This window comes from Eubalaena glacialis, chromosome 4, assembly GCF_028564815.1.
Source record: "Eubalaena glacialis isolate mEubGla1 chromosome 4, mEubGla1.1.hap2.+ XY, whole genome shotgun sequence".
Classification (NCBI taxonomy): domain Eukaryota; kingdom Metazoa; phylum Chordata; class Mammalia; order Artiodactyla; family Balaenidae; genus Eubalaena; species Eubalaena glacialis.
Window position 1 is genome coordinate 114,003,324 of NC_083719.1, and position 71,923 is coordinate 114,075,246.

The 71,923-nt window shown below is 39.5% G+C and overlaps 2 protein-coding genes across 4 annotated transcripts; one reads left to right on the forward strand and one right to left on the reverse strand.

Annotated features, from left to right (window-relative positions):
- The first annotated feature begins 5,467 nt into the window (after positions 1–5,467).
- LOC133089972 (F-box/LRR-repeat protein 21) lies at positions 5,468–21,776 on the forward strand. 2 transcript variants are annotated; one of them, XM_061188209.1, is made up of 7 exons: positions 5,468–5,632; positions 9,215–9,311; positions 11,420–11,786; positions 12,276–12,398; positions 15,368–15,539; positions 19,579–19,652; positions 21,523–21,776. In XM_061188209.1, the coding sequence occupies exons 2-6, from the start codon at positions 9,232–9,234 to the stop codon at positions 19,602–19,604; spliced, it is 768 nt and encodes a 255-aa protein (XP_061044192.1). In that variant the 5' UTR covers positions 5,468–5,632; positions 9,215–9,231; the 3' UTR covers positions 19,605–19,652; positions 21,523–21,776. The 2 variants fall into 2 exon arrangements, with proteins under 2 accessions (XP_061044192.1, XP_061044190.1); XM_061188207.1 differs by lacking the exons at positions 19,579–19,652; positions 21,523–21,776 and adding an exon at positions 15,889–16,593.
- On the reverse strand, positions 21,603–29,168 carry LECT2 (leukocyte cell derived chemotaxin 2). 2 transcript variants are annotated; one of them, XM_061188210.1, is made up of 4 exons: positions 29,115–29,168; positions 27,591–27,686; positions 25,976–26,122; positions 21,603–21,769 (listed from the first exon to the last, which is right to left on the reverse strand). In XM_061188210.1, the coding sequence occupies exons 1-4, from the start codon at positions 29,158–29,160 to the stop codon at positions 21,603–21,605; spliced, it is 456 nt and encodes a 151-aa protein (XP_061044193.1). In that variant the 5' UTR covers positions 29,161–29,168. The 2 variants fall into 2 exon arrangements, with proteins under 2 accessions (XP_061044193.1, XP_061044194.1); XM_061188211.1 differs by having other exon boundaries at positions 25,976–26,112; positions 27,590–27,686.
- Between the last annotated feature and the right edge of the window lie 42,755 nt (positions 29,169–71,923).

Consider the following 71,923-nt stretch of genomic DNA (forward strand, 5'->3'; position numbering starts at 1 on the left):
GCAACTATTACTGATATAATTCAAATGTATTTTTCTTTCCAGTAGGATACAGAGACAATTTAATTGTAGAGTTCTGAAATGATATTGAATCAAATATAATTTAACCCCTGTGTAGTACAGACTTATCCTTACCTGAAGAGAGGTCTCATCTTCACTCTCAGCTCCAATAATGTGATCTCTAAGTCCTTGGAATGTTCTGCCTGATAAGAGTGTCTTTGTTTACCTGGTGCTTTGGGCCACACCAAACAGTCTAACAATGTGATTTATGGTGAGGGCTTTGGGCCGTGTGGTATCATCTCTACCTCTGGAGGGGCTGGCGAGTAATCAGTCACACAGGCAGTCAACCATGTCTATGTGACCAAACCCCAATAAAAACTCTGCATACCGAGGCTCGGGTGAGCTTCCCTGGATGGCAATACTCCATGTATATTGCCATACATTGTTGCCTGGAGAATTTAGTGTTGTCCATGACTCCACTGGGAGATGACAACTGCTGGCTTGCATGGGGAACTCTCCTGGTCTTTGCCCCATGCATCTCTTCCCTTGGCTGATTTGATCTGTATCCTGTCACTGTAATTAACCATAACCATGAGTATAGCCACTTTCAGTGAGTTCTGTGAGTCTTTATAGCAAATTATCAATCTGAGGGTAGTCTTGAGGACTACCTGAATGGTGTCAGAAGCAAGATGGTCTTGGGTATCCCTGGTATCTGTAGTCAGTGTCAGAAGTGACTGCAGTCTTGGGGACAGTCCTTTCCTGAACTTGATAATTCCCCAAAGTGAGACATTCTTTTATCCTTGAAAATATTTTTGGTGACATTTTGGTTGCACAGTTTTACTAATATGACAGTCCTTATGGCTGTTCCCAAATATTCCAGGTTTTTCCTTCTAGATATGTGATAGAATTGCACTTTCTCACCCACCTAAATTTGAGTGTGGCCATTCTGACGAGCTTTGACCAATGAAATGAGAATGGAATTGACGTGAGGTTAGATGCATAAGATACAATTATGCATCCCACTGTCTCTTCCCCTCTGCCACAGACTGATAACTTTCTAGATAGTAACTGTTCCATCATTCTTGGTCCCAGAATGAAGACAAGAGGGACCAGAGCTCCCAGCTGAATTATGAGAGAAACATAGCATGACTGAGAATTAAACCGTTGTCGTGTTAAATCCTCATGGTTTGCAGTTATTTGTTATGCAGCATAACCTAGACTATCCTGATTCAAACCACCAGAATCACTATTTGTTCATAGCATGACAATGACATTCCCTACAAAAGGACTATACAGAGATGCTCTTTTTAAAAATTATTATTGGCATAATTCTGTGGTCCTTAGTTTGAAATGGAGTATATCACAATTGTCTGTCCAGTATTATTTTAGATATGGCCGTATCTGTCAAAATCTAATGTAGTTGAACAAATAATTCCATATCTAGGATTATTATTCAGTAAAATCTGCAGAAGTGCACTAAGACATGATTTTCATAATAGTAAAAACTAAGTTTCAGCAATAGGATAATAGTTAAAGGAATTGTGATTTTTCCATATAAGGGGAACTTCTCACTCATCCACTACAAAATATGAGGGGGAGACCTCCTATTCCAACCACGATAAACAGGGACTAGATTTACCCTCTATGGAAAAAAAAAGGTAGGGAGGAGACAAAATATTAGAAACAACAGCTTTCAAGACACAAGACATCAGAAGCCCTATGAGTGCCCCTATTTTACTGCATTGAGAGCTTCTAGACTGCTATACAGGAAGGGGGAACCCAAGCTGAGTTTAGTGGACTCCCTGAACTTAGGTATTTGTGATATGCCACTAAAGCAGTACTTAGGGGGATAGTTATAACACTAAATGCCTATATTAGAATAGAAGGAAAGTTCAAAATTAATGAACTCCACTTCCACCTTGAGAAACTAGAAAAAGTATATCAAATTAAACTCAAAGTAAACAAAGGAAATAACGATCAGAATAGAAATCAATGAAATACAAAACAGAGAAAACAATTCAGAAAATCAGTGAAGCCAAACGCTGGTTCTTGGAGAAAAACAATAAAATTGTTAATACTTTAGCCTGACTGAACCAGTAAAAAAAGAGTGTAGAGACAAATTACCAATATCAGGAATGAGAGAAGTGACATCATTACAGATAGTACAGACATTAAAAGGATAATAAGAATATTATGAACAATATTATGCCAGTCAATTTAACAACTTAGATGAAACAGACAAATTTCTTAAAAAATGCAAACTTCCAAAGCTCACTCAAGAAGAAATAGATAACATGAGTAGCTCTATGTCTACTAAAGTAATTGAATTTGTAGATAAAAACCTTCCCACAAAATAAACTCCAGGCCCAGATGGTTTCATTGGTAAGTTCTACCAAATATTTAAGAATAAATAATCCATTTTTATACAAACTCTTCTAGAATATTGAAGAGGAGGAAGTACTTCCCAACTTGTTCTATGAGGCCAGCATTACTTGTTATCAAAATCTGAGAAGAACACTATAAGCAAAGAAAATTACAAGTCAATATCCCCTATGAACATAGATGCAGAAATTCTAAACAAAATTTTAGCAAATTGAATTTAAAAATAGATTAAAAAGATAATAAATTATGACCAAGTCAAGTTTATCCCAGGAATGCAAGATTGGTTTAACATTTAAAAAGGAATAATGTAATTCACCATTTTAACAAACTAAAAAAGAAAACCGTAAGACCATCTCAATAGATACGTAAAAAGCATTTGACAAAATTGAACATCCCCTATTCATTAAAAAAAGAAGAAGGAAGCTCTCAGCAAAGTAAGAATGGAAGGGAGCTTCCTCAACCCGATGAAGGGCGTCTATCAAAAGCCTATAGGTAACAACATACTTACTGATTAAAGATTGAATGCTTTCCCCCTAAGCTTAAGAACAAGCCAAGGGTGTCTGCTCTCACCAGTAATCTTCAACACTGTACTGTAGGTAAAGAGCAATCAGGCAAGGGAAAGAAATTAAAAGCATGTATTTTGGAAAGGAAGAAGTAAAACTGTCTTTATTCACAGACAACATGATTGTCTATGTAGAAAATCCAGTGGAATGTACTAGATTCCAATGGAAGCTTCTAGAACTAAAAAGTGATTGCAAGATATAAGATCAATGTACACAAATCAATTATATTTCTATATATTGGCAACAAATAATTAGAAATTTAAAATATAAAAAGAAATACTATTTACAACAGCATTTTAAAAACTATAAAATACCTAGGGATATCTCTGGAAAAAAATGTGTGCAAGACCTGTATGAAAACTCAAGCATTGCTGGGAGAAATTAAAGAAGAGTTAAATAAGTGGAGTGGTATATTGTGTTCATCAATTTGAAGACCCAATGTTTTTAAGATATCAATTCTCCCCCAATTGATTTCTAAATTCATGGTTATCTCTGGCAAGATCCCAGCAAGATTTTCTGTAGATATTGACAAGCTGAGTCTAAAATGCAAATGGAAATGCAAAGAATATAGAATAGCCAAGACAGTCTTGAAAGAGAACAAGTTGTAGGGCTAAAACTACCTGATTTTAATAATTATTATAAAGTTACAGAAATCAAGACAGTGTGATATTGGCATAAAGATGGGCAAATATATCAATTAAACAGAATAGAGGGTCTAAAAATAGACCCACACATACATGGATAACTGATTTTCCACAAAGATGCAGAGGCAATTCAGTGGAGAAAAACAGTCTCTTCAAAAGCTAGTAATGAAATAATTGGATATACATATACAAAAAAAGTGAACTTTGATTCATATACAAAAGTTAACTCAAATGAATCATACATTTACATGTAAAATCTAAAATTATAAACCATATAGGAGAAAATCTTTGTGAACTTGGCTTGGGCAAAGATTTCTTAGATTTGACATCATGATCCTCAGAAGATCAAATTGATAAACTGAACCTCAACAAAATGAATATTTCTGCCCTTTTGAAGGAGTGTAGAAAGGCAAGTCACAGACTGGAAAAAAATGGTTATAAGTCATATATCTGAGAGGGAATTTGTATGCAGAATATATGAAGAATTCTCCAAACTCAGTGAGAAAACAGACAACCCAATTAAAATTAGGCAAAAGACTTTAACAGACACATCACCAAGGAAGTTGTACAGATGGCAAATAAGCACATGAAAAAGTGCTCAACAGCATTATTCACTAGGGAAATGTAAGTTAAAACTGCATTGTGATACCTCTAGACATGTATTAGATTAAAAAGTGTGGGTGAGAATGTGGAGGAAATGGAACTGTAATACGTTTCTGGTGGGAATATAAAACAGCCTCATTGGAAAAGACATGGGCAGTCTTTTTTAGAAGCTAAACATACACCTATTATACAATGCAGCTCTTCCATACTAGGTGTTCACCCAAGAGAAATGAAAGCATATGTCCATACAAAAGTGTGTAATGTTCATACTAGCTTTATTTATAATAACCAAAAACCAAAAACAACCCAAATATCCATCATCAGGTGAATGTATAAACAAACTGTGTTATATCCATAAAATGGAATACTACATAGCAATAAAAAGAAAAGAACTATGATACATGCAACAACATGGATGAATCTCAAAACAATTATGCTGAGTGCAAATAACCAGACAAAAAAGAGTACACACTCTGATTCAATTTACAAAAAATTCTAGAAAATGCTAACTAATCTATAGTGTCATAAAGCAGATGGGGGAGGGGTTGAAAGAGGGATTACAGAAGGGCATAAGGAAACTTTCGGGAGAAATTCGTTTGTTCATTACCTTCACTGCAGCAATGGTTTCAAGGTGTCCAAACTTATCAAATTGTACGTTTTAAGCATGTGCAGTTTATCTTGTCAGTGATACCTCAATAAAGATGTTTGTAAAAAAAAAAAGAAGTATGAGGGGCATCTATATGTGTTGATAGAGAACTATGTCCATGGTGTAGTACGCAAAAGAAGTTCCAGAACATTATATACAATTTGATCTCAGATTTTTTTCAAACTAATAAATGAGAGTAATAAAATCCTTGCCTCTCACTGGATACTTTTGGGTATGTACCGTAGGTCTAGTAATTTACACAATGAACAGTGGTTATCCCCAGGGAACGAGATGTGGAGCAGGACAAGGAAGTGATATATACATATTTAACACTGAGCTGTTAACACTTTTGATATTTTAAGTTTCAATTATTTGTATACTAATAAAGGGCGCACTTTCCAGGGAGGTTAAGTTCTAGAAACTGCAACTGCAAATTCACTCCCATTCGGAGAGGCTGGTCGTCAGTTTCAGGGCGCAGGTGGCCACAGTGATTTCGGTGAAGGCGGCGGGCAGAAACTTCCCACTAACCAACTAAGGAAGTGCCCCGCGGACTTCTGCGCAGGTGTGAGCTGGCGCGCACCGGCCTCCCGCGAAAAGTGGAGCTGCGCGCATGCGTGAACGCCCGGGGAAGGCTCTGGGGGACGCCCGCGGGCTCAGGGGTCTTCGCTCCGGGCCCAGCGCAGCCCGCTGAAGTGTAGCGGCTTCGAGCTGGGACGGGGCGGGCTGGTACCGCCGCCGCAGCCCGGCCCACGAACACCGGGGCGCGCGCGGAAACACACGCGGTTCTGTGTTGCAAGGTAGCCTTTCCTTCTGGGGGGCGCGGTTGTCTGCGGGGATTGCGCCTCCGCTGGCTTTGAGAAAGCCGCGGGCCGGAACGCGGGTCCTGACTCGGGCGGGTTGTGGTCTGGGGACCGGGAGGCGCCCCGCCCAGCGCGCTTTCTCTGGGAACGAGGAGGTGTGACCTGGCCTCCGCAGCCGGGGCGCTGCCACCGGGGGCCGCCGGAGGCGGGGAGAGGGAGGGGGGGCCCTGGCTAACGGCCCCATCCGACCCCAGGCCAGGCCGCCTTGCCAGCCTCCACCCCCGCATTTGACTTGCCTTGAGGTCGGGTCTTCCGTCTGGTTTTACAGCCACAGGTGGTTAGTTTCTTCCCGTGGTGGTTTTTCTGCAGGGCCCAGCTCGGGACCCAGGTTTCCCGAATTCAATCATTTTGTTCATCTTTGGAGGGTAAGCTCTGAAAGGATTGCATTCGTCTTAACCGCTCTCTCTCTTAAACGCGCATTACATGTTTCCAATCCATGTAGTTGATGAGAATGTTAAGTGATTACTGATACACGCGGTTGCTTTTGCACGACTACTCGAAGGGTTTTCCTTTACAGGAGGATCGTGTTAAGAGTTTAAATTTACAAAGGCTTGTCTGGGAGAAAAGTAGACTCAAGCCTTTCCTGTGAGTTGGAAGAATCTATACTCTTTTAGGTGTACTGGTTTTGTTTTTAGCACCTGTGCCCAGAAATTTTCCCCAAAGTTGAAAAATTATGATTATTACCTCAGAAAAATGTTGCAAAATGCCTTCCTGAACTCTTTGTATTAATTGTTGGCTCCCTCGGTGTACCCAGCACTAAGATGGGGGCTTTCCCCACGTCAGAAGGCTTCGCCGTAGAGCGCCTGGGCTTCCTGTCCTCCCTCCTTTTTCTCTTCCAGAGTTGGGAGGAGAGGTGGGGAGGGTTAAGAGAGGGGAACAGCTGGGCCCCCCTTTCAAGGATTTTTAACAGATAGCTCAGTTCAAGTTCTGTTTAACCCTCTCCTTGCATCTCAAAAGGTGTTTTGAATCCACATGTATTTTGAAAACTTCAGTTTTCATGAGTCATTTAAAAGCAAACATACCTATTTTAAAATTAAAAGTTTTCCTGAAAAATAAATATATCTTAATACACAGAGACTATTGAGAGTGTATAGAAAATTGCTAAATCAGTGAAAAAATATAACACCAAAAAGTTGGCAATTACTGCTTTAGGAAAGATTTATTTGACATAAATACTAATTATTTTTCTCTTGTTGAAACCTTGATGATATTGTAATTTGACTTTCATATTTTAAGAAATTGTAGGTTTTAGATTTAGAAGGGAACTTAGAGGTCATGTGGGCTGCAAAGAACATAAATATTTTTGAAAACATCCCTAAAAAATTGTTTTGTCCTCTGTTTGGGATATGTTTAGTGGGAGGATTTTGCCCCTCTGCACAATTTGCTTCTATTAGAATGCTGTGTGTTTCAAAGCTATATTTTGGAATAAATCTTCTGCTCTCCTGCCAGGCCACACCTCCCTGGTCATTGCACTGGTGACTGGGATTTCAGGGTCTCTTAGCAGAGGCCATGTGCCTGTGGTGGCAGCAACCTGATTTCTCAGTGTACCACCTTAGAAAAGTAGCTTAAATAAAGGGCATTTGCTCATTATTTCTGTTCATCTTCATCTTAATGCTTCCAACAAATTTGTCTAACCTTTTAGATAGTTTTGAATTTTTATTCTTTATCTGTAGTATTACACAATATTTCTACTGTTAGACTATTAAAAACTTGAAACTTTTAAAAGTACCTTCTGTTTATTCATTTCACCAATCTGGAAGAATCTGGTGATGGTGCAGAAGATATGGCTTTGGATGTTTAGTTTTTCGTCTAACCTGTCTTTGATTATCTTTCCCTCAAGAATACTGTGGGAGATTTCTTAGATACTTTTAGAGGCTCCGGTTCACAGGGTCACCTTATCTACCAAATTAATAAACGTATCAAAAAAAGGAAATTGGGTTATGGTGGAGAGTGAAGCCACCAAGTGGACTTAGAGTCATCATTGCATTCTTTCCCAAGCGCTAACAAACCTGCTTTATACTCTAGAATTGTGATCAATGTCAGGCTTGCTCATCTCTCCCTTTTCCAAATTGTGGCTTACCACCCAACGGGATTCTGAATTCTGGTTTTGTCTTCCACCAGCCCTCACAATTTCAGATAGTGACTCTAAAGCAGCAGTCAAATTCCTTCAGCCACCAGGGAAGTAATTCATCTGATCTTGAAGACTCCAGTGAACTGATCTGAGTTAGGTACTTTGGTACCACCTTCTTATGGGTCTTCGGTAGTGATTCCGTATTTATATACCTTTACCAGATCTCTTCAGTGTTCTCTAGCATAAAGAATGGGCTGCACACACAGAATTAGCCATATTGATAACTCAGTAGAGAAGTTTCTGCAGTAAATAAAATTGTGTGTCATCTGATTAGGGAAATATAAGTCACTTGACTTTTCTTTCTCTCATTTGTGGTGTTCCTCTGAAACTGTACCTGGTGGCTCCTTTCTGCCTACCTCTGGAGTGGAATGTAAAGGAGAGAGAGATGACCTTGCCATTATCTGGAAAATAGTGTTTTGGATGATAGTAGAACAACACTTGGCAGTGGGGAAATCAAATTGTGGATATTGACCTCTAATTCATTCTCCCTGTCTGTCCTCCAAAGTTCTATTTTAGGAGTAGGCTTCAGAGAGAAGTTGAGAGCTGGCAGCTGGTAGGCATTAGAGATTTAAGAGAAGTTTTTAGTGGATTGATAGGTTTCCTGCTCCACCTCCTGTGTGTAACTGAGTTAGGCTTACAAAAATTAGCACAATGCATTTATTTATTTTTACTTATGATACTTATTCATGATGTCCAGGCAGTGAGTTTTATCCTGGTGTAGACCTGTTATTATTTTCTTCCATGTCCATAGACTGCTCCTAATTCTGATAAGTCACTGTGCCTAAAATTGATCAAACCTCAAAGAGAATATGAATCAGTCGATTATGAACGAATCAATTATATGTCTCAATATAAGTGAAAAAATAAAAACCACAGAAGCTTATGTTAACAGCAGACTAGTCAAACTACATTCATATGGGAATGATAAAAAATAAAAGTTCTGTCTGCTTAATTATTTTAACTGTAGTGACGTTATGTGCTGCTAAAAATTGGAACTGAAAGATTTACACAGCCTATGAACAAATGTAATCATGGGCTACCGTAAATGTTTTGTAATACCTCTCCATATGTGTTTATTAAAATGTGAATTTTCAGAGCCCTCCTTTGACTGTTTGATCCACACACAGCCTTCTATTTGAGCAGAACTTCACATGTAATTCCTGGCAAGTGTTGCAGTATTTCCATTAATCAGGCTAATGTGTTTTTTTTTCGTTTTGTTTTTAATGGACAGGTTTTCCTCTGAGTAGAAAATAGTTTGGGAATCAGTAATTTCCTGACAAAAACTTTCAACATATACAATGATATATAAATATCCTAAGCATAAAAACTATTGGGTTTTTACTTATATATTCTGATAAATGTGTTTTTGTGGTGTTTTGCCAAGCTAGGAAGTGAAATCAAATGGATGTTGGTGAGCACCCCATGGCAGCAGTTAACTTCATTTCGCTTGTTCAGAGGGAACTCTAACTTGGAAGCCTTCTTTAGGTAAGACAGTTGGTAGTTTGAAAAAGAAATATCAGTTTTGAAAAGTGATTGTATATGCTTAGGCTGGAATTCCAAGCTAACAAAGATCAACTTGTCTTGAGTTCTAATATTTTCCTGATGCTCATTGCTATCAAACTATTTTATATGAAATTTATGATTTGTGGATGGGTTTTATATTCTGAAAATTAATGTACATGAGGAAAAAGAAAGCTAAGATGTTATTTTTAATAGAATTATTGGTACCTAATATCCTTAAGTTATTTATGGTGATTCTGTCAGTGAATTGGCAGTTTAATGATTTTAATAAACAGATTTAACGTTTAATCCATGTTAATACAGATTTAATGTATAGCACAATCCCTTTATTTAGAACGGCAAGGCAGTTTTCTAACTGGACATTTGGATGAAGTCTTTGTTTTATTTTTGGCTTCACTGCTTTTTTAATGACGGATTATGTTCAGGATAACTTTTTTGTAATTCCTTAGTAAAATTTTAACTCTCCATTCTGTAGGCTACCAAATAAAACAGTTACAAGCCAAATGTCAATAAATGTGCTCCATATCAGAGTTGAGAATCTAGCGTCCTTTCCTTTACCTTCTCTGGGCCATCGTATTTCATTTTAGGGAATTAGCCCTTTAAAATAGTATATGCTTTGAATTATTGATGTCAGCAGTTTCATGTATTCTACATTGTATTGCTCAGTTATGCACATAACTGGTTTAGTCAGATTAAAGTGTGTAGTAGCTCTTTTGCCTGATGCTTGAGATACATTTTTTTTCCTTTTTTTCTCCAAACCCTAAAGATGACCTTTCATTTTGTTCAGTGACTTTATAGGTCATTCCTGCTTCTGGGATCCAACTCTATGTTGTGGTTAAGAAATGTTTCACATCAGACAGAGTGACTCACAAGACAGAGATATTTACATATTAAATAGATATTTCATTAGATTTGAAGGTAGGTTTCAATTATGACACCAAGTCTTCCACATACACATTCCTAACATTCAGGGGTGAAGAGAGGGTTAAATAGTCAACATAAGTTCAGAACTACTCTTATCATTATTTTACCTTTTAAATAATTGTATACTTAAAATACTTTAGATTCTTATGTAAAATATATGTACAGGATTATATACTTGGGTATATCTAGACCTGAAATTTGTTGGAACTTAGTTGTGTCTCAAGCTGACTAATACCTGGAGAGTCATCATTTCTTTTCGTTGGGAAAGAATGCTCATTCCTTTGCTATTTTACATTGGCTGGTAAGGACCCAGTATGCTGGTCACACAGCTTCTGTCCCTGCTATATCCCACTTCTCTGCAGCTCATGTGTCCTGGGTGTCATCTGAACATTGTCACAGGTCATTTGACTTTTTGTTAGAATTGTGCTCCAACTTAAGTAATGTCATGGAATTTATTCAGGAAGATTCACTGGACAATTTAATATAACAACAATGACTGCAGCATATATTGAGCGCTTATTGTGTCCTGGCACTTAAGGTACTTTAATCCTCTCAATAACCTTATGAGATTGGTACTGCAGTTCTCCCTGCTTTTCAGATGAGGAAACTGAGGCTTAAGTTAACTTGCTCAGACAAGATCCCATGGTTAGTAAATGGCAGAACTGGGACTTACCCAGATCTATGCTTTTAATTATGTTTTACCGTCTCCCAGACCCCCTGGGAGTTCTTAGCACAATTGCAGTGTGATAGTGAGAATACAATAATTGACGAGGAATAAACCTGGCACATACACTGCTTCCTTGGACCTTTCCTCCTGGAAGCTTCCCCAACCCCCCCGCCCCCACATACAGACTCAAATGCATGCCGTTCCCTTAATGTTCCATTGCAACTTGTCCCAATTTCAGTGATGGCATTTATCACTGTATTTTGCCGTTTCACCATAGCTCTTTGAGAGCAGGTCCCCTCCTATTTATCTCTGTATCCCTAGCACATAGTAGTACCTATCAACGCATGAATGTGGAAGATTCTTGTCAAAATTGTCTTAAACTGTTTCTCATTTTCTAATGTTGTTATTCCATACAATTAAAGCAAAATATATGATGGAAATGTGGGGAAAATGACCACTTAACATTGTTTAATGTTTACAGAATGAAGAGGAACAATTTATCTGTTGTGAATAAAGTTGTCCAGTCTTCACCAGCAGTGAAACAGCCTAAACTTGGGTTCTACTCTTCTCTCAACCAGACTCATACATACACTGTCCTTCTGGACTGGGGGAGTTTGCCTCACTATGTAGTGTTACGCATTTTTCAGTATCTTCCTTTAATGGATCGGGCCCGGGCATCTTCTGTATGTAGGAGATGGAATGAAGTTTTTCATATTCCTGACCTTTGGAGAAAGTTTGAGTTTAAACTGAACAAGTCAGCTACTTCATATTTTAACTCCACTCATCCTGATCTCATTCAGCAGATCATTAAAAAGCATGCTGCCCATCTCCAGTATGTCAGCTTTAAGGTAAGAAAAATAAACATTAAATAAAAACAATGACTTGGGTTTTGTTAACATTTGTGTATAACTAGATCATTATATTGAAGCAATCAGTAAATTTTGCCGAATTTTAATCCCAAACTATTTCCTATTTATCTGTTGTTACTTGCATAGATTTAGGTGTAGCACTTGAGCTATAATTGAATAATTTAAACTTCAGTTTCCTTCATGTAGATGCCATTATTAAAATTCAGGTAATTGTATTTGAAAGTATAAATATAATTTGAAAGTGTAAATAAGATTTGAAAGTTTAAAGTGCTTAGAAAATTCATTTGTCATCATTTCTATTTTTCATTTTTTATCTGAGATAGTGTGTATAGAGAAAAGTTCTAATTTATTTTATAGCTTGAAGGGATAAGTACGGTTTTGCAATTGAATTCTGTTAAATAATTACATTGCCAATAACTTTCTGATAAGTTATATTCAGGAAATTAAGATTTTAAATTGTCTTTGTAGGTTGACAGTAGTACTGAATCAGCAGAAGCTGCCTGTGATATACTTTCTCAGCTGGTAAATTGTTCTATCCAGACTTTGGGCTTGATTTCAACGGCCAAGCCAAGTTTTATGAATGTGTCAAAGGTAAAGATGCTAGACATTTTTGTGAGATCTACTAAAATTCTTAAATATTGTCGAACTAGTCAAAAATAATTCTATTCCTAAAAACAGACCATAACCCTACTTGCACTCAAATAATTGTTTAAAGCCATTTTCTGTTGATTTGACTAGCACTTATTTTTGATGAAATAGCTGATGCATGGTTTCATTCTTTAGATATATTCTGTAATTTTAGTAATTGTTTCACAGTAGATGTCATTAATATAAAAGTTGGATGTTATACTTAGAATTTTCAAGTGCCAGTTTACTTAGTTACTTTGAATGTAGGGTGTGTAGGGCCAATAGTGGGTGTCTTTCCTGTAATTCTGCAGTCTCTCCATTGGAGGGGGAACAATATAATGTTTAACTAAATGTCCTATACTGATTAGGATGATGATTGTATCCTTACAGTAGAAATTCTAAAACAGCAGTGGCTTGAAAACATGACTGAGGTTTATTTCTCTTACACTAAAGAAATCCATAGGTGCCACAGTCCATAGCTGGTATGAAGTTGTTTGGAACCCACGCCCCTTTTAGGCACTCCATTCTCTCCAAGGTGTTTTCTTCATTTTCATTGCCCAAGATGGCTTTCTCAGTTCCAGCCATCATGTCCTTGTTCTAGACAGCTGGAGGGAAGAAATGGGGGGAGAAGGGTGTGCCCTCTCCTTTTTCAAGCTGTAAGTACCACAGGACTAGCCATAAGTACCTAATGGTGCTTCTGTCTGTCAGCCAGCTTAGCTCTGTGGCCACACCACATTTCTGGGAGGCTAGGACAGTCTTTTAGCTGGGTGGCAATGTGCCCAGCTAAAAATTGGAACCAGATTACCAAAAAAGAAAGGATGGATGATTCCTAGGAAGCAACCAGCAGTCTCTGCTACAGAAACTGATGACTGTCTTCTCTTCATTCAGTCTTCAACTTGAAGGCCATTTCCTCAGGGAGGCCCTCCTTGACTACTTATGCTAAAACAACACCCCCTCCTCTAGTTACTCATTATTGTATTACAGTATTTTATTTTCTTTATATCCTTCATCAGGGCTTGAAATCACCTTATTTAACATGTTTACTCTCTTCTCCTCAGACAGAAAACATCAACTCGTTGAAGGCAGGGATTCTATTTTGCTTATTTACCATTATAAACCCAGAATTAGAATAGTGCCTGATATGTAATAAGCACTAAACTATGGTTGTCAGTAAAACTGGCTAATGGAAACCTTCCTGTGGAAGAGGACAGAGGAATAGTAGCATCTCCTTTCTCGTTAACTGGGTCATGACTCTCTTCTAGCAAGCATTTCTGCTAGCCTGAAAAGAATGGGTCTTTTGGGGATTCAAGTAATTTAAGTAACCAGATGAAAACTTACTACTTCTAAATAGTTATTTCCTTGTTTATGAGCTAGGGAATCAGATCAACCTGAAATTCTTAGATTCTGAGCTGTCTCTCATGTTGCACATCAGCTTCCAGGGCTAGCTTCTGGGTTAGCTGATGCAGTCACCAGAGTGGAGCACCAGCGATATAGCAGGCTTCATTTCAAGCTCCGCCTCCACAGCAAAATGAGCTCTGTGGCTTCTGGCAAAGTTGTGGATCTCTCTGAGCCTCAGTTTTTTCATTTGTAAACTGAGGGAAAGTAATGTAAAGATACAGCATTTTGCTAGGCATAAGAAGTACTAAACTAATATATTGTTACTGTAATGAAATATGTACTCTAATGCTTAAATGTGTCCTTCAGTACTAAAAGAGTTGGGTGAGAGTTGATTAAAAGGAAAATAAACCTTATATTTCTTAAGGAAAATGAGTGATCTATTTCTATTCCTCTAATAATTTTTGGCACCATAAAATTTAGTAAAGAGGTTTAGCTGTCCACCATTTAAAAATTTGTGTAAATCAGTTTACAATTAGTATAAACCAATGTTTTCTTATAAATGAATTAAGATGTATAACCAGTTTGGTCATTCTGATAGGGACAATAGAGCCTTTGATAGAATCCAAGTTGATTTTGAAAAAGGAAAGTGATCATGCATGGATTTCGTTTCCAGACTTTCTGTGTCAAAAAATACTGGATCTGAAAACTTGTGAAATTCCATCCATTTTGAACTCAAACTGTAAATAAGCTTTAGTTTGTCAATCTCCAAAACAGAACAAGTTTTCAAACTGTATCTTTGTTTAGATAATTTGCTAGAAAAAAGTTTGGAAGAATATGACATCATTTATTCATTTATTCATCAACAATAAATATTGACCTCTTACTGTGTGCCAGATACTATTTCAGTTGCTGGAAATACAGGAGTGAATAAAAAGATAAGATTTCTATTTCTTTTAGGCTAAGGGGTTAAATAGGTCCTGAAAGCACAATTTTAGGTTTTGTGGGTCATACCGTTCTGCTCACCTCTAGCACTGTAGTGTGAAAGCAGACGTAGCATTACATAAATGAGGCAGCATGGCTGTATTACAGTCAGACTTTAATTATGGACACTGAAAGAGATTCATATAATTTTCACATATCACAAAATATTACTCCTTAAAAATTTTCTTTCAACCATTTGAAAATGTGAAAACCACACTTAACTCATGAGTCATACAGTAACAAGCTGTGGACTGATTTTGGCTAGTGGACCATAACTTGCCAACCTCTATTCTAGGAAATAAATATGATTATATCCTTTTAATATTGAAAAACAAATCCTTAAGATTGAAAATAATTGGAAGATGTGTTTATGAAATCTTTGAAATTTCTTCCTTTCTCACCATTCCATTTATTAATGGTAAAAGTATAAAACTATACTTTGTTATAGAAATGTCTTCTACTGGCTAATGGCACTATGAAAAATAGTAATATGTTGATTGCTTTTATTATGTTAGTGTAAGCATGTTGATATAAGTAGTTTTAATGAATTACTTAATTGAAGCTGTAGATGTTTAAATAATGTTTTTGTAATTTTTTTCTTATTGCCATGCTAGTCTCATTTTGTGTCAGCACTTACAGTTGTTTTTGTCAACTCAAAATCATTATCATCAATCAAAATTGAAGACACACCAATGGATGATCCTTCTTTGAAGATTCTTGTGGCCAATAATAGTGATACTCTAAGACGCCTCAAAATGAGTAGCTGTCCTCATGTTTCATCTGATGGTAGGTTATATTTTTTAAGCTTGCATGATGTTTTTTATTATAGTAGTAGTAATAATGCAATTTCCTATTGAAAACTACATGCTTATGAGACATAATTCATTAATCTTTTTTCAGAAGACCTCTTAATGTATAAGCTATGTATAGTTTAAATTGCTTCTCCTAGGAGTATCTTAGTTATGGATATTTTTTATTACATGTATAATGATATATATCTTGGCATCCATCTCCTCAGAAATCATTACGTCTATTTTAGCAAATAATGAATAACTAATATCAAATTTAAATTCACAAAATGTTATATTAGTATCCATATTCTTTGTGTTTAAGGATTTTTCCCCATTTCCTGCAGGAATCCTTTGTGTAGCTGACCATTGTCAAGGTCTTAGAGAACTGGCATTAAATTATTACATGCTAAGTGATGAACTTCTCCTGGCACTTTCAAGTGAGACCCATGTTAACCTTGAGCATCTTCGAATAGATGTTGTGAGTGAAAATCCTGGACAAATCAAATTTCTTTCTATTAAAAAACAAAGTTGGGATGTACTCATTAAACACTCCCCTGGAGTTAATGTTGTTATGTACTTCTTTTTATATGAAGAGGAATTGGAGACGTTCTTCAAAGAAGAAACCCCTGTTACTCACCTTTATTTTGGTCGTTCCATAAGCAAAGCAATTCTAGGACGGATAGGTCTTAACTGTCCACGACTAATAGAGTTAGTAGTATGTGCTAATGGTCTTCAGACTCTTGATAATGAACTTATTTGTATTGCTGAACACTGTAAAAACTTAACAGCCTTGGGCCTCAGTGAATGTGAAGTTAGCTGCAGTGCATTCATTGAGTTTGTAAGACTATGTGGGAGAAGGCTAACCCAGCTCTCTATCATGGAGGAAGTTTTGATCCCTGATGATGATTATAGCCTCGATGAAATTCATGCTGAAGTCTCCAAATACCTGGGAAGAGTATGGTTCCCTGATGTCATGCCTCTCTGGTAATTACCAAAGATTCTTAACTTTTTTTTTTTAATCTATAAGATTAGCTTCTTTCTATCTCTGCAAGTGTAAATTTTAAGATGCATTGCTGAAATGTCTTAGGTAAAATATTTTATTGTTTGCAAACTGTCTTAATGGATTACAGCAGAAACATTTGAGAAAATAAGAGAAATTTGAAAAGACAGAAACCGTATATAGGGCACAGACACTGTATTGTGTATTAGATAGTTGATAGAAACAGTTGGTTTCTAGATAAGTTCCTCAGCCTTCCTTGAAGGTATATTTTGGCTTGCTAAATAAATTTATAACATTGAGCTTTGGATCCCTTAAATTATGTCATTTACAACTTTATATTGTTAATCATTTTTGTTTCATCTTGGTATTGATATATTTTATAAAATATTTAGTATTAAAAATTAAGAGTACGATCAAAATATAGATACAGAGGCTGGCTTAATTGTACTCCATTTTAGCACTATATAAGATCATATTATGATTCAATAAATAACGTCTAATTTTCAGTGCACTTTGAATTCTACTTTATTATATTAACTTGGGAGAAAATGGGCATTAGATTAAAATTAAATAATGCTAATTCATTTTCTAAAGATACTGTGATTGCTAATTGATTAAATACACTACTGAGATGAAAAGGTAAATTTTTCAGAGTGTGCTTGGGAGGGAATCAGCATTTACTGAATATATTTACTGTGTATCTGAAACTATGCCAGATCCTTTGCAGAAGTGATCTTAGAATTTAATTAGTAACACAGCTAAAACTCTTTAACGGCTGTGTATTTGTTGCCTTTAAGATGAACATATATCCTTAAAATGACCCACAAGACCCTACAAGGTCTGGCTTCTCCCTGCTTCTTTGACCTTGTTTTCTCCTACCAAGTGCCCTTTGCCCTTCTGCTCCCATTCTCTTCCAGTTCCTTAAGACTGCCATGAACCCTCTAGTCAGAGTGCATTTGTGCATATTCTTTCTACTTCAGTTACTCTCTTTGCTCCATCTTTCCTTTAGATGTCATTTCCTCAGGGAAGCCTCCGTGAGTCTCAGTGTTCTGTGATTTCCTTTTGTGGTGCTTATCACTATTGTAATTTGCTCTTCACTTGTATGATTATTATCTGCTTCAACCATTGTGCTGTAAGCTCCATCGTTGCAAGATCAAGGTTGGGTTTTACTCACTGTTGTATCCCCAGCATCTAGCATAGTGTTTAGCACATAGTAGGCATTCAGTAAGTTTTATATAAGTACTTTCTTTTTCAGACTTGTTCCTCTAAGTCCTCTCCCCAATACCTTAAATTTCTAAGAAATCAATTAAACTAAAAAAAAATTGAAATACGTTCATTATTTTCCAGTTTTGAATATTTTTATAGGAAAAAAATTTTAAATATTCTCATCTATTAAGGAATTAAAACATATTGTTATTTCTAAATGGTGATTTTAAAAAGTAGCACAGTTCATATCCCTTTATTTAGAGACTGTCTTTGTGCATACACTCTCACCACTGTACCACGGTCTTTGTTACTGTGACTCTGAGAACAGGCATTTCATTCACCTTTGTGTTTGAAAGTCTCAGAACACACTCAATAAATGCTTGTGGGACCGATATTTCTGGTTCAAAAATAAAACCCATTTCTTAAAGATAGTTATTACTATTGCAGATCATGTAATTTATACTTTGAGATTTCAGGAGAGTGCAGAAGCAGCATATTATAGGGAGCTTAAAGTCTGATTAGAACCACAGGACAAACAACCAGAAAGGAAACGGCGTGAGATGGAGAGGTCAGTCTGATTGGAGATCAGAGTAGTGGTGGAAACACTGCAGAGATGAACCTCCAGTCTCACCTGGTGTTACTTTAAGTGTATATACCTGAATGGTGAGGTGATAGAATGCCAGTGGTGTTTGCACTAGAGGATAATGAAGCAAAACAGAGAGGGGCTAGAGAAGGGAGGTGAGCCCACTAGCATAGAGGGAGAATGAGTACCAGTGGCCTCTTGTGCATTGAATGAGCAGTTGCTGCTCTAAATAGTGGTCTTTGGTGGCCCAGTATTCAAACCTAGTTAGCTAAGCGCTATAGTGACTCTTAGAACAAAACTCAGAGTAAAATTGATCAGCTCAGTTAAATGACCCTGGTTGATCTGGCTTACTTTTGATAAATTGAAGAGCAAAGATTTTAGGATAGCCAAAAACAAGATGAGGAAATAGAGTATTTTTGTTGCTCCATAGAATGAAAATGTCGCCATTACTTTGGAAGTCCATGAAAAGTACTGCTTACCTAAGAATAGAGGTTTCTAGATAAATGAGTGAGTTCAATATTAGATGGATTTCAAGCGTTAGCCTTTGAAAAATATTTTAGTTCTATAAGCAAACTTGTTCTTTAAAATGTTTTTTTTTGCATGTGTTAGAGGGTTCTGGAAAAGTTAGGATAATTTTGTGGGCAAATTGTAAATGGAGAGAATGGGAGAAAAGGTTCTATTGTAGGTTATGTTGAAGAGACACAAAAATAGGATTCTCTTTGTTTTTTTCCTTCCTTATAAGCCTTGCTTGCCTCATTTGTATTTTACTAAATATTGGGGAGATAGGCAGATTTTAAAGTTATATGTATTGTTAATATGCGCTAAGTGTGATAAATGTTGTCACAAGGATGTAATAATTCTTCCCTCTCTAGCCTTGGCCTCTTAAATTGACCACTTACCTTGTTCTTTCATTAAATTACTTTCTTTCAGAAAACTCAAAACATTTTCTAAATAAAAATGGATTTTATAGTCATTTAACCTAATATCTGACACCAAAATTTTAAGTATATACTATAATCACCTTCAGTAAAGAAAATTAAGTTACTCAGGGCTATTACTTCTCTGTCATTTGAACCTTTACAATACTTTAAACTGAACACTTTAACACTCAAACCTAAAGGAAAAGGAAATTAAAACAAAAAACAAACAAAAAAACCTCTGATATAATGCACCAGAGGGCGCTGTATTCTAGTGATTCCTAGGAAAGAAGTCCTTTAGTCTAAAGTTTGCATTTCCATTCAACAGATATGAGAGTGCTTGTGGAAAGCTAGGCAGAAGGCAGTGTTCTTGCTCTACCTTGGAGAAGCTCTCCGTTCCAGGTAATGAGTCTGGTTTTTAAAACAGTCACTTCAGAAGGTTGATTATTTAGAAGGCTAAGCATATATTTCATTGTTCAAACATTTTAGAGGTCCTTTTAAAATTGCCTTTGAAATCTGTATGCTATTTCCTTTTTTGTGATCTCAATGGGAACACAGACTTTGTCCATTGAAAACAAATGTAATCTTTGGAAACAATCTAAAGTTATTTGGCACTAAGGAGACGAGTAAGGTAGATGATCAAACCAGACAGTGCTGGTGTTATAGTTTTCTTTTTAACCAAAAATTAAAGTCTTAATTTGCTAGCCTTGTATAAGATGTTATGACACAGTAGAGAATAGTATCTAACTGGATATGAGAAAGTACTAATTGTGTTGTATAGACCCTAAACTGTCTGAGAGCCATCACTGACTCTTTCTTCTTCCTGGACACCCACCTGTAAGTCCTGTTGCTTCCATAACATCTTCATAATAATAAATACTCATGAAATCACCTCCCAACCATAAAACTACAGCATTGATAGTAACTTAAATTTTTCTGTGTGGTCATTCCCTATCCAGTCCTGAGATAACTAGTGTTCATTATTTGCTTGATTTCCTTTTTATATATTTTTATTGCATATGTATATATGTTCCTAAAAATGACGTTTTGGCTTTAATTGTTTTGACTTTATAAAAAGAGTATCATGCTATATGTGATCCTTTGGGCTTTTTTTTTTTTTTTTACTCAGAATTATATTGCTATGATTCATCTATTTTGTTATGTTTAGCTGAGGTTCACTGCGGTATAATATTCCATCTATAACTAAACCACAATTTGTCCATCTTCCTATTGATGAGCGTTTGAGTTGTTCCAGGTTTTGCTATGACAAATAGTGATTCATGAACATTCTTATACGTATGTCCTAGTATACAAATGCAGCCACTTCTCTCCAGTAAAAAAGTTCAATTGACTGCATTTCCTATAGCATATCTACACTAGGAATGAAGTCATTCTACTGGAGTTTTCTATATTCCAAAGAGTTTAAGCAAAAATTCATGAAGAAAGTTTCCAGAATGATGAATTCACCGTACTCATTTCTTACTGACTGCCTAAAGTCTACAGAGCCATATTATTTCTGGTCCTTTGAACATTCATGTGGTTTTATTTCTCCTTTGTACCTGTTGTCAGCATAACCAGGAAAGAATAATAAGGATATACAATGATGTGTAAGAATCAGTAGCTATGATAGGCGTATGGCTAGATGAGGTTGACTGACTTGGTTCCATGAGATACTTCAGGTTAAGATAGACCTCCTTCTCTTTCTAGTACTCCCTGTAATGCAATCTGTCTGAAATCTAGAATATTCCATATTACCTTGGACTGCTGTCATTCATTACCTGGAAGATCAACTGCTTAGGTAGAGCGTGGGAATGTGTGGATATAAAGACCAGCAAACTCTGTCTTATCTGTGTAAACCCCTCACCCTCCAAGCACTTTGACAAACCTAAGGCTATTGCTGAAATTCTTTACTACTTTAACTCAAAAGAAGCCTCCAGTTTATTCACCTAATATTTATCAGGTTTATGTGTCTAGCATTGTACAACACTCTATTCTTGTACCCTAAAAACACTTCAGGCTTTTTCTTATTTTTAAGCAGAAAGCTAGTTTTAGAAGTGTCAAAGATGCCATCGGGACCAGTTTGAATTCATATGTTTATTTATCTTATGTATTCAGGACTGAGAAATCTTTAAGAAAAAACACACCCCAGATCCCATAGATTACAGATCAGACCTGAGGGATTAATTGACCCTCAAAACATCAAAGTGGCAATGAGTTGAAATCAACATGCTTTTTTCTTTCTTGCATTCATCATGTTTCTATTTGAACACAGGTTTCTTGAAAAGCAGAATATGCACCCAGGTTTTAAGAAGATGGCTCTCTCTTTAGAAGATGTGGTTATTTGTCTTCCATTTATAGGTACACAGTAGGATCTCTCAAGTCACAGTTTTCAATGTGTACGTGAGATTGTATGCCAGGATAAACTTTCTGCAAGGGCAATAGAGTGCCCAGTTTTTCTCCCTTCTTGATAGAACCTTTATATTTAATTGGCTTAATGTAGAACATTTTAATACAGAAACCTAAAAGAAAAGAAGTAGTAAAATTATTCATTATCTAGGTTTTAGTAACCTTTAATCAGAAATTGTAAAAAAAAAAAACAAACAAATGAATAAAAAAATACAAAAAGAAAGGATGGTTGATTAAACTCAATGAGGGAGTAGAAGAAAATGACAAAATCATATCAGAAATGAAGATTAAAATTACAAGGTGCCTAAGGAAGAATAGACTCAAATGAGTGTTTTAAAAGGCATTGAAGAACAGCAGAAAAACAGCAGGTAACTGAGAAAATTGACCCAGAACAATGTCAACTCCAAGACAGATTCCAATAAAACTATTAGACTTTAAAGACAAAGAAAAATGGAAATGACAGGCACAAGAATACAAATCTTTTTAAATATCAAAAGAAAAATTTAAAACAAGACCCATCAAATAGAGAAATAGATAATACCATTATATTACCATAATTACAACATAAAATAATGACAGTGTTTGGACCAAATATATGAGTTGTATCTATAAATGTTAATTCATATAGGAAAAAGATTTTCCTATTGGCTTGGAAAGCAAAATGCAATTCTATGCTGTATACAATAAAACAGTAATTGAAAAGCTAAAAATTCAGGACTGGAAAAGATTTGCCATGTAAATGGAAGGAAAAAGGAAAGCAAGGATTATGATCCTGTTACCAGAGAGTGAAATTCAGGCCAAAAAGCATTGAAACAAGACAAAGGAGGACAATGTATAATGCTAAATCCAATGAAGATATGATTATCCATGCACTAAATAACACAGAAACCATCTATATAAAGGAGAGAATACAGGAGGTACAAGGATAAATAGATAGAAACCCAGTAGTGACAGAAGACTTCAACACACTTGCATCAGTGAAAACAGGTCAAGTGGACAGAAAACAAAAGTAAGGCTATAGAATTGTCCTGTCCAACACAGTAGCTGCTACCCACATGTGGCTAGTCAGTGCTTGAAATAGCTAATCTGAATTAGATGTGCTTTAAGTATAAGATACACACTGGATTTTGAAGACAGTACTCCCCAAAAAGTAAAATATTACTAATTTTTATATTAATTGCATTTTGAAATAATAATTTGGAAGTATTAAGTTAAATGTGTTGTTAAAATTAATTTCACTGTTTCTTTTTACTTAATGTGATTACTGAAAAGATTGCATATGTGGCTTTTATTATACTTCTGTTGGACAGTACTGCTGTAGAAGATCTATGGAAAATTAATAAGGTGCATTTTATGTACATATATTAAACAAAAATATGTGCAAGACCTCTACATTGATACTAATACAACTCTAATTAAGCTACTAATACAACAGTGTAAGAAGACCTAAATAAATGGAAAATTTAACAAGTTCATTGATTGGATGACTTTCATTACTTTTAAGATGTCAGTTCTTCTCGGTTTGATCCTGTATGATGAATGCAAACCCAAAGTCCCAGCAAGATTTTTGGTGGAGATCGACAAACTGATTCTGTAATTTATTTGGTAATGCAAATAACCCAAGAATTGCCAAGACAATCTGAAAGAAGATCAAAGTTGGAAGATTTATACTATTTATATCAGATGTATTTTAAAGCTATGGTAATTAAGACAGTGCAGTATTTGTGGAAGATTGACAAACTGGCCAGTGAAACACAATAGAAAGACCATAAACAGACCTATGTATATTCAGACCCTGATCTATGACAAGAGATACTGCAGTGCGGTAAGGAAAAAATGGTCTTGGCAAGTTAATGGTACTGAGTCAGATGTCGATATGGGGGGGGAAATTTTGATCCCTATCTGATTCCTTACACAAAAACCAATTCCAGATGGATTATAAATCTGAGTATGAATGATGAAGCAATAAAGCTTGTACACAGAAACATAGGGACAATACCTTTATGACTAGGGTGGGCAAATGTGTCTTAAACGGATAATAAAAACGTGTCAACAGTAAAGGAAAATATTACTAAATTGGACTGCATTAAAAATAAGAATTTTTGTTTATTAAAAAACATTAGAAAAGTGAAAAGGAACCCATAAAGTGGGAGAAGATATTTATAATACATATATTGGACAAAGGACTCATATCCAAAAGACACAAAAAGCTCCCACATACCAATAAGAAAAAGGCAAAAAAGCCAGGGCAAAATACATGAATAGGCACTTTGCGAAAGACAATATCCATGTTATCAATAAATATGAGAAGGGGCTCAATATCATTAGCCATCATGGAAGTGCAAATTAAATTTAGGTGAGATACTATTACATACTCATCAGAATGGCTGAAATGAGAAAGGTAGCTAGATAACACCAAGTATTGTGTATGGAGCAACTGGAACTTTCATACACTCCTGTTGGGGCTGTGAATTGGTACCACTACGTTGGGAAACTGGGTGGCAGTACCTGCTAGCACTGCAGATACGTATACCAAGTAATCCAGCAACTCCACTCCTCCAGCGTTCTGCCAATTGCTGAGTATATTGATTCCAGTTATGCATTCTGGTACCGGCGAAATTACCATAGGGTGGATATGTGGATGCGCTAGGTCAACTGTAAGATGGACCCTAGGAAAAAACTATGTTGATCACCTGACCCGAGAAGCCCCTAGTCTGATTGATGGACCACAGTGGCTTTTTGGGTCTTTAGAAATTACTGTCAGTTTTGAGCGAGTGTCTTCTCCCCCAGTATACAATCATCCTGCTAAAAGGCTGCAGGTCCTTTTGGGGATGGCTAGAAGTAAGGGTTACAGTATAAATTTTTGGCATTGTAATAGGGCCCTTCCTCAGAAGGACTCAGCCTCCCTTTCATTCAAGGGGCTCTGGGACTGTGAACTGGCTCAAGTCTGGGAATGGGTTGATGGTGTTGGAAGGAAGGTTTTGAGACCCATTATTGTCATGATTGAAGTCAGAATTTTGTTTATCAGACCTAGAGTGTTTCCATTTATACAAATCAAATAAGGCTTTAGTAGGCTGCCCATGTCTTCAGTTCTAGGTCACCATGATTAACTAGACAATGCCACAGGTCTCTGCTTCTGATGTATCTGATTACTGCTTCAGCTCTGCTCCCTGTTGGATAACCATGCCAGCCTTGGCTGCTAAGTGGACTCCATTCAATGGCAGTAGTTCCTCTTGTCATTTCAGGCCTAGAGAGGATAGCCACCAGATAGCTCCTCAAGGATGTGGGCTCCCTCACAAAGTGTTTCTCACAGCCTTAGTGAGAGGAGTGTCCTCCAGATCCACTCCCAACAGGAATGCATGTTTATGTTCATGAAAAGAAATGTACAGAGAGTTCATAGCAGCATTTTCATAATCGCCTAAAACTGGATACTGCCCAGATGTCCGTTTAGAGAAGAATGATTAAATAGGTGAAGATATATGCATACAATGGAATGCTCTACATCAATAAGGATGAAGGGACTTAAACTACTTTTAAAAACATGAATGAATCTCACAAACCTTATGTGGAGTAAAAGAAGCCCCACTCAAAAGACTGCATGCTGTTTAATTCTATTTAAATCATTTTCAGAAACAGGCAAAGCTAATATGTGGTGGGATAGTAATCACCCTTGCTGGGAATTATGACTAAAAGGTAGCACAAGGGGTCTTTGGACTGCTGCTGCTATTCTTTTTCTTGATCTGGTGTAACCAACAGGCTACACAGGTGTGCTCACTTTGTGACAATTCATGGAGCTGGCCATTTTTGCTTTGTGCACTTTGCTGTGTGTATGTTCTACGTCAATAGAATTAAAACAACCAAACAATAAGCCCAGTACCTGGAGTACCAGGAGACCCAGCTTTACCTAGAACATAGAGCATTTGAAAATAGTTCACATCAACTCTTGCAGAAATGCCAACATTTTCGAATTGTGGGATTTTGGTGAATGAAAGTGTCTATTCATTACAGATAATACTGTAATGCTAAAGTGATTTTGCTTGTAGATTGTTAAGCAAAGCCACATGGGCCTCAGGAAGAAAGCCCTTCAGTCAACTATAGAGTTAGGTGGGGAGTGTATGCATAAAGAAGATGACTTCAGGGAAAGTGGTGGAACATCTTTGAAAATGCATGGGCTGTTTTAGTTTGGTACCCTTGTCCTTTAGGTCCTAGGTTTTGTCACTTTGAAGAAAGAATGAAATGTCTTTGTATAGAATACGAATTAAATAAATAAGCATCAAACATCTCCAGTATATGCTACAGGTATATACACCACCCCTTACCTCTTCCAGAGATCCGAACACCATTATTGATGGCATTTTTGTTTTTATAAGGTTTCTCCTGGCCCACAATCATTCCGGTGAAAGGTGCGTACACAGTAGATCCATCCGAGCACAAGACATCCACACCCCGGTGAAGCCTATGATTTCCAGGATGTAAATAAGAATGAACAGACTGAGGAACTGCCCTGGGAATTTTATTGCCCAGGAACATGGTGTTAGCCCACTGTTCCCAGACCAGGGTATCAAAAATTGAAGCTGCTGGAACATGTTGGAATGTCCCAGGTTTCGTCACTCTGTTTACCCAATTTTCACCTCCTTCTCTGCAGGTTGTAATAACCATGTTATAAAGGTTAAAACATTTAAGATAGTAAAACACAGGAAGCCTTTAAAAATGTTAGCCATTATTATTATATGGCATTTTGGGGAAATGAGGCAATCCGTGTAAGTAAATTTTATAGATACCTGAGTCTTGACCCCTGCAAGACCACTTAGAAAAGAGATGACTTTTTATGGGAACCTATTATAAAAGAATTATATGTTACCCTAGTCTTACTTTTCTCCCAATGATCCATAAGTCATTATAAACATCATTTATTGTGTACGGTTTTAATATAGTGAGTGATACCTCCTGCATTTATTAAAGTGTGTGGAGCACAAACACAGAATGATCCCAGGTTGCGAGATTTCTTGTCTCCAACAGTCCTCACTGTTGACACTATGCCAGTTCTCCACCAGCCTCTTCTCCCTTCTAATAGTCTACCTGAAAGTCAGATTCACTAGGATTGTTAGCATTGTGTGTAAAGCAACATTGAGCAGATTCCAAGTGAGGAGCCAGTAAGTTATTGTATGAGTCAAGTGCATAAAGTTTAGGCTATGAACTAATTGAGTCTTAATTTTGGCAATTCAGAGGCCACTTTCCCCTGTGTCCTGTCTCTTAGCCCTATTCCAGGTATGTGAGGTTGCTTTGTAAGTAGTATCTGTGTGAGTGAGAGTTGTTCTGTGATTAGGATGGAGATCAGTGATACAGTTGGACACATGGCTATTTCATCAGAAAGTGGCACTCCCAAGGTAGTACTGTGCACTGTTGAAAGTTCACAAGTGTGTCCCTCACTGTCTGGAAGAGATTACCTGCTTAGGGCCAGCCTCTGGTGTTCACCTCCCAGAGCCTGGGTCAGTAACACCATGGTTTGATGGGAAGAGGATCCAAAAGCCTGAATTCTAGTCCAGCCTTCACCACCTCCAACTGTGTTTGGCAAGTCCCTTAACCCTTTGGTGCCCCAGTTCAAGTTCCTCATCTGTAAAATGGGACAGTAATGTTTGGCTTTCACCTTGGAAAAGCCAGGTGAGATGAGTCAATGTGTGAAAACATTGAGAGAAAACACTGCTCTCCTCTCTCTTGCACTTGTTCAGTGCTCTGTTCCTAATTCAGAGCCCAGAGTTGACGCCCTGTTCTTGGAAGTTGCTCCAAACATGGTAATGTAACTGGTTATATCTGAATTTTCCTGCTGTCGGAAGGGAGAGGATGGTGAGCACTTGAAGAAACTTCGGGCAAGGACACTAAGCAAAGAGGTTAAGAGCCAAAAGAGGATATGGTTATGTGTGAAACCCCGTTACCTTTGAGCCGTGTACTGGCCACAGCCGTGGCTGTCACATGTCCTGATCTCATTGGAAGACTTGCCAGCACATATAGTAGCCCATGGCCCAGCCAGTGCTAAAAAGGAGAAACAGGAGAAGCACATTTCCTGACCACATATTCCCAATCTCTACTATCCTTGTGTCTCCCAGTAGATTGAAAAATTCTGTTTTCACTATACTTTCTCTCTAATTTTTCTGTAGTTTAAGGGGTGGTCTTCCTTTAACTCCTGATTCAGCTATAAAATGGGCTTTTCCCCTGGTCACAGAAGTCTGTTTTATGACATGTAGAGTATTTGTGTGTTTCTTTATAAGCATTTACCTTTATCGTTATAGTTTGTTTCAGATTATTCATTAAACAATGGTATACATTGCGCTTTTCAATTTTTTTTTGCTCATGACTTGGCATGGGGACCACTATGTTCAGGTTAAACAAAATAAACAGCATGGCTCAAAGAAATAATTCTAGAAATTCTAAAGTAACTTTGAAATGTTCTTTATTGCTAGTCTTGATAATCAAATCCAAGAAAATGTTTGAATTAAAGCAGAAGCAAACTCTGCACTAGCTAAGTTTATTTAACACGAAATCTCATATTTGCAAACAGAGAAGAGGAGATTCTTAGAAATAAGAACACGTCAAACTAATTTAGCCTAGAGTGGAGTGAGAAGAGAAAGTGGAGAAGGGAGTAAAACAATTATTTGAAAAATTATGAAGCAGTAAAACATGGAGGAGGGTGCTGGCTCTCTTTGTGTATTTTGTGCAAACTTTGTTTTTAGTGTAACTTCTCTTTAATAGAGTAGGCACTTGATAAATGTTCATTTGAATTAGATTTCCTGGATTTCCAATTGTTAACGTTCACAGAGAGATGCGTTAAGAAACTCGTCCTTTTACGTCAGGACAGACTAACAAAAACAGAAGCAAAAGCAAGAATCTGCTAATTTGGTTGTTGATTTTATTTAAAGATATTTTGCTCTTCATTAATATATGTGTTATGAAGAGAAGCTACAGAATATGGCCATTAAGCATATTCTTGAATATACCTCTGAAAGGTGGGTTTCATAAGTCTTATACCTTGGAGCCAAGCTTCAAATCTCTTTGGCAACTAATATCTATCCTTCAGAATTGAGACATATATTAGACAGTTTATTAATTTATTCATTTTCTCTTCTGCTCTGGCAGTTCCCCTTGTCCTAATCCATACTAGTCTCTGTATCAGGAGTTTTATAAATCAGATTCTTATGCAAACTTTTTATTTTCTAATTTTGTTCCGATTAAGTCCTAGACTAAGATGGAAAGACTTTTCTATTTCTCTCATGAAAGAAACAGAACATTCAGGTGGAAATCATTGAGGACCACCCCTCTCCCCCGTGTATCCTTCCTGTTCCATTTTTAATAACCAAATAGACAAGTTTCTGTTGTGATTGTGATGTTAATGACTTTAAAATCTATCCTTGAAATCAGTTTTCAAAAGTCAGCCAAGATTCTAAAATTGTAATTTTGACTTACCAGGTGAAATCAAAACAGCCAGAAGGAGGATTCCTGTGGAAAACATTTGGCTTTGGTCTCCCTTAGGATGCTTCTTCCTCTGATACTTAGGATTGCCCCTACGCTCTCTTTGAAGAATACTCAAGTTTGAATTAGTATTTTCTAGCTATTTAGCCTTAGAATGCTGCATCTCTCATATCTTTAATTTGGTATGAGACACACAAAACAAATATGAGAACGGGGGGAGTCAGATTCTAATATTCCATGGATGGCTGTTTGGCTCACATGTAAGACCTATGTAAAAGCTTTTGTTCTGATGAAGCTAACTTTATTGGAAATGCTGACTAAATATTAACAGAAAGTGATAAGGCTGGGTGAAGAGTGACTCTTCCTGGCCTGTGACTGGTGGGAGAATATCCCGTGAAAAATTGAATGCTTAGTACTATCTTCTAGAAGATCTACCTTTCATTTCCTGGGTAGGACATATTTCAGAAAAGACCATTAATAATGTATGATCCTCTATAACATATTCTTTAGTATATATCCCTTGGGTTTTTTTGGATCATCAGTTCAGTTATGTTTCATCTGTGTAATGTTTGCAAATAATTTTACTATTTTGATAAAATTATATTTCTTTCCTTTAAATATAGGATTTTAAATGTTTGCTTGTTTGTAACAATGTAAAATTAACAACGTCCAAAGTATCCATAAGTAGAGGAAAAGATGACTGAGGATAGAGTCATACAATGGAGTATAATAATAACATTTGGAATATAATTTAACAGTTCAAATGAAGGCAGTCTGTTTTAAAACAGCTAGATCTACTGTTGAACACTTTTGAATAAAAAAGCTACTTTTAAAATGTTATACACAGGATTAAATTTAACCACTTACTAAATTTTGAAAGCAAATGTATTATCTTTGTGAATAGCTGCATGTATAGTAAAAATACAAAAATGTGCACAGACTAACTCTAGGATAATAGCTACCTCTGAGGAGGGAGAGAAATAGAATTGTGAAAGGATATGCAAAGTGCTTAAACTCTAAAATACTTTATAAAAAAGAAAAAGATCAGAAGCAAATATGTTAAAATGTTAATTTATTAATTATTGAAGGTCAGTACATGGGTATTTGTTATATTATTCTCTTTACTTTTCTGTATATTCCAAACATGTATTAGCACCTCTGCCTTTTTATGCTTAATATTAATTGAGGCCCTGGAATTTTCTATGGAAGCATCCCTATTTAAGTAATTTGTCAGGGTCTGCAGGAGACTGAGATTGTGGCCCTGGTTCTTTACCCCTCCCTGCATCAGCGCCCTTGCTGTGTCTCACTGGGGGCAGAGGAGCTTTCCCAACCTTTGATTTGTAGTTCAGTGATATGACTTGCTTTGACCAATAAAACGAAGCAGAAGTGGCAGTGTGTCCGTAGAGCCTGAGTCCTACAGGGTCTGTGTCTTTCCATTTGCCTTCTTGTGTTCTGCCATCGCTGTGAGGAGAGGGTTCCCAGACTCACCTGCTGGCCTCAGGAAGAGAATGCAGGTCACGTGGAGCAGTCACCCTAGCCAAGTCAGCCCCCTGAAGCCAGCCTAGCACGCCCCACAAATGTGTGAGCAAGAATAACTGGTTGTCATTTGAAGCCGGTGAGTTCTGGGATGGTATGTTAAGGAGCAGTAACTAAACAATACCAGTTAGAGTATATACCACTTTTTACTTCACACACAGTCTCTCAAGGAGGCATCTCATGTAAAAAGTGCGGACTGCCTATTCATTTACTATATCAAAGAACTTGAGTCTCTGTACTAGAGGAAAAACAGTGCCAGCAAATCCAAATTGTTTTTTTTCCTTTGGATTGCGTTCTGTTTGGTTTAAACATGTATGCATTTTAATCCATCAAAACGTAAAATCAAACACATATTCACATAAAATGTATAAATGCTTAGATTTGTGGGACTGTGTCTGGCAACAGTATCACAAACCATAAGGTGATACTATTAAATCCAAATATGCTTTTTCTTTCTTGGGATCTCTAAGAACAAAAGTGAGGAATTAACATATGGAATTGGGCTGGTGTTTTTAACTATAGTGCCACGCACTGTGTAGTGCAGCGTATGTGTCAGGCACTCTGCTCACTGCTTATCTTATTTCATTCTCACTAGAGCCAGGGACAGAGGAGGGCTGGGTCTCCCAGGAACGGACCTACCTTAGTATCCTCCCTCCAATGCAGTCATTGGTGGGGAGCAGCCAGATGGAGGCATGGTCTTTGGTGCAAGTGAGGTGGTGGATTTCAAAGCACAGAAGCTGGGGACCTTGGTCAATTACGCTCCCTAGGGGAGGCCCTGGGAGCAGCATTTTCACGGCCACCAGCTCCACGTTGCAGTAATTTTCAGAGCAGTTTTAAAAATATAGGTTTCGTCATTAATTTTCACACACGATGTTGATGATCTTACTACCAGCCCTATTTTGAGGATAATGTTTGTGAAGGTGGGAAGTGTGAGATTTGAAAATCCCAAGGAAATGAGAATTAGATCCCAGTTTTCTCCAAAATCCATATTTTACCACCTGCATCATATTGCTTGTTCAAAAGAGCAACTGTCCCTCAGTCAGAAGCTTAATCTCCAGCTGAATATCCTAAGAGCCCTAGCTCACTGATTGCAGAGTGAGGACCTCGAAAAGGTGAAATTGGGATGAAAATATTAACAATAGCAATAACGGCAGCCCGCAGTTACTGAGTGCTTGCTATTTGCTAAGTGGATCATTTTATATACGCCTCTTGAGTTGCAGGTACTATTGTAATTCCCATTTTCCAGAGGAGAAAACAAAGGCACAGCTTGAGTAGGTAAATTCACTCAAGATCATACAAGGAGGAAGTAGCAGATCTGGGATTCAAACCTATGGGGAAGTGGGTAAGTTTTGCTGTGTTAGAATCATCTAAAGACATTCTCTCTTAGGCATCTGTCATTTATCCAGAGCATTGGTTCTCACCCGGGATGGTTTTGTCCCTTAGGGAATTTGGCAATGTCTAGAGATATGTTTGGTTGTCACAGCTACAGGGGTGTTATTGGAACATAGTGGATAGAGGCCAGGGGTGCTGCTAAACATCCTACCAGGCACAGAACAGACCCCACGACAAAGAATTATCTGGCCCCAAATGTCAGTTGTGCCAAGGTTGCAAAACTGTGGTCTGAGGTATACCCAATATTTTGTTTGTAACTAGAATTAAGAACATGTTGAATTAAATTTGTCTAGGTGATTATTGACCGGTTTAAAAACATCACGATGGGCATTAGCATATTAAACCTGGACTATATTCCTTAATTTACATCAGAAAATCAGCTCTCAGTATTTTTGAACACAATAATTAAACTCCATTGTGTCTAGGGAAATAATAAGGGAATTAAAGCAGATATAAGCTAGCTAACTGAACGTTTGTTCTGAGCAAGGCTGGCAAATGTCCATTTTGGAGTAGGATCCCAGGGCCAGAAGGCACTGCCATTGTTCTTTGTGTATAATCAGTGATTATGAGGAATGATCAGATGGTTGCTACATATTAGAGACCTTTTGACTAGAAACACTTATCTGTTAATAGACAGCTTTTTAAATTTATTTATTTATTTATGGCTGCGTTGGGTCTTCGTTGCTGCGCGCAGGCTTTCTCTAGTTGTGGCGAGCGGGGGCTACTCTTTGTTGCGGTGCGCGGGCTTCTCGTTGCGGTGGCTTCTTGTCGCGGAGCACGGGCTCAGTAGGTGTGGCTCACGGGCTTAGTTGCTCTGCGGCATGTGGGCTCTTCCCAGACCAGGGCTCAAACCCGTGTCCCCTGCATTTGCAGGTGGATTCTTAACCACTGAGCCACCAGGGAAGCCCAGTAGACAGCTTTGAAGGAGACCTGTATCTTCTTTGAGCTATACTTCATAAAGAAGTACATGTGGAAGTACAAATTCTTACTGGGCTACAATTACTGACGGGCATTTAACTCTTGCCAGAAGTAGTCAGCTCTCAGCATTGTAAGTTCATCTCACATTTCTCTCCTACCCACCCCCACCTCCTGCCACCTCCACTGCCCCATCCCAGGCTTCATGCCTTGACCATTTTACTTTTCATAGTACTTTCACCAAAGGAAGGGAGGCTCAGGATGAGGAGAAACTCAAAACTGGCTATAATTCAAATTTGAAGGCAGTGGTAATAAAACTATTTTTCCTATATTTTACTATATTGAGATTTACTAAAAGTTACTTTCAGCACATCATTCTCATCTCTTGTTAGAAAAGCTTGAGATAAAGGAATGTAAGAGCTCACCCAGTTGCAAGGCTCAGTTGTTTCCTCCTGTCTTGTCTCTGCTTCTCTGTAACTCTGTCTTCTGCTTCCGACGAGGTAGGTAGTGAACTTGTGCTGAAATATCAAAGTGATAATACTGGCCAAATTGCAGGAGTTTATGAACAAATTGATTCTGATATGTTAATATTTTGTGTTTGTCTTGGTCTGTTCAGGCTGCTGTACAGATCACCATAGACGGGGTTGCTCATAAACAGCAGAAATTTCTCTCTTACAGTTCTAGAGTCTGAAGTCCAAGATCATGGTGCCAGCCCGGTCAGTTAGCATATAGATTAAAATCTATTTATCCTCCTTGATTGAGGTGAATTTACCTTAATCCAGAGTCTGGCCCTTAGTTTTTTCATTGTCTAAGACTTAGACTCAGGGAGAGTGATTCAAGTTCATCAAGTTACAGGAAGCCAAATGCACACAGAGATAGATAGATAGGTAGGTAGATAGATAGATAGATAGATAGACAGACAAATAGATGACTTTCAATGGAGGTGATTCCTCTCTAATGGGAGGATATGCTCCCTTCTTGGTGTTAAAACCCTTGGGAAAGTGGTTTGATGAATGTGGAATGAGAGCAAAAAGAGGTAAAGAATTTTAAGGGCTTTTCCAACCAACTGTGTGGTCCGTCTGAAGTCTCTTTCCTTTTCTGTGATAAAATGGACTAGAAAATGTTTCTGTCTTCAGTGACACCAAATGGGCCCATAAACATCTTGCTCCTTGATTCCCTTTCTGGCTCCCTCGGCCCATGTTTTTCAACCAGGAGTATCTGGAGGTGGGCCAGGTAACACAAAAAGCCACAGGATAAACATGGTGACACAGGTTGTCAATATTTCTTTAGGATTTGGAAATGGGGCAAAAGGAAGAGGCATAACAGTATACTTTTGTATATATTTATATACATATAATGTGTGTTTTTATATCTGCTAACATACTTGATCTTTTTTAAATTGAGATTTCATTCACATATCGTAAAATTTACCCTTTTAAAATATATAATTCAGTGGTTTTTAGTATATTCATAAAATCATACACTCATTACCACTAATTCTAGAACATTTTCATCACCCCAGAATGAAAAACCTGACACATTAGCAGTCACTCCTCATTCCGTACTTTCCCCAGCCCCTGGCAACTCTTAGTCTACTTTTTCACTCTATGGACATGCCTGTTTTGGACATTTCATGTAAATGAAATCATAGAATATGTGATCTTTCGTGTCTGGCTTCTTTCACTTAGCATAATCTTTTCAAGGTTCATCCATGTTTTACCATATGTGAGTACTATATTTCTTTTTATGACTGGATATTTCACTGAATGAATATACTACATTTTGTTTATCCATTCATCAGTTGATGGACAGTTGGATTGTCTCCACTTTGGGCTATTATGAATAATGCTGCTATGAACATTCATGTACAAGTTTTTGTGTGGACATATATTTTCAGTTCTCTTGGGTATATACCTAGGAGTGCGATTGCTGGGTCATATGGTATCTCTGTGTTTAACTTTTAGAGGAACTGTTAAATGGTTTTCCGAAGTGGCTACATCAGTTTACATTCCCACCAGCAATGTTTAAAAGTTCTAGTTTCTCTACATCCTCGCCAACACTTGTTATTATCTGTCTTTTTAATTATAGCTATTCTAGTGGATGTAAAGTAGTATCTAATAGTGGTTTTGACTTGCATTTCTCTCATAACCAAGGAAGTTGGACATCTTTTCATGTGCTTATTACCCTTTTGTATGTTTTCTTCATCTGTTAAATGTCTATTTAAATCCTATTAAAATCCCAGTTTTTAATTGGATTATTTATCTTTCTATTGTTGAGTTGTAAGAGTTCTTTATATATTCTGGACACAAGATCTTTGTGAGATAGATGATTTGTAAATATTTTTTCCCATGTGTGTTGTCTTTTCATTTTCTTGATAGTGTCCTTTGAAGCATAGAAGTTTTTAGTTTTAATGAAGTTAAATGTATCTTTTTTTTCCCCTTTGGCTGCTTGTGCTTTAGATATCATATCTAAGAAACCATTATCTAATCCAAGGTCATGAAGATTTATGCCTATGTTTTATTCTATGAATGTTATAATTTTATCTCTTGCATTTAGGTTTATCTATTTCGAGTTAATTTTTTAATATGGTATGAAGTAGAGGGTCCAAATTCATTTTTCTTTTGTATGTAGATAGTTCTCTCAGCATTATTTATTAAAAAGACAATTATTTCCCCCATTTAATTTTCTTGGAACCCTTGTCAGAATTCATTTGGCCATTCTGGACTCTCAATTCTATTTCGTTGATCTATATGTATATCCTATGGAAGTATCACACAGACTTGATTTGTAGCTTTATAGTAAATATTGAAATCTGGAAGTAGGAGTCTTCCAGCTTTTAATTCTTTTTCAAAATTGTTTTGGTTACTCTGGATCCCTTGCATTTCCATATTAGTTTTAGAATCATCTTGTCAGTTTCTGAAAAAAATTGAAAGGCAGTTGAAATTTTGAGAGATTGAGTTGAATCTGTAGATCAGTTTGGGGATTATTGCCGTTTTAGCATTATAAAGTCTTACAGTCCTTGAACATGGGGTGTCTTTCCATTTATTTAGGTCCTCTTTAATTTCTTTGAATAAGTTTTATGGTTTCAGGGTACATGTCTTGCACTTCATTTGTTAAATGTATCACTAAGTATTTTATTCTTTTTGATGCTATTATAAATGGAATTGCTTTCTTAATTTCATTTTCAGATTGTTCATTCCTAATGTATAGAAACACAACTGCTTTTTGTATATATGTCTTGTGTCCTGTGATCTTGCCAAATAAGTTTATTAGCTCTTGTAGGTTTTTTTTGATGAAGTCCTTAGAATTTTCTATATACAAGGTCATTTAATCTGAAAATAGTCTTTTTATTCATCTATTTACTGCCTTTTGTGTTCAGTAAATATTTTCTATTGTACTTTATAATTTCCTTGTCATTTCTTTTACTATATATTTTTGAGTTATTTCCTTAGTGGTTCCCCTGGTGATTATAAATTAATTTACAACAATCTAGTTCAGATTAATACCAAATTAACTGCAGTAGTATACAGAAACTTTGTCCCTATATGGCTTCACTCTTTCCCTCCTCCTTCGTGCTTTGTCATATAAATTATATCTTTATACATTGTATACTCATGAACATACAGATTTGTAATTATTGCTTTCTTTACCTATGTATTGATAGTTACTTTTACCAGTACTCTTTATTTTTTCATGGAGAGTCAAGTTACCATCAGGTGTCCTTTGATTTCAGCCTGAAGGAGTTCCTTTGCATTTCCTGTAGAGCAGATCTGCTAGGAACAAATTCTCTCAGTTTTTGTTTACCTAGGAATGCCTTAACTTCTCCTTCATTTTTTGAAGGATAATTTTGCCAGGTACAGATACATAATTCTTGGTTGGCAGTTTTTGTCTTTCAGTACTTGCAGTATTTTTCTTATATGTCATACCACTGCCTCTGGCCGCCATGATTTCTGATGATAAAATCAGCTGTTAACCTCTTTGAGAATTCCTTGTATGTGAAGAATTCCTTCTTTCTTATTGCTTTCAAGAATCTATTTTTGGCTTTGTCTTTTGAAAGTTTGATTATGGTGTGTCCAATCTTTGAGTTTCTGAGTTTATCTTACCTGGATTTTGTTGAGCTTCTTGGTTGTGTAGACTAATGTTTTTCATCAAATTTGAGAAATTTTCAGTTATTATTTCTTTTTTTTTAATTAATTAATTTATTTTTATTTTTTATTTTTTGGCTGTGCTGGGTCTTTGTTGCTGCGTGCAGGCTTCCTCTAGTTGCTGTGAGTGGGGGCTGCTCTTTGTTGCGATGAACAGGCTTCTCATTGTGGTGGCTTCTCTTGTTGCAGAGAAGCCATGGGCTCTATGCACATGGGCTTCAGTAGTTCTGGCATGAGGGCTCAGTAGTTGTGGCTCATGGGCTCTAGAGCACAGGCTCAGTAGCTGTGGCGCACGGGCTTAGTTGCTCCTCAGCATGTGGGATCTTCCTGGACCAGGACTCGAACCCATGTCTCCTGCATTGGCAGGTGGATTCTTAACCACTGCACCACCAGGGAAGTCCCTCAGTTATTATTTCTTTAAATATTCTTTCTGCCCCTTTCTCTCTCTCTCCTGTCCTTCTGGGACTTCCATTATGCATATATTGGTATTCTTGGGGGTTCTCCACAGGTCTCTAAGCCTCTGTTCATTTTTCTTCATTCTTTTTTCTTTCTGTTTCTTAGATTGGATCATCTCAATTGACATATCTTCAAGTTTCCTGATTCTTTCTTCTCCCTGCTCAAATCTTCTGTTGAGCAGAAGAGAATGTTTTATTTCAGTAATTGTGTTTTCCAACTCTAGAATTCTTATTTGGTTCTTTTACATATAATTTCTGTTCTTTATTGAAATTCTCTATTTGGTGAAACCTTGTTCTCATACTTTACTTTTTTATACATGATTTCCCTTAGTTCTCTGAATGTTTAAAGTAGCTGATTTATAGTCTTTGTCTAGTATGTGCAATGTCTGGTTTTCCTAAGGGACTGTATGTACTGGCTGTTCTCTGTGTGTAGTCCCTACATGAAATCGTGTGCCTGTATCTGGCCATCAGGACCATGACCCCAGGGGAAATGCTTGTCCCCATGTAGGATGTAAACATCCTCCCTCTTTCTATCTACTGTGTGCTAAGGGCAGAGGATCAAAGATGAGGGGGCTACTCCTCACAACTCATTAAATTACAGTGTCTGCCTTTTCTGCTTACAACCACTAATATTTACCTGAGGTTGCTCTCAAGAACACTTGTGAACCAATTGATTCTCTATCTCTTGCATACCTTTGTAGCTAAAAGAGAGTGGTAGTCATCTATACAAAATAAAATAAGATCATTCTAGCCTGTGAGATTTAAATTAGACTTGAACTTTTACTGAAAAAACTGTTCTTTATCTCACTGGGTAGAAATATGCAATCAAGGAAGACCTGTTCTTTATTTAAATCCATTCTTTTCAAATGAGAGTCTCTTGGTTTTAAAATCCTGCCAGAGAATTTTGTGTCAGAACTGACCATTTGATTTTAAGGTTCCAGAATGTACTAAGCCCAGTCAATAGACAGTCCTCACTCTATCAAATACTTAGAGACTCACAGTGGGCATATTTCCTCACCCAGTTTCACCATCTGCTAGTACTTTGACCAACAGAAAGCAAACATCCCAGGGCCACCTAGGGAAACAAAGACTTGGATTACCCCAAGCCATGGTAAACAGATGTGATTGGCCCACTGAGCTTTGAACCCTGAAATTGCACCACACACAGACATGGTCAGAGCATTGCCAGAGGTTATAACACACACATTCTTGGCGCCATTGTTCGGATTGACTCAGACCAGCTGAACATCTTAAACTGAGTAATAAATGGATTATGATAATGGAAGAAATGATGCTCTCCTGTTCGGGGACTAAATTGTCTGTCTAGCAACTGATACCTCCTAAAAAAGGAACTGTCAACATGAGTGACTGTCAAAGTTACAGTATTGCTTCACTGTTCAATGACTCAAGTTCATGTTCAGTGAGTAGTTTGTGCAAGGCACTCAACTAAGTGCTGTGAGAATGTTAAGATGAGTAGGGAGGCAAGCAAGCCAGGAAAGACTGAGAACATGGCAGGGGTCAACCCTGGATGTGAGAATGAGGGTGAGTGCAGGCCCAGGAGGAGTGAAACAGGTGTGGGGAGTGTTGATGGTCTTGAAGTTGGCCAAGCCCATGAAGCATTTCAGAGGGCCTTGGAAATCAAGACTGTGTGTGTTGATTTCCCACTGTGTTGCTTGTTTCTAACAATAAAGATGAAATTTAAAAATTTCATTTGACCCTAGGGAGATCTGGAACTGCTCCAGGAACACTCATGTTGGATGCTGTGAGAGAGGATAGGGAAGTCATTGTTGGATGTTTAGATATTTGTGCAAAGACTAGATATACTTGTGTTTTTATCTGTTTTCAAAGTTTACTTTTAAATTGTTTCATCAGAAGGTATATCGGAGATATAAAACTTTTTTTTTCTGTTATTGCTAAATAGGAACTATCAAGGAAAGGAACTTGGTTGGACCTGATGGACATAAAAGACAGAGAGCATGACCTTCAGAGTAGATGACTCTACGGAAACCTTTGCCAGACAAGAGGGTAAACAGAACTTTTCAGGGAAAATGTAACAGTGCTAGCCTAGAAGTATCTTTTGTAATTATGAATTCAGAAAATTTGTTTCTGCTGGAGATGTTGTTTTCTCTCTGCAATTAACAAAAGGGTATCCATTTGTATTAGGATTCTCCAGAGAAACAGCACTGGTAGGGTGTGTGTGTGTGTGTGTGTGTGTGTGTGTGTGTGTGTGTGTGTATATGTACACAAAATAGAATATATTTTTTCTATATATAGAATATATATATACACAAAATAACCCTCTGTATACTGTATTCTAAAGAGAGAGAGCGTATGTGTTATTTTAAGGAATTGGCTTATGCAGTTGTGGAGGCTGGCAACTCCAAAATCTGCAGGGCAGGTGGGCAGGATGGAGACCTAGGGAAGAGTTGATGTTACAGCTTGGAGTCCAAAGGCAGTCTGGGGGCAGAATTCCCTCTTCCTTGGGGGACCTCCCTCTTTTTACTCTCAAGACCTTCAACTGATTGACTCAGGCTTTCCTACGTTATAGAGAGTAATTTGCTTTACTCAAAGTCTACTGATTTAAGCGTTAATCTAAAAAGTACCTTCACAGAGACATTTATATGGTCTCTGACCAAATACCTGGGTGCCATGGCCTATGCAAGTTGATATATAAAATTAACTATTGCAACATTGTAGCACCTTTGCTTCAGGAATAAAAATTTAACCCCATGCTTTGGCTTCAAGAGTTGAACCAGAACAGAAGCAAAGCTTGGGATGCCATGGGGGCTTTCATGGGACTTCAGGAAATTTCATTTTGTTGGTTTAATTTATGGACGCTTTATATACCCAAGTACAATCTCATTGAAAACTTTCCTTACGGTCTGTTCAATTTAAAACCTTTGATGAGGAGTTAGAGGAGAAATAAGACATAATGAAAATGATGGAGCCAGGGCAGAAAATCCCTAATTCCCACATTTCATTAGCATGTTTTGCATTTTGTGAGCACTCTGCACGTCTCTTTGTGTTTTACCAGTGCCAAACCGTACAGAAACAGAAGGGCTGTGAGACAAGAGCAAAGAGTGGGTGCTGTAGAGAGCAAACGGAGAATCCCGCAAGGGAATGTGCATTGAGGTTAGCCTGCAGCTCCCCACATTTTCAATAGCAAATAGCAAATGATAAGCTGTTCCAATTTATCATTTAAGAGCAATGTTAGTTAGAAGAATTTCTGGCCCATATTTTTTGAAACAAAAACCTGCTAAATGAAAAACAAATCACGTGCTAAATGACTTCGTGTTTTTGTTGATCATTATCAAATATTCTGAAACATCTTTTTATTAGTTAGTTTGTTCCTTTCTTCCCAAAACCTTGTTGTAAAAGAAGAAAGAAAGAAAAGAAAAGAAAATGTTACGGTGCCAAAATTAGAAGGCTTACACATCGATTTTCGTTTCATGATTGAGGGGACTTCATTCCTTGGTGTGTTTCTTTTAAAGAAAACAAAGCACCTTTTTGTTTTCAAGTTTACTGCCTCATTTGTCCCTGCTCCTTGTTTGTGCCAAAACTGAAACTCAGACACATGAAGCGATGCCTGTCTGACTCCTGAGAAGCTGTCCTGCATCCATTCTCCTATCTCCAAGGATGGTCTCCCTGGGCAATTACTAATCCCGGGTCTCTTGGAATCACAGGAGCTCCAGGACTGAATATGTAGGGTAAATGTTTTCCCTTGTAAGTCTCACATTCACCTAATTCATGGAATGCCCAAAAGCAGAGATAGTGCTCTCTTCTGCAAGAGACAGAAAATATGGGGAGTTGGGGGACCTAATTATAGTCTTACCTGAGGATGTGATGTGTGAAGGTGAGGGGTGGTCTGGAACATGGAAGGAGAATAAGTGGCAATAAAGAAACATTTTCAAGTGGGGACAAGGTATGTTGGAGCCCATGTAGAAGAGCCTCAATCTTCTGAGATGAGATGCATAGAAAATGTGAGAGTGGCAAGGAAATGACCTCGAGCTTGAGATTAAGCATGGTTTGTACTGGCCATGGGAGCTGATAAATGGGAAATGAAGGAAAGGATTGCCAAGCAGCTGGGACTCAGGAGGCCAGTCTCTGTGATGCTCCAGGAGTGTCCAGTTGCACAGGAGTGGGAGAAGAGGATGCGATAAGCAGAGGGAGGCCCCAAGGTAGCTAAAGCAGAGTCGACAAGCTTGATCGGAAGGGCTGACCGTGACATCTAGGCTGGACAGAGAGGCAAGAAAGAAGCCAGCTGGGAACTGGGAGAGGTTTGAGAAACTGAAGTCATGATGAGATGAGCCATGACAGGACATGTCCATGGAACGCCTTCCTGCCTCAGCCACCACCCTGCATCCTTGTGCGTTTGCCTTTTCTGATCACTTGCCTTTCTTTCTACTTCAGTGCCCTTCCCATTCTTTAAGGTTCAGTTCAAGTCCTGTCTGCTCCATGAAGTTCTCCTAGCTCTTTCTAGGTTTGTCAGTGCCCCTTCTTGAGACTCCCTCCCAACTTTTTTTCTGGGGCATTTAAGTTATTTCAGAATTATAGTCATATATTGTATCCATCGTGTACATCTTACTTCCTTGTGAAGATGTGCGGCCTCTCGGGATAAGAACTGTCACACGCTGCTTTTATTTTCCTAATGTTAAACACTGTTTGAACCCAAATATGCTTAATGTTTCAAGTATAGGTTGATTTCCAGTAAATAAATGGCATTACCACCACATACTTGAGACTACTTGGTGGATTTTGTCAGATTTTTTATACTGGAGAGTTTGCAATATGCTGTCCTGGTCACTCATGAGAAGTTCAAAATATCTGTCGAATAATTCTTACTTCCAATATAATTTATCTCTCTGAACCATTTTGATTCCAATAAAATATTCATGGGAGAGGGGATCCCAAGAATATTTGCACAGCTATTATGACAAAATCAGAAGACCTGACTTTGTCCAGACGTTTTATATTTCCTTGGATGAAAGATAGAGCAAGTTTGCTCTTTCTTTTAATATAGTGACCAGAATCTTGCAACAAATGAATATTAAATGATAGGTTATGATAGAGAACCGTTGGTGTGTTGTACAGAAGACAACTTCTCTGTGTGGACCGAAAGGTCAGCTCTGTCTCTAGCTAGCTGATGGGCTTGGACAAGACACTTGCTCTTTCTCCTGTTTCGCTATTCAGGAGCTGCATGGGTGGACTTTGGGCTTAAACAGTGTAGAGCTGTTGGAACCCCTGCAATCAGCAGGTCTGCATCGCCACAATGTGGTCTTCCACTAGTGGACGCCATGGAGCAGACTTCAGAGCCTCTGCCTCTGTCCCCGGGAGCAGCCTGCATGCCTTTTCCCATCTGGACTGACACATTTGGGTCTGAAATGGAGCAGGATTATGAAAGTCATTGGTATAATTCGATTCCATCAGCTCATCTAAAGGTCTTCCTTGGCCCTCTGGTTTTGAGTCATGCCCATTCTGGAAGCTTTGCAGTTTTGCCACCACAGCCTGTTGCCATTGAAACAGAGTTTATCCTTTGTGGAAAATGCTGATCCTTCTAATGCCTTGCTCTCTTTCTTCATAGGGCAGTTAATCTTTTTCTACATAGTAAAGCTAGGTTTCAGCCTCCCTGGGCTCCTGGATTGATTTTCACAGGCAAAATCTTAGAAGTGACTTAAATTGTAGAAGTTCAGAGCAGAGGGAAACCTTAGGAATCATTCCAGCCAGGTGCTCTTGTTTTACAGAAGAATGTCCAGTCCAGAGAGGAGAAGTGATTAGTCCAAAACCACACAGCCTCTCAGGGAGTGATTCAGGGCTGGAGCCCAGGGATAATTGTGAAGCAGAAGTAGAACCAAAAAGGGACCCTCAACCAGGTGGTTCCCCTTATCTTTCATTAACTGTCCTTTCAGGTGCCTTCAGTGATGTGGAAGGTATGTGATTTGCAGCTTGCTTTAGTCTGTTTTTGTGTAAATATCCTTCATTTTACCTTTATTGGCAGCTCATTATGTGCCAGGCGCTGGGCTAAACTCCCAAAATGCAGTATGTCTCATTTAATCTCAGGCTTATAAGGACGGGCTCTGGAGCAAGCAACCTGGGCTCAAGTCGCAGCTGTACTTCTCAAGGGCCATGTGGGTTGGGACAAGTGATATACCCTGCTTGCACCTCACTTTCCTCTGCTGAACTTGGGGGATAATTATAGAACCTCTTTCTATTTGGTGAGATAATGCAAACAAGCCGCTTAGCACAGGACCTGGCCCATAGGAAGTACCCCCAGAAATGGGAGCTATCGTTTTTATCAGTCTTAGGCATTAGTTGTCTTCATATTGACATTCAACATAACAACCATCTAAATGTTCTATTTCTCATTTATAATGTGAATGAACTATTGAGTGTGTATAGCTACCAATGTGTTAATAACTGTATTGTTTTCACTTCATCGTACCAATAATGTTTTTGTGAGATGAATACATAAAACCAAAATGATATAATTATCCTTAAAAAAAATCTATTCTTCAAAAACAGCTTATTTTCTCACAATGCCTTTCTTTGCCCTCAAATTCTAAAAGAGAAAAACAAAAAGGAGAAAATATTCCAGGTAAAGGGCATCATCACACTTCTTTCTGATAGTTGCTTTTGTTTTTTCTTCTAAGGATTGGCACTCTGTTTATGGCTCTGACCAAATATCCCTTTTAGCTTTGGGATTATGTACTTTCTAATCTGTAGGAGATAATCACAGTTAAATTTTTTCTTCGTAGAATAGGACAGCGAAGACTTGGATCCCCCATATTGGTTAATGTGGCAGTGTTGCCCAGAACCATGCATAATGATAGACCCACGTGTTTACAAGTTACGTAAGGCTTTGCCTTGTTGACAGCCATCAAAGTAACACCTCACAGCTCGAGGATTCTGCTTGATTTCCCCGTGTCTGGCTCGGCATTCAAAGCAATAGCTGTTTGCAGCTTGATGCATTTTAAACCTGAAAACTGGGGTTCTAGATATAAATAGTATGAACAGTTGGACAACAGCATTACCATCACGGTGAGATCACTTCCAGGAAAACACTGCAGTGTAGCAATGGGAATAACATCTGGCCTTTCAACAGTTGCATTTGATTTAGACTTGGACATCCTACATGAAATAGAGGCTGTATTTATTAATGACTTCAGTTTCCGTGCAATCACTCACTTTAATTTGCAAAGCAAGACCTCCACAGCCTATTCGTTAAACCTACTATGTTAGGGTATGGATGCAAAGCTCGCTTGACTTAGTAATTGCTTGCTTGCCTGTTCCTCCCTGCCCCATCCAGTCCCCCTTCATACCACGACAAAGGAATACAGACAGAGGGGATCCTAGGGAGCAAAGTTTGTCTTTTTTATTGGTGGTGATAGGCTGGGGCTGGGGCTGGAGAAAATGTCCATTAAATAAGATAAAATGTGAATCTGTTTTTTCCCTCTCTTTATTTCAGCATCTGGATATCATTATAGTTTTCCCTGTGTAACAATGAAACCCTCAATTTTTTTTTGCTGGGTACTTGGCCAACCAAAATAAAGACTCTATTCCCAGCCTTCTGTGGAACTAGATGTGAAAGTAACTAAGTTCTGGCCAATGAGCTATAAGCAGAAATAGTACTTGCAAATTCTAGAAAGTGTTTTTACAAGGACGTTATGAAATCCCTCTTTTTCTTCCTGCATTTGGAATGTGATCCTAATAGCTGGAGTTTCAGCAGCCATTTTGGACTGAGGCAGCTTCAAAATGGAAAATATATATAGTGGAACAACAAGGTAGAACAAGGCTGGGTTTCTGACACCATGGAGGGTCTTAATCCTAGTTGGAGAACCTCCAGATTATTGTGGAAAGTAGTAAAAAGGAGTAATGTGAATAAAATTTTCAATACAGCTCAATGATTTATCAATAAAGAAAGCTCTATATAATACCACTTGAGGAAAAAAATGTATCTTGCAGTTTGAAGTGTAGAAAGTGTGTCCACTGTGTCAGTTTGCTGATCATGTTGTTTACCTTTCCCGTATTTCTACCGGCTTTTTGTCTGCTGCTTCTTTCAGTTACTGAAATTGGTGTGCAATAATTTCCACTACGATTGCACATTTCTATTTCTCTTAGTGTTTGAAGCTTGATTTGTGTGCTAATATTTTGAGGCTATTTTATTAGAGGCCTACAGTTTTAGAATACCTATATTGTTCTCTGAATTAAACTATTTTTAGAAGTGTTTCTCTTTATGTCTGGTAATGCATTCTATTTTGCAGTCTACTTTATCTTTAGATATTAATATAGCAAAACCAAATCTATTTAGTGACTTCCATATTATCTTTTTCAATCCTTTCAATCTTTCTGTATCCGTCTGTTTTAGATATAGCTCTTGTAAATGGCATCTATTTGGGTTTGTAGTTTTAATCGTCTTGTAATCTTGGTCTTTTAATTAGGACATGTAAAACTGTTTTAACCACCCTGAAGAAGCAAGATAGACCCCTACCCAAATTTTGGTTTGAATGTTGAGACAATGACAACATATGTACACACCAAGAGGGTATGAAAAGATTTATTACTTACGTAACTGAGGCTGTCTGGGAGAACAGGTGAGACCTCTCAAGCAGGCCTGAAATGGCTTGAGAGCAAGGAAAGGAGACTGTAGTTAGGAGACTGGGTTGGGATTGGGATGCCTTCAGACAAAAGGGCTTGTGTGGCTTGAATCTCCCACTGGTGCCTTAGGAGGAAGTACCCATATTTTTCTTACCAGATGTAGAACAGAAGGGAGGAGGGAAGGCAGAGACTGAAGAACTGTCAGCAAACATCCCCAAACGGAGGCAGACTTTTTACTACCTAGACCAATTCACTTAATGTAAAAACTGATACATTTTCAATTAAATCTACCATCATACTCAGGGTGTTCTATTTTCCTTGCCTATTCTATATTATTTCTTCCCATTCTTGAGCTCCTTTTGACTAATTATTTCTATATGGCATTTACCCCTCCATAAACTTGAAAGTTTTATATGATTTGTAGTCATTCTTTTAATACTTATTCTAGAGATTACAGCGTGCATTATCAAAATCCAGTTTTAATTGGTGTTTTTGTTGCTTTCTGGACGCTCCAGTGGTTTTATTTAATACTTTAACTCTCTGCTATTGTTTGTATTTTAATATTTTATCTTGTAAACACACAATACATCATTATTATTATATGCAGTTGAACGTCATTTAGATTTATTCACATATTTTCCATTTTCATTGTTCTTTGTTTCTTTCCGCATCTCCAGACTCCCGTCTGGGATCACTTTCCTTCTACCTGAAAGAGACTTTTTAATATTTCTTTCAGTGCAAAGTAGTTGGAGAAAAACTTACCTCCTTTATTCTTTGTGTGAATTTTATTACGTCACAATTTCTGAAGAATGTTTTTCGTGGGTATAGAATTCTAGGTTACCATTGTATTTTTCAGCCCTCTGGAGATATCATTCCAGTATCTTTTGACTCCCATTATTTCTCTTTAGAAGTCAGCTTTAAGTCCAGTAGGGACTCCATTGAAGGTCATCTGATTTTATTTGTTTTTGTCTTTGGTTTTCAACAGGTTTATTATGATGTATCTATGTGTGGATTTTCCTTTTTATTTTTTTAACATCTTTATTGGAGTATAACTGCTTTACAATGTTATATTAGTTTCTGCTGTATAACAAAGTGGATCAGCTATACGTATACATATATCCCCAAATCCCCTACCTCTTGCATCTCCCTCCCACCCTCCCTATCCCACACCTCTAGGTGGTCACAAAGCACCGAGCTGATCTCCCTGTGAGATGCAGCTACTTCCCACTATCTATCTATTTATTATCTATCTATTTTATATTTGGTATTATATATATGTCAATGCTACTCTCTCATTTTGTCGCAGCTTACCCTTCCCCCTCCGCATGTCCTCAGGTCCATTCTCTACGTCTGCGTCTTTATTCCTGTCCTGCCCCTAGGTTCGTGAGAACCTTTTTTTTTTTTTTTTTTTTAGATTCCATATATATGTGTTAGCATACGGTATTTGTTTTTCTCTTTCTGACTTACTTCACTCTGTATGACAGATCCACCTCACTACAAATAACTCAATTTCATTTCTTTTTATGGCTGAGTAATATTCCGTTGTATATATATGCCACATCTTTATCCATTCATCTGTCAGTGGACACTTAGGTTGCTTCCATGTCCTGGCTATTGTGAATAGTACTGCAGTGAACATTGTGGTACATGACTCTTTTTGAATTGTGGTTTTCCCAGGGTATATGCCCAGTAGTAGGATTGCTGGGTCATATGGTAGTTCTATTTTTAATTTTTTAACGAACCTCCATAGTGGCTGTATCAATTTACATTCCCACCAACAGTGCAAGAGAGTTCCCTTTTCTCCACACCCTCTCCAGCATTTATTGTTTGTAGATTTTTTGATGATGGCCATTCTGACTGGTGTGAGGTGATACCTCATTGTAGTTTTGATTTGCATTTCTCTAATGATTAGTGATGTTGAGCATCCTTTCATGTGTTTGTTGGCTATCTGTATATCTTCTTTGGAGAAATGTCTGTTTAGGTCTTCTGCCCATTTTGGGATTGGGTTGTTTGTTTTTTTGATATTGAGCTGCATGAGCTGCTTGTAAATTTTGGAGATTAATACTTTGTCATTTGCTTCATTTGCAAATATTTTCTCCCATTCTGAGGGTTGTCTTTTCATCTTTTTTATGGTTTCCTTTGCTGTGCAAAAGCTTTTAAGTTTCATTAGGTCCCATTTGTTTATTTTTGTTTTTATTTCCCTTTTTCTAGGAGGTAGGTCAAAAAGGATCTTGCTGTGATTTATGTCATAGAGTGTTCTTCCTATGTTTTCCTCTAAGAGATTTATAGTGTCCGGTCTTACATTTAGGTCTTTAATCCATTTTGAGTTTATTTTTGTGTATGGTGTCAGGGAGTGTTCTAATTTCATTCTTTTACATGTAGCTGTTCAGTTTTCCCAGCACCACTTGTTGAAGAGGCTGTCTTTTCTCCATTGTATATTCTTGCCTCCTTTATCAACGATAAGGTGACCATATGCGCGTGGGTTTGTCTCTGGGCTTTCTATCCTGTTCCATTGATCTATATTTCTCTTTTTGTGCCAGTACCATACTGACTTGATTACTGTAGCTCTGTAGTATAGTCTGAAGTCAGGGAGCCTGATTCCTCCAGCTCTGTTTTTCTTTCTCAAGATTGCTTTGGCTATTCAGGGTCTTTTGTGTTTCCATACAAATTGAAATTTTTTGTTCTAGTTCTGTGAAAAATGCCATTGGTAGTTTAATAGGGTTTGCATTGAATCTGTAGATTGCTTTGGGTAGTATAGTCATTTTTACAATGTTGATTCTTCCAATCCAAGAACATGGTATATCTCTCCATCTGTTGGTATCATCTTTAATTTCTTTCATCAGTGTCTTATAGTTTTCTGCATACAGGTCTTTGTCTCCTTAGGTAGGTTTATTCCTAGGTATTTTATTCTTTTTGTTGCAATGGTAAATGGGAGTGTTTCCTTAATTTCTCTTTCAGATTTTTCATCATTAGTGTATAGGAATGCAAGAGACTTCTGTGCATTAATTTTGTATCCTGCTACTTTACGAAATTCATTGATTAGCTCTAGTAGTTTTCTGGTAGCATCTTTAGGATTCTCTATGTATAGTATCGTGTCATCTGCAAACAGTGACAGCTTTACTTCTTCTTTTCTGATTTGGATTCCTTTTATTTCTTTCTCTTCTCTGATTGTTGTGGCTAACACTTCCAAAACTATGTTGAATAATAGTGGTGAGAGTGGGCAACCTTGTCTTGTTCCTGATATTAGTGGAAATGATTTCAGTTTTTCACCATTGAGGACAATGTTGGCTGTGGGTTTGTCATATATGGCCTTTATTATGTTGAGGAACGTTCCCTCTATGCCTACTTTCTGGAGGGTTTTTATCATAAACGGGTGTTGAGTCTTGTCGAAAGCTTTTTCTGTATCTATTGAGATTATAATATGGTTTTTATCCTTCAATTTGTTAATATGGTGTATCACATTGATTGATTTGCGTATATTGAAGAATCCTTGCATTCCTGGGATAAACCCCACTTGAGCATGGTGTATGTTCCTTTTAATGTGCTGTTGGGTTCTGTTTGCTAGGATTTTGTTGAGGATCTTTGCATCTATGTTCATCAGTGATATTGGCCTGTAGTTTTCTTTTTTTGTGAAATGTTTGTCTGGTTTTGGTATCAGGGTGATGGTGGCCTCGTAGAATGAGTTTGGGAGTGTTCCTCCCTCTGCTATATTTTGGAAGAGTTTGAGAAGGATAGGTGTTAACTCTTGTCTAAATGTTTGATAGAATTCGCCTGTGAATCCATCTGGTCCTGGGCTTTTGTTTGTTGGAAGATTTTTAATCCTAGTTTCAATTTCAGTGCTTGTGTTTGATCTGTTTATATTTTCTGCCTCTTCCTGGTTCACTCTGGGAAGGTTGTGCTTTTCTAAGAATCTGTCCATTTCTTCCAGGTTGTCCATATTATTGGCATATAGTTGCTTGTAGGAATCCCTCATGATTCTTTATATTTCTGCAGTGTCAGTTGTAACTTCTCCTTTTTCATTTCTAATTCTGTTGATTTGAATCTTTTCCCTTTTTTCTTGATGTGTCTGGCTAGTGGTTTATCAATTTTGTTTATCTTCTCTAAGAACCAGCTTTTAGTTTTATTGATCTTTGCTATTGTTTCCTTCATTTCTTTTTCATTTATTTCTGATCTGATCTTTATGATTTCTTTCCTTCTGCTAACTTTGGGGTTTTTTTGTTCTTCTTTCTCTAATTGCTTTAGGTGTAAGGTTAGGTTGTTTATTTGAGATTTTTCTTGTTTCTTAAGGTAGCATTGTATTGCTATAAAGTTCCCTCTTAGAACTGCTTTTGCTGCATCCCATAGTTTTTGGGTCATTGTGTTTTCATTGTCATTTGTTTCTAGGTATTTTTTAATTTTCTCTTTGATTTCTTCAGTGATCTCTTGGTTATTTAGTAGCATATTGTTTAGCCTCCATGTGTTTGTATTTTTTACAGTTTTTTTCCTGTAATTGATATCTAGTCTCATAGCACTGTGGTCAGGAAAGATACATGATGCAATTTCAATTTTCTTAAATTTACCAAGGTTTGATTTGTGACGCAAGATATGATCTACCCTGGAGAATGTTCCATGAGCACTTGAGAAGAAATTGTATTCTGTTGGTTTTGGATGGAATGTCCTATAAATATCAATTAAGTCCATCTTGTTTAATGTATCATTTAAAGCTTGTGTTTCCTTATTTATTTTCATTTTGGATGATCTGTCCATTGGTGAAAGTGGAGTGTTAAAGTCCCCTACTATGATTGTGTTACTGTCGGTTTCCCCTTTTATGGCTGTTAGCATTTGCCTTATGTATTGAGGTGCTCCTATGTTGGGTGCATAAATGTTAAAATTGTTATATCTTCTTCTTGGGTTGATCCCTTGATCATTATGTAGTGTCCTTCTTTGTCTCTTGTAATAATAAACTTTATTTTAAAGTCTATTTTGTCTGATATGAGAATTACTACTCCAGCTTTCTTTTGATTTCCATTTGCATGGAATATCTTTTTCCATCCCCTCACTTTCAGTCTGTATGTGTCCCTAGGTCTGAAGTGGGTCTCTTGTAGACAGCATATATACGGATCTTGTTTTTGTATCCATTCAGCCAGTCTGTGTCTTTTGGTGGGAGCATTTAATCCATTTACATTTATGGTAATTATCTATATGTATGTGCCTATTACCATTTTCTTAATTGTTTTGGGTTCGTTTTTATAAGATTTTTCCTTCTCTTGTGTTTCCTGCCTAGAGAAGTTCCTTTAGCATTTGTTGTAAAGCTGGTTTTGTAGTGCTGAATTCTCTTAACTTTTGCTTATGTGTAAAGGTTTTAATTTCTCTGTCAAATCTGAATGAGATCCTTGCTGGGTAGAGTAATCTTGGTTGTAGGTTTTTCCCTTTCATTACTTTAAATATGTCCTGCCGCTCCCTCTGGCTTGCAGAGTTTCTGCTGAAAGATCAGCTGTTAACCTTATGGGGATTCCCTTCTATGTTATTTGTTGCTTTTCCCTTGCTGCTTTTAATATTTTTTCTTTGTATTTAATTTTTGATAGTTTGATTAATATGTGTCTTGGCATGTTTCTCCTTGGATTTATCCTGTATGGGACTCTCTCCGCTTCCTGGACTTGATTGACTATTTCCTTTCCCATGTTAGGGAAGTTTTCAACTATAATCTCTTCAAATATTTTCTCAGACCCTTTCTTTTTCTCTTCTTCTTCTGGGACCCCTTTAATCCGAATGTTGGTGCATTTAATGTTGTCCCAGAAGTCTCTGAGACCGTCCTCAGTTCTTTTCATTCTTTTTTCTTTATTCTGCTCTGCAGTAGTTATTTCCACTATTTTATCTTCCAGGTCACTTATCTGTTCTTCTGCCTCAGTTATTCTGCTATTGATTCCTTCTAGAGAATTTTTAATTTCATTTATTGTGTTGTTCATCATTGTTTGCTCTTTAGTTCTTCTAGGTCCTTGTTAAACATTTCTTGTATTTTCTCCATTCTATTTCCGAGATTTTGGATCATCTTTACTATCATTACTCTGAATTCTTTTTCAGGTAAACTGCCTATTTCCTCTTCATTTGTTTGGTCTGGTGGGTTTTTACCTTGCTCCTTCATCTGCTGCATATTTCTCTGTCTTCTCATTTTGTTTAACTTACTGTGTTTGGGGTCTTCTTTTCGCAGGCTGCAGGTTCATAGTTCCTGTTGTTTTTGGTGTCTGCCCCCAGTGGGTGAGGTTGGTTCAGTGGCTTGTGTAGGCTTCCTGATGGAGGGGACTGGTGCCTGTGTTCTGGTGGGTGGAGCTGGATCTTGTCTTTCTGGTGGGCAGGGCCGCCTCCAGTGGTGTGTTTTGGGGTGTCTGTGAACTTAGTATGATTTTAGGCAGCCTCTCTGCTAATGGGTGGTGTTGTGTTCCTGTCTTGCTAGTTGTTTGGCATGGGGTGTCCAGCACTGGAGCTTGCTGGTTGTTGGGTGGAGCTGGGTCTTAAATATGTCCTGGGTCTTAGTGTTGAGACAGAGATCTCTGGAAGAGCTCTTGCTGATTGATATTACATGGGGCTGGGAGGTCTCTGGTGGTCCAGTGTCCTGAACTCGGCTCTCCCACCTTAGAGGCTCAGGCCTGACACCTGCCTGGAGCACCAAGACCCTGTCAGCCAGATGGCTCAGAAGAAAAGGGAGAAAAAAGAAAGAAATACTAATAAATTTTCTTAAATTATTAAAATTTAAAAAATAATAATAATTAAAAAAAAAGAAGAGAGCAACCAAACCAATAAACAAATCCACCAATGATAACAAGCGTTAAAAACAATACTAAGATAAACCTAAAAATCAGAAACAAATCAGTCACAGACAGCAAACCCCAAGTCTACAGTTGCTCCCAAAGTCCACCACCACAATTTTGGGACAGTTCGTTGTCTATTCAGGTATTCCACTGATGCAGGGGACATCAAGTTGATTGTGGGGATTTAATCCACTGCTCCTGAGGCTGCACAGAGAGATTTCCCTTTCTCTTCTTTGTTCACACAGCTCCTGGGGTTCAGATTTGGTTTTGGCCCCACCCCTGTGTGTAGGTCGCCCTCAAGCCTCTGTTCCCACTCAGACAGGACGGGGTTAAAGCAGCAGCTGTTTAGGGGGTTTTGCTCATTCAGGCCAGGGGGAGGAAGGGGTACGGTAGTTATAATTGGAATGCGGGGTGAGCCTGCAGTGGCAGAGGCCAGCGTGACGTTGCAACAGCTTGAGGCGCACCATGTCTGTGTGTTCTCCTGGGGAACTTGTCCCTGGATCACGGGACCCTGGCAGTGGCGGGCTGCACAGGCTTCTGGGAGGGTAGGTATAGATAGTGACCTGTGCTTGCACACAGGATTCTTGGTGGCTGCAGCAGCAGCGTTAGCGTTTCATGCCCATCTCTGGCGTCCGTGCTGATAGCCATGGCTCGTGCCCGTTTCTGGAGCTCATTTAGGTGGTGCTCTGCTTTCTGTGGGCAGATGGGGGAGGAATCCCCTCTCCTCGCGCACCCTGAAACAATGGTCTCTTGACTGTTTGGCAGGTCCAGACTTTTTCCCGGACTCCCTCCTGGCTAGCTGTGGCGCACTAGCCCTCTTCAGGCTGTGTTCACGCAGCCAACCCCAGTCCTCTCCCTGGGATCCGACCTCCGAAGCCCGAGCCTCAGCTCCCAGCCCCCGCCCGCCCCGGCGGGTGAGCAGACGAGCCTCTCAGGCTGGTGAGTGCTGGTCGGCACCGATCCTCTGTGCGGGCATCTCTCCGTTTTGCCCTCCGCACCCCTGTTGCTGTGCTCTCCTCCGTGGCTCTGAAGCTTCACCCCCCCCCGCCCCCCATCCCCACCAGTGAAGGGGCTCCCTAGTGTGTGGAAACTTTTCCTCCTTCACAGCTTCCTTCCCAAGGTGCAGGTCCTGTCCCTATTCTTTTGTCTCTGTTTTTTCTTTTTTCTTTTGCCCTTCCCAGGTACATGGAGATTTTCTTGCCTTTTGGGAGGTCTGAGGTCTTCTGCCAGCCTTCAGTAGGTGTTCTGTAGTAGCTGTTCCACATGTAGATGTATTTTTGATGTATTTGTGGGGAGGAAGGTGATCTCTAGGTCTTACTCCTCCACCATCTTGAAGGTCCCCCCCATGTGTGGATTTTCTTTCATTCCTGTTTTGGGTTCCTAGAGCTTCTAGAATCTGTGGCTTGATATCTTTTATCAGTTTTAGAAAACTCTTAGCCATGGTCTCTTAAAATATTGCTTCTGATCCATTCTCTCTGTAATCTTCTTTGGAGACTGCAATTTTTCTTATGTAAGACTTGCATCTCATTGTCTATATTTATTGTCTTTACTCTTCCTCTTACACTCTCTTCTATATTATTTATTTATTGTTCATGCTTCAGTCTGAAAATTTTCCTTTTTCTAACCAGTACTTCTCAAATTTTAATGTCTTTAAAATGACCCGGTGATCTTTTAAAAATATAGATTCTGATTAACTAGGTCTGTAGTGGGGGCTTAGATTCCACACATCTAAAAAAGCTCCCAGACATTAAAAGGATAATAAGTAAAAACTAAGGAAGTATAAATAAAGTATGAGTTTTAGTCAGTAGGAATGTATCATCATGCTGGTTATGAGCAGAACCCAGATTCACATTCGGGTCTATCTGATTCTAGAGCCCATGTTCTTTCCATCATGCTATAACTTCATTAAATCTGCATTAAGCAAACTACTAAATGGAAAAAAGTAGGAACATATCAATATTGGTTCATTAATTGTAATAAATGTACCATGTTAATGTAATATGTTAATAATTGGGTGTGGGTTATATGCAAACTCTGTACTACCATTGCAACTTATCTGAAATCTAAAACCATTCTAAGATAAAAGTCTACAGTCATACCTCATTTTATTGTACTTCACTTTGTTATGCTTTGCAGATATTGCATTTTTTACAAATTGAAGTTTTGTGGCATTGTCAGATGATGGTTAGAATTTTTTTTAATAATAAAGTATTTTTAAACTAAGGTATATACATTATATTTTTAGATATAATGCTATTGCATACTCAGTAGACAACAGTATAGTATAAACATAACTTCTGTATGCCCTGGGGAACCAAAAAATTTGTGTTACTTGCTCGCTTTATTGTGGTGGTCTGGAACTGAACCTGCAATATCTCCAAGGTGTGCCTATATTTAAAAAAAAAAACACTCCTAGGTTATGTCAGTGCTGCTGGTCTACAAATCACAATTTAAGTACAATATTCTAACCTGTCTTACCAATTTTCTTTTCAGTTATATCTAATCTACTGTTAAACCCACTTATTAAGTTATTGATTTCAGTTATTGTATGTTTAATTTCCAAAACTTAAATTTGGTTCTTTTTTCAAAATAATTTTTAGTTATCAGACAAAAATTCTCAAGCTTGTCTTTTAGCTCTTTAAATATATATAGCAGAGTTACCTTAAAGTTTGTGTGGTAACTCTAACGTCTAAAGCCTTTTCAGGTCTGTTTCTTCTCTTTATTGTTTTTCTCTCATGTTGTCTTTGAGTGGCTCTGGTTGTTTTTAATCTTGTGTTGGACATTGTATTTACAAAATTTTTTTGTAGAAATAGAGTACTAAGATGAGGTTATAATTCCAGAGAGGAATTATGTTTGCTTTTGCTAGATCCCTAAGCATCCCAGCAAGCCAGGATGAGCTTGGAAAAGCTCAATCCAAGAATGAGATGTGCTATAGTCCCTGAAAAAGCTTACCTACTTCTCTTTCCCTCTACTCTTGGGGTGCAGCTTTTCCGTGTCCCAGCCCAAAGCAAGGGGAATCACTTCTATCTTCCTCCAGTTGGCAGGCCCTGGATTCCCCTGCTTGATCCCCTAGGCTGTGAAAAGTCTTTTCAGACTCTATGTGTAAGCAGTGGGTTGGATTAGTTCCACCAGAGGGCACTGAGAGGAAGGCCCTTCCCTCATTTAAAATGATTCCTGTAATTTTAGCAATACACTCCTCTCCCAAGTCCTCATAATGTAGAAGTCCCTTTATTCAACCCAAGTACCAGGGACTTCAAACAGGAAATTTAAGAACACCATGGGTTTCATTCTACATCCTTCTTCCTCCTTATCCCAAAAAGTCACAAATTCAGATTGAAGAATAAACTTGGAAATGATGTGCGCTGTCAAGGCAGAAATTTAAGTTCAGCTTTGTGGTTCTCAAATGTTAGTGGACATCAGAATTCTTGAGAAGGTTGTTGACCGTGCATATGTCTGCGTTCTATCCCCAGAGGGTTCTGAGTCAAAGTGTTTTCCACACACTCTCTGGAGTTGTTTTGATGCAGGTGGTCCCTGGGCCACACCTTGTAAGACCCTTTTGTGATTGTGGACTGAGCAAAGGAACCCTGAACTGGATGTGATCAGAGTGAGTTCTTTGGCCTCTGGCCCGCTCTGAGAGCTTGGGCCACTCACTGTATCTCTCTGTTTCCAAATTAATTAGTCAAAAGATGGGTTCCTGACTCACACCCACTTGCGCAAATGCTCTGTGAAGGAAGGTACGAGGTCAACATGTGCTCCCTATAATCAGTCCAAGAACAGAAATACTTACGCTTTCGGCCTGCTTATCTGCTAGGCATGTTCTAAGCTGAGATCCTCTGGGATTCCTTCTTGTGCATTAACATCACTTAGGACTATTTACAGTAATATTCATTATGGCCAGGTGTGGCTTTAAGCTTTCATGTCTCTCACTGTTATTAAGAAAACCTGTATTGTCCCAACACTGTGGCTCCTGAGAAGCAGATGGCTGAGGACAGCACCTTGGGACCTGTTTGCTTGTACTTGGTTTGGAGTCGTGTGACTGCCTCAGGCTGCGCAGGCAGAGAGGACATTCAGCTCTAGGTGGCGTTATTGGAAGAGGGACCTTTGTTGACAAGGTTTTGGCTTCTGACCTGGGCCCATTTTGAATTGTCTGTGATCTGGTGTGGGCAAGCCGTCTCATCCTGCTGACAGACAGTTAAAGGTCAGACAGAAATTGTTGTCAATTCGAGACGGCAAATAGACATCAAGAAATAAGACCCTGTTATTTCTCCTATTCTCTGTTTTAAACATGATTTATCAAGAGAGTCATCTGTAAAAGAAAGCATCTGTTTTAGTTTTTAAATTTTTTTTACAAAGGTCAGCTCTTTGGAGGTAAAATATAAAAGGAGAGAGACGGGCATAACAAAGATCAAAGTCGTCTGCTCAGCACTGCTGGTTGTGGAGGTTGAGAAGTTGGTGTATGACTAGGTTAGTGGGTATCAGTTGAGAGAATACACATATTTATCAAGCACCTACTGAGTGCCAGGCCCTGTCCTGGGAGCTAAGGATAAAGAGGTGAATCAAAAGCAGTTCCTCCTCTCGTGGAGCTGATATGCCAGGGGAAGAGCCATAGTCCCAGCAGTGTGATTAGTTGCTTAATGTCTCTCCAAACTGCAGTATGTGCTATGAAGGAAAAGAACACGGTTCTGTTACAGCAGGTAACAAGGGAGCCTGGCCTAGACTGAGGGTCAGGGCGGGCTTCTGTGAGGAAGTAATGCCTGAGCCAAGATCTGGAAGAAGGGCCGGGGATGGGAGGGGGCTGGCGCTGGGGCAACACCAGGGGCAGAGAAGGGAGGGCGCCTGGGCGCAGGGTGTAGCATGTGCCATGACCCCACACGAAGATGCCCAGTGTGTCCCGGAGGAGGAAGAGGGACGCACGGGTGAGAGGAGCCCACGGTGGAGGCGGTGGGGAGGAGCGGAGAAGCCTTTATAGACCACGTGAGAGACTTCGGGTTGTCTTAAACCGCTGGAAGGTTTAAGCAGAGTAGAGCCGTGATGGGGTTTGTGTTTTGAGAAGAGGACCCTGGCTCAGTGAGGAGTCTGGTTAGGAGGATGGCCAACAAGGACCCAGGAAGGATGGCCAACAAGGACCCAGGAAGGGCAGGTAGGAGGACGTTGCAGTGTTAGCAGCTGGGCCTTAGCTGGCAGCGGAGCTGGAGAGAAGTGGGCAGATTTCAGAGACGTTGAAGAGGGAATACAGGCAGCAAGGTGACAGTAACACTTGTCTTTCCTGTGCTGTGCTCACCTGCAGTCTCTCTGTCACAGGCCAGCAGGAGGTATCTGAATGGATATCGATAGTCCTGTCGGCCTCTCTGATGAGCCCAACACAGAATCTAGAATGATCCGTTCCCAGCCAGGGTTTCCGAAGCGACTGCAGGGCAGATATTTCCATTGCACACAGCTCAGGTGCGTGGAGAAGCTGACAGCTGAGCACGGGCCCTCTGCACGTGGCACCGTGGTGTAGCAAGGGGTGGCTGGTGCGTAGCTCCCTCCTCAGTGAGTAGAGAGAAGGCTGTCTCCCATCCTGTCTGTGGGCCACAGCTCTCCTTCTCTCTCCCTGTGTCAGCTAGCTCAGTTAAATGTACTTCTCCATCTCCATCTGTTCCATCCCTTCTCATAGGAAGTGATTTTGATTAGACAAAACACGGAGGCTACCTGAGCTCCGAAAGGCTTAAGTCACCCTAGTACATTTTCTTAGTCACGCTGTGGGTCTCCACCCCTCTCATTCTCCTTATTTTATGCTTCCTCTCTCTTCATCATATTTTTATACTGCTTTTTCTCTGGATTTCCCATCCATGCTGAGAACAAATGACATGCTAACGTGTTCAGTTGGTAGCATATGTGGTAGCTTTGAAAGAAAGTGTCAGAATGTGTAAGGGAAGTTATAGGGCAGTGGGAAGTATCCATGGCAATGTTACCCTGTTTAGCAAACAAGTTAAGAAAATTTATGCTGAGATAAAGCATAATTTAGAGATACGCTTTGGCTGGTCCAAATTGAAAACTGGTATTTTCCACCGGTTGACTGCAAAGCAAAAATAATATTCATACACTTTGTGCCTTGAACTTTATAGCAACAGTGAGACAGGATTTCTCAGACTGTGGATAATTATGAAAGTGTCACGTGACTTTGGGGTGTATCCATGACTCATAACACCATCAAATTTCATTTAGGACAAGTACACACCTTTTTCCCTGCAGTAAGATGACCTTTGGTCATCCCTAATTCACCAAATATTGTTTTTCTTGCGAATTCTGCAAAAACGTTAAGATAGAAACCTTTCTATGAAATCCAAAAATGCTTACTTAACACAATCAGTATTTATAAGAAGTAAGTGCATGGCCATCACTCACCAGTGGTGCATCCCCAGTGCTACTCATTGGAGTCTTCAGGGTTCCAGCCACAGGTGTCTCTGTACGCCTCGGTGCCTTTGGAATTACCTGGAGTGGATGTCTCTTGTCTAAACTTGGCCCAAGTAAAAAGATTAAAAGCAATAGCGTGATGCAGTTTTCTGGTGGAAGTTCTGGTTTTCGTGTTGGCTTTGAAACTGACGTCAATTCAGTTTTCTTACACATACAGTATGTCAAAACAAATTAGGTCCTGACATATGGGTTCTCCGGGATTTGAACCATACTTGTCCGCCTAGGAACTATGTACTGCAAAGGAACTATGAAAAAATCTAAGAGGACCTAAGTGTGGGAGCTTCCTAAGAGGCAGAAATCTAGAGCAACCATCTTCCAATGGCAAGGGCAGTAAGTGACCAGTCGGTAAAGATTTGTGTCGTCACGGCAACAAATAACATGCTGCCCTTGCTAGTTGTCGACGATTCGTTGTTGGGAGGACTTTTTCCTGGTAGCTGGAGTTAGACATATCCTGGGTAGTGGTATATATATTTTTATAATGCTGTATAAACATAAAAATAGCCCATTATCCAATTACCCAAAGAGCTATCGCTAACATTTTATATTTTTGAATGTTCTTACAGTGTGTGTGTCCTTTTGTGATTCAAACTACTTTTTTTCATCCAGCAATATATTATAAATACTACACTGTGCTGATGAAAACAACATGGAAATCTGCTTATTTGGGATGTCACATGTCACTGAGCATAAATGCTTAGTACATAGTAAGTATTCAGTAAATATTTGAGACAATAAAATGACAAGGGCAGCATGGTCTAGCTTCGGCGTGAATCGTAGTAGGCATGTGCAAGTCTCTCTATATAAAACAAGTTGATAACATCTACTCTGTTTTTGGTGATCCTTGTAATTACCTCAACCAGAAAAGATTTTCCGATTTATGGCATTTTTGTCATTCTTCGTCTGTCCTTCAGTCTGCCAGGCTGAACCCAGGCTGCTCAGGTGGCACAAGGCAGGTGCTGGGTCTGTGGCTGCCTTTCCAAACCCAGGGTCTTCCTGTGAAAACACGAATGGTGAGGCCTTGGCTCCCAGGTGCTCAGTGCAGGGAGAGAGGCACGTTCAGCCACCACCCATCCTGAAACCCCACCATGCACCCAGGGAGCACTTGGTACGGTCCTTCTTCTTCTGCCCACCTACCCCATCTCTCCCCTGAAATCACAGATAGCTGCCCAACTGAGGATGGTGTTTGCAGTCATTCAGAACACCTAACCTAAAGAGTTAAACCACCTTATTCTATGTCAGAAAATCTGACTGAGTCATTGTTTGAGTGAAGTCATTTTCCAATCCGTTTATCCACCAGACCTCCCATGTTGAACACTGTAGCTTTACCTCTTCATTTTCCAAGTTACAGAAAAAAGTAGAAAATCTGGACTACAGCTCTGTGATGCTCCAGTCAGTAACTTGAAAGGGAGGAATAAAAGCAGGGGAGCCAGAGGCCACATGAAGCGGAACATCACCTATTGCATCTCAGAAGCACAGGCATTTGTCTTCAGAAGGACATGTTGCAACCCTAGAAAATCACGTCTGAAAAATTATTCCAAACAGGGTTCAAAACATAGACTTCAGATGAAACAGACTCAGAGGAGTAAACACCAACAAAACAGAGGATTTCAAAAATCTTTGAAATGTACACAGCCAAAGAGTTGTTTTCTGTACTTGGTGGGGTTTCAGGTTTAGCTCACATTTATCACTTCCCTCTCAGACAAAAGTTTCTGAGGCTGCAGGGCCATGGAAGGCTACTGTGAAAAGGCCCTAGAACATCTCCACCAGCCAGCAAGAGGAGAAAGAGCCCAAGACACACTGACAGAGAAAGTACCGTAAAACCTTCTTGCGGTGGCCCAACTCCCCTCCTGCCCGGAAACGCCTGCATACCCCACTGGCTGACTCACCCAAGAGCAGACAATAAGCAGTCACATTTGTTGATTAAAAGTCAACCTATCTAGAATATAAATAGTCCTTTCAAGTAGCTACATTACTCTATCTGTGAAACATGTAGGAAGTCTGCTCTGTGTCATTTTTCCATTAAAATGCAGTCTTAACAGAATTCCAGCTACCCAATAACATCTGCTCCAAATTTTCTTATGATTTATATGACCATGTGGCCAACTCCATGAATAAATATAGATTTTGAGAGGGACCTTGTTCTAAATACAAGTAAAAGTAGAAAGATAGGTATTTAATGACATCATCAGATTTGTTTTAGATCTTAGAACATCATATTGTCAACCAGATGTCCATATATCCATATTTATTATTTCATGTCAGTGAAACATAAGAGTGCTTCAGATGTATATGTTCTTTGTAATTAATTCTGAATATTTTACACAAATTATTTCCATAACAGCTGCAGGCAAGAGAAAGCAGATTCTATGAACTCTGCTCTGTGGCTGGTGAAACTCGGTGGTCATGCAGCAATTCAAGAACAGGTCACATCCCATTCTTCTGACTCTCAGATTACTTTTTGGTTGATAGTTTCAACTCAAGATTATAAAAAAAAAATTTTTTTTTAAATAAAAGTAAGAAGGAAATACATGGCCATATTTGATTGAGGGTAGAGGGGAGTGACAATGCCATTCAAATGTCAGGAAGTTCCTATGTCAGGGTGGCCTTCTACTTTGGCGGAGAGTTTTGTTTTGGCTCACTCTGGCTGCTGTGTGGGGAGCGGACCGAACTTTTGGGCTGCAAGGGTGGAAGCGGGGAGGCTGTGCCACCCTTATTCCAGGTGAGAGACTATAATCGCTTGGACTTGGGTGCTTGGTGCTCACGATGCAGATGGAGAGCAGGAGGTCAGCTCAGGAGAGATGGAGAAGGCACATCAGAGGGCTTGCTGCTTCTTATGGAGGGTGAGGGAGCACATGGGGAGAAGCTGGCCCTCGGGTGCCTGAGTGGATGGTCCCACCACTCGTCACAGGAAGAGGCCAGGGCTCAGGTCAGGAGTTTCAGTCTTAAACTGGCACGCTGGTGAGACTTCAGGTGGAGGTGGCAGCTGGGAAAGCAGGCAGGGTGCTGGGCCTCAGCCCCGTGCACACCGAGTCAGCTCTGCCGTTGTCTAGGTGGTAGGTGAGTGTCCATGTAAACGTTTTTTGGAGAAAGTAGACTGTGACCACAAGAAAACAAACATTGAAAAACACTGCTGTAAGCAATGGGGAGTCAGTGGAGGATTTTAATCAGGGAGATGAGTTGAATGGTTGTGTAGTTGAGTGCACCTGGGAGCAGCAAAGAGGAGCTGGAAGGTTTGTCCCCACCGGCCCCTCACCAGCTGTTTGGACTTGGGCTAATTACGTCAACCCTCTGAGCCCAGGTTCTCTGACAGCCAAGTGGAGATTGGACTGCTTCCCTTGGAGGGTTGTTATGAGAGTCGGAATGAACATGTCTAGGATAGTACACACTTAACACGTGTTGGGTCGCTTCTCCGCGACTGAGCACGTCTCCACGTGGTTCAGCAAGGGGGCGGCAGGAGGGTAGTTCCAGCAGCGTCCCCAGGAGGGGCAGGTGAGTCCTGGCCTGTGGGAGGAGAGCAGAGTCCAGGCTCTGGGTTGCAGACAGTGGTCAGGGCAGTGCTGATGAGTGGGGCTGGGGGCTCTGATGCAAGGTGGTGTCGCGGGATTTGGGCGAAAAGGGGAACATCTGGGGTTTGGTCAGGTGGCGGGACCGCCCGGCAGCCCTGTGTGTAAACAGGCCCTGTGTCCCCCCAGCCCCCAGCACTAGCCAGCAGAGCTGTCTCCCCTTCCTTTCCTCTAGGGCCCTCTCTTCCCCTTTCCATCTCTGCTGCTACTTGCGGCCGCAGCTGAGCTCACAGCCTCTTCCTTCCTCTTCCTGCCTCCTGGCTCCCTGGCTCCCAGGCCCCTCTGCTCTTCTCTCCGCTTTTCCCACAGCACTAGCCCTTGAGCACACTCTCTTTCTTTTCCTACCTCAGAACTTGGTTTCCAGTTCTTTACAGTCAGCGTGCTATTTGCGAGCTCTTTCCTACCAAACAAGGGATTGCTTTCTTTCTCTCTGGCTCTCTCCGGGGCTGGAGCCCTGCTGTTTTCTCCTCCCATTCCAGCTGCTGCCCTTGCCAAGCCTCATCTTGCGGGAGGTGTCCTGAGTGACAGCAGGAAGAAGGGGTCGTGGCTGGCTATCCAAAGGCCACATGAGACAGCATGACCCGGGCAGTGGCCCTCCGGCACTTGGTGCGGACAGGGATGCCTTTCTTTGGTGGGAAGCCCTATGCCCTTTTCCAGGACCCAGCTCCTTTGGAAGTCAGACTATAACCAGGCTAGTGTCTGGGGCATGTGGATTCAGAGCAGGGGGGTGGAGCTGGTCCCCAAGGTTCTTCCTTTGGGTCAGGGTGAGGCCTCTGCAAGAGCCCTGCCCCGCTGCACCACGTGGGGAGAGCTGCGGGGAGGACAGATGCCCTTTGAACCTCCAAATCCAGGCCTCTCTTGCTGAACACATGTCCTTTTTTGTCCTCCTCTACCTCTCCTTCTGGGCTTCCGTTGCTGAGCAATGCCTCTTTAAGTTGGTTAACTCACCATTTAAGCGACACTTTGCTGTCAGCCTAGGAGCTCATCTGTGTGGGAGAGACACCTTTACCCATGTTCTAGGGACCGGTGTCAGAACAGGCATCTATCTGTAGGCATTTTCCTAGGCTTCCTCTTTACAAATCACGTGCAGATCTCCACTTCCGAAAGGTATGTCCTGTGATGTGTCCAACACATCTGAGTTGACTCGGAATATACAAAGAGTTTTTTAAAGTCAACTTTGAGGCATAATTTGACTTAAAATACATCCATTTTAAGTATACAGTTTGATGAGTTTTGGCAAATCTATACATTCATGTAGCTACCACCACAATCAAGATACAGAACATTCCCGTCACCCTAAATAGTTCCCTTGTGCCTCTTTGCTACGCTCCCCCGACCCCTGCCCCAGGCACCCACTTATCTGCTTTCTGTCAATATAGATTCGCCTTGCTTTTTCTAGGTTTTTATATAAATAAATAATATAGTATTATTATAAATAATATAGCATAATGTTTTTGAGATTCATCCACATGATAGCATGTTGTTAATAATTTATTCCCTTTTTTAATCTGAGCAGTATTCCATTGAATGGCAATAAAAATTTGTTAATCTCTTCACCCGATGATAGGTATTTGGGTTGTTTCCAGTTAGCTATGACTACAAATGCCTTTTCCGATTCTGGATGTAGCACCTGGAGTGACCATAGTTATTGCCCTTAGAGAGTTTGAAATCTTGGCAGGAAGAGATTTAAATGATGTGATACTGGTGACGGTTTATTATTGGATGGAGTCAAGTGCAGAAATGCCTTGTATTTGTGTCAGGTGTTATGGAACAGTCGGAGAATGAGAGTACAGTGAGCGGGACTCACTGTGGGTGATTTTATTTCACTGGGGGGTGGGGGAGATATTAAAGACCCGTCAGATGAACAGGGACCAGGGGGCAAGGGTCATGCCTCTGGGAGCAGGCTAGGGAAGGGCACAGAGGGTAGCAATCCGGGCAGGTAGGACGGGCCATGCAGATACCCTCAGACCTAGATTAGAGAGTCTGTGTTCAGTGAGAGCAAGAGAAAGAGCTGGAAGGCCTTGGATACTGGGATTAGAAGCCCAGAATTGATGTTCCCAGGCAAGAGAATGGAGTTGCTGCTGGTTTTGGAGAAGGGAAGGGCATGGGAAAAAGCAGTGTTTCTGAAAGATTCCCTTGTCATTGATGTGTGAGATGGTTTGAATGGAGCAAAGACTGCAAGAAAAGAGAGAATGATGGGTGTTGATTTGAGCTTGTTTTCCTGATGGCTTCATGGGTGAAGTCTGATTGCCTTCCCAGCTGCAAAGGCATGCCCGGTGGGTGGTGGAGTTCAGCAGAGAAGCCCCAGGGAAGGAAGTTGCAGAACCCGCCAATGCCATGGCATATTAGTGTGCCATTGCTGCGTAACAAATTAGTTCAAACTTAGTGGCTTAAATAATTTTTTTTAATCTCACAGTTTTCATGGGTCATGCCTAGGTTAGCTGGGTTCTCAGCTCAGGATCTCACCAGGCTGAAATCAAGGTGTTGGCTGGGGTTGTGTTCTCATTTGGAGCTCAGGGGCCTCTTCCAAGCTCGTTCAGGGTGTTGGCACAATTCAGGTCCTGCAGTTGTAGGCCTGAAGTCCCCATTTCCTTGCTGACTTAGAGGCTGCCCCAGGTCCTAGCCAGGTGGCCCCCTCCATAGGCTGTTCACAACATGGCTGTTTGCTTTCTTCCAGGCCAGCAGGAGAGTGCCTGTTGCTGCTGCGTCTCTTTTACAGGCATTCAGATTGTCAGGCCCACCCAGGATAACCTCCCTTTTGGTTAACTCAGGGGATCTTCATTACATCTACAGAATCCTTTTTGCTGTGTAAAGTAACATAATCATTAGAGTGATATCCCATCCTGTTTACAGGTCCACTCACCCTCCAGGGGGGAGATCCTGCAGTGTGCACACCAGGGGGTGGCAATCTTGGGGGCCGTCTTAGAATTCTGTCTCCCACACGTGGTTGCTCTTTTGACTCCCTGTTTCTCCACCAGTAAAGAGAGGGGCTCTGGGCTAGGTCCTCCCAGAGGTTCTGCTCTGTGTTTCCCTTATTTTATGATGATGAAGTCAAGTTGGATGCACTGTTACCAATCATCTCATCCACAATGTGACTTGAAGATTGTGGTGCCCAGGTGGGCAGAGATGTCTGAGAATCATTGAGAGGGGTGCGGGCTGCCAGGAGGGACAGCCACGTGACAGGCAGGTGGGTAAGTTGTGGAATGCATGGTTGGGGTAGTTAGGGCGGCTCACGCATGTACTCTTTCATTCCCTTCTCTTTCTTCTCCTCCTCCTTTTCTACCAGCACATGGTAGGATTGTACCTCCCCAGCTCCTGGGTGATTCAGCACAGCCGTGTGACTTACTTTAGCCAGTGAAATGTGAGCAGGTATGATGTACGTCGTTCTGAGCAGTTTTACGAGCCGGTGTGTGTGTTTTGTCTCACTCTCTTTTCCTCTGACACAGTGACTGGCAAGATTTGAGATGGTGGCTCCATCGGCCTGGGTCTCTGAGTGAGGGGGATGCAGAGCAAAGCCTCAGCCAACCCACAGTGGGCATGAGAAATAAACCTGTGTTGTTAAAAGCCCCTGAGATTTGGGGTTCTTTGTTATTGCCACATAACCTAGCCTATCCCTGACTGATACAAAGGAGGGTATCACTGTTAATCTTGCTGCCACCTTCTCTGTCTTTTTTAAATTGAAGTATAATGAACATACAACATTATATTAGTTTTCAGGTGTACCACATAATGATTCAATATTTGTGTATATCGTGAAATGAGCACCACCATAAGTCTAGCTAACATTCGTCACCACACACAGTTACAAATTTTTTTCTTATGAGCAGAACTTTTCAGATCTACTCTCTGAGCAACTTTCAGATATGCAATACAGTATTATTAACTCTAGTCACCATGTTGTACATTACATCCCCAAGACTTTTTTTTTTAGTAACTGGAAGTTTGTACCTTTTGTCTGCCTTCACCCATTTCACCCACCCCCCAACTCCCTGTCTCTGGCAACCACCAATCTGTTTGGTATATCTATGAACTTGGTTTTCTTTTTTATTTTTTTAAGATTCCACGTGGAAGTGAGATCATAGTATTTGTCATAGTATTTGTCTTTCTCTGTCTGACCTATTTCACTTAGCGTAATGCACCCAAGGTCCATCCATGTTGCAAAAATAGCAGGGTTTTCCTCCTTTTTATGGCTGAATAATACCCAATTGTATGTATAGATTACATTTTCCTTATCCGTTCATCTGTTGGTGGACATTCAGGTCATCTTCATCTTAGCCAGGCTTCTGATCCAGTTTCTGCTGTGAGGTATAGCTGAGGACCCAATCCAAAAACCTTCATAAAAAGTGATTGTGTTGCTCTATAGTCATGAGTTTTCTGTCATTCAAACAGAACTACCCACCTGCTCACTGAGAGAGGACACTCTCTCAGACCCTAGTACCTCACCCCTCCTGACAAATAAGCTAATTTATTTGAGAACAAATGAGTGTAATTAGCACATTCAGGGAAAGCTGCCAGTCAAATGCAGCCACACCTGATTTGGAGATGTTTGATGCAGTTTACTTGTCATCTCTTTCCGAAAATCTCAATTACCATGTCATCTGCACTGAATCCTCACTCTCTTCTTTCCCTACACCTATCATTTGTCTGTCCATCATGTAAGCATCTTACGATTCTTGTTTTTCCAGACTTTCATGCTGACGATGGCTTTCTCTTAGGGTCTTTTCTGCCACCACCCGCAAAAGGCCACTCAGCGGTTTCCTCTTCCTGTGTATTTTGAAACTCTGTTCCTTCTCTGGTGTCTTCTCAAATCGCAGCCACCTTCCCACCTGTTCAAATGCTCTGTTTGCTCCCCTTCCTCTGGGGACCACTCTACCCCCTTCTTCGTAGACTTGCCTTTGAAACCCTCTGCTCCAGGGCTTCTTCTCATCCTCCTCTCCCTTATCTTAGGGCTTCAGGGTGGCACTTCGTTACTGGGATTATCTACAGTCATTCTCTGGCTCTCAAGACTTTTGTCCCTGCTGCACAACTGCCGGATGAGGGAAAACGCTGGGTCGTGCTGGGCTGTCACAGAACGATCACATGCAATAATCTGGACTCATCCCAAAGACAATATAAATCATTAGTGTCTGCAGGTGGGGACCCCCATGTGGAACACAGGCAGAGATCACCCTGAAGCAAAGACTGAGAACAGTTGCTGCTCTGAGAAGAAATTATGCATGAAAGACTGTCACCATGTAAATTACGCCACCGTGTAAAGAGGAGGGAAGGAAGACACAGAGAATCTGGCAGTTAAAACAGTGACAGTAGCCAACAGTTAATGAGCACTTATTATGTGCCAAGCACTCTGTAGACACTTCCTATGGATCATCTCCTGCAGTCATCCCGTTTCCTGTGACATCACACAAGTTTCGTGCCCATCTGTCTGGTGGGGAAACAGAGGCTCAGAGAGTTTAGGTAGCTCGCCTAAGGTAACGCAGCAAGTGAACAGAGAGCTGGGATGAGATCCTGGACAGGACAGTTCCAGAGCCTGTGCTCCTCCCCAGGAAAGGAGGGGCCCTACATGCTGGATGGCGACCCCCTGGTGTTTATAATGATTCCCTTGGCTGCGGGGTGGGAGGCCTGCTGCTCCCTGGCCCCTCCACCTTCCTCTCTAGGTCCTTTACACAATGCAGACTGAAGAAGCTTTGAACTCCCTTTCCCTGCTGGTCCTAAGAGCCTGGAGCCTCGAGATCCAGGCCATGGGTTCCGGGGTTGGCTTGCCTCTGCCCGGCGGGAGTGAGAGGTGAGTGTGGGTTGTAGCTTGGCCGCCACAGGCATCCTGTGGGGTTACACTGCCTTGTCTTTCAGAGTCTGGGAGAACTGAATTATTCTTGCATCAACTCCCCTGACACCGTGAAAACTATAGCCTCCCTCCCTCCTTCCTCCACAGCTTTCCTCTGCTTATAAAATGAAAAACAGATTGCCCCGGGGGGCTCAAGCAGGCCCTGCATCTGAGGTGTGTGAGGAGGGGAAGGGCCATCTGCTTCTCATTGACCCAGCAGAGCCTGCTTAGACAAAGGGCCAGTGTGCAGCCCTTGCTCACCCAAGCAACCACAGCCATGACCCCGGGCCTGCTGCCTGACAGGCTCGGGAGGTGCCCTCCTCCGCCCCGCAGGCCGGGCTTGGAGCGTGTTGCCTAGAGTGAGGGGGTGGTTTCCCCCTCATTTGGCCATTTCTTCTTTGTTTGCTTCCTAGAAGGATGGGTTTCGGCTGTTTCCCCAAGACTCCTGGTAACCTGATAGAGCGACATGAGTACGTGTGTTTTAACATGGAATGTAATCCACATTCGATGCAGAAATCCTAGAAGAGTAAAAAGAAGCAAAAACTAGTTACAGTCCCACTGCCAGGGGTTTTGGTGTCTGTTCGGCCTATTTTCCATGAGTATTTTTCAACATTTATTTTTAAAAACAAGAAAAACCTAAAGCACACGTCAGTTAGGCAGTGTACTAAGTACTTTGCCTGGAAGATCTCGGGCCGTAGGCCGTAGACCCTGTACCGTCTGTACTTTCCTTAATATCGTTTTTACAAAGGAAGACACTGCAGTTTAGAAGGGGCAGGAAATCTGCCCAGGATTACCTGGGGAGGTGGGTGCAGCCAGGGCTCAGTTGCAGGCTGGGCGCTCCAGACTGTACAGCCCCAGACCACCCTACAACACACCTGTGCGTGGAATGTGAGCTAGTTTGTCCTATTTTTTCAGTAAACGGATCAGGACCACTTTCCCATTCAGTCTGCAGTCCTCTATACATGATGTTTACAGCTGCATATATCCCATCCTGTAGACTTACCTTAGCTTGTTTAGCCAATCCCCTGATTTTGGATTGTTCCACATTCTGCCATTATAATCCTGAGATGATCGCTCAATACAGACGTCTTTAAGCCCATCTCCCATGATTTGGTAGTAGTGGGATTTCTGTGAGTGGGCATGCATACTAGAAAGAGTTTTGAAAGCTATGGCAACTTGTGTTTAAGAAAAGTTGCAATTGTAACACTGGGTATTATAATCTTTCATCTATCGAATAGGCAAGGATTTTTAAAATTTCTCATTTTTCTAGTGATCAAGCTGCACTTTCTCATTCATTCATTGTCAATTTTAATTTATTCTTTTGGAAATTTACTGCTTATGCTTTTTACCCAGTTTTTTTTTTAATTGATTTGCAAAAGCTTATTATGTTAAGGATATTGATCCTTTGATGCCTTTGCAGATATGTATCTCGGTTTGTTGTTTACCTTTTTATCTTATGATGTTTTTGTATTTTTGTCAGAGAGGTTTAAAAATGTTATGCAATTGGTCTGTCAACCCTTTTCTTTGTACTTTCTTCCTTTACTATTTGTTTTTCTAACTTCCTTCTGTCTCCCCAACAATATTATATAAACATTAGTATTGAATAGGATTTTTAGCCTGTTGTTTAAAATCAAACTTGTCACAACGTGAACTAAATTGCTGAGATGTCAAAATGGGTAACTCAGTGATGGAAAAGAATGAAATGAAGAAAGCATATTAGCTGACGGCCCAGGAAAACAAAACTGATAAACCCATGCATGGACAGTGAAACCAAGATGTAGACTAACATAGCTGTTATTTTATTTTATAACACAACTCTAAGAGAAAGAAATTTGTGTTCATTTTTTGGTCTGATTTTTCAAACTTGTCAGGAAGATCTCACCATTTCTTATCTAATTAGTGGAATTCATAAATGTTTTCTTTAAATATTAGAAAGTGTGGCTTAATTTTCCTCATAATTATAAAGCTAACATTTTATGACTTCAAACATTTTTTGCATAGAACTTCACCTAGTGTCTGTGTGTTCAAATTTAAGATATAATCTCTATTCTGCCACAGAATTCAGACTCAGGCAGTGCCATCCTGACCTCAGCCTCCAGTCCTCAGTCCAGACCTCTTGATACCTTATCAGTTTCTTCCCCATGGGAAGGAATAGAAATCTTATGGGTGAACAAGTTTTAGGTAGTTTCTAACTGTGAAACCTTTAGAGATGATGTAATTTACTCATATACATGAGGAAGGATATCCAAAAAGCAGGAAGGAGCAGCAAAATATGTACATGAGTGATCCACTCTACTGCTGGGAAATAGCACGGAGTGCCAATGTTATTCCAACGTTACCTCTCCCAGGCATCTTTCCTTCCTCCCTCTGACCTCTTCTAATCACCCCAATTGGCCAAACCCAACCAGAAGCCAGAAGGCAAGAGAGCCCGGGCAATGTGACCTATAGAGAGTACAGATCCAGGGTCACTGAGCAAGGTAGAGAAAAGTGGAGAATAGACCTGATGGTGAGCAGGGGCGCAAACAGAGAATAGCCTGGATAAATAATTTTAAAAATTAAAAATCACTCAAAAGTTCACCTTCCAGAGGTAACCTTGATTAACCCTTTGGTAGATTTCATCAATGACTTTGTAATATGCATTACTTTTTTATAGCCGAGATACTACTACATAGTTGTTTTTTAAAGCATAGTTAACGAAGGAACAAAGGTCCAAATGAAAAGTTATTGAAAGACGGGCTTGATGACAGATAATAATTGCATTTGAGTGGTTTATTAACTTTCCCAGTACATTAAAACACACATACACACACAATGACCCAAGTCACTCTATTGGAGTAATTTTTTTTTTTCTCATTGTGAATTTTTTAAATACAGAAAACTATTACTCAAACTTCTTGAAACGTAAATGGTCTTTTTTATTGAACTATGCAGCTATTCTTTTGTGGACAAAATTAAGATTTTTTTTGTTTATTAATTTTTAAACCACAATATCCTGAGTGTGTGATTAGGGATAGCAAACGAGCGACACATGTACCGCCATGCTCCATTTTTTCCCCAGGCCAGTCATCACTCATTGATCCCCCTTATTATTTCCCATGGAGCTCAGATGTGGTTCAGAATCCTACTCAACACAACAACCCTCA

Excerpts from the sequence above, each read along its gene's own strand:
- LOC133089972 (XM_061188207.1), top strand. The coding sequence starts at position 9,232 with ATGTTGGTGAGCACCCCATGGCAGCAGTTAACTTCATTTCGCTTGTTC. Across the intron at positions 9,312-11,419 it reads AACTTGGAAGCCTTCTTTAG|AATGAAGAGGAACAATTTAT; the intron begins GTAAGACAGTTG and ends TAATGTTTACAG. Across the intron at positions 11,787-12,275 it reads TCCAGTATGTCAGCTTTAAG|GTTGACAGTAGTACTGAATC; the intron begins GTAAGAAAAATA and ends TTGTCTTTGTAG.
- LECT2 (XM_061188210.1), bottom strand. The coding sequence starts at position 29,160 with ATGTTTTCCACAGGAATCCTCCTTCTGGCTGTTTTGATTTCACCTG. Across the intron at positions 27,687-29,114 it reads GGCTGTTTTGATTTCACCTG|CACTGGCTGGGCCATGGGCT; the intron begins GTAAGTCAAAAT and ends TCTCCTTTTTAG. Across the intron at positions 26,123-27,590 it reads TGGCCAGTACACGGCTCAAA|GAAATCATAGGCTTCACCGG; the intron begins GGTAACGGGGTT and ends ATTTACATCCTG.